General features: G+C 41.2%; 1 protein-coding gene across 1 annotated transcript; it reads right to left on the minus strand.

Moving 5' to 3' along the window:
* Positions 1-11853: 11853 nt before the first annotated feature.
* LOC308254340 (cytochrome P450 3A12-like) lies at positions 11854-50123 on the minus strand. Its single transcript, XM_080680317.1, has 13 exons — positions 49948-50123; positions 47679-47772; positions 45103-45155; positions 38306-38405; positions 35306-35419; positions 34980-35068; positions 33512-33660; positions 31473-31600; positions 30199-30265; positions 21101-21261; positions 17834-18060; positions 15107-15269; positions 11854-12745 (listed from the first exon to the last, which is right to left on the minus strand). The coding sequence occupies exons 1-13, from the start codon at positions 50016-50018 to the stop codon at positions 12650-12652; spliced, it is 1512 nt and encodes a 503-aa protein (XP_080536443.1). The 5' UTR covers positions 50019-50123; the 3' UTR covers positions 11854-12649.
* Positions 50124-72089: the final 21966 nt, after the last annotated feature.

Genomic DNA, 72089 nt, shown 5'->3' on the forward strand with positions numbered 1-72089 from the left:
CCTTAATTTGCCCCAGCTGACATCTTAGGTTCGCAGGGGTAGGCTTGCAAATGCTTTATTTCTCACAGGTGATGCTTTTCTTCCTTCATGACTGCTCATGTCAGGCCAATGTGTCCTCATTATAATCTCTATAATTGCTGCTGAGGAAACATTTAGGAAGGGGAGTTATTGTAAGAACACCAGTGCTAGAGCCAAATTCATATTTTACTAAGTAGGGAAGGAGCTGAGAAGACAGTGCCTTGAGTGATCCAAAATAGCAGAAATCCCAAAACAGATGTTCTTTCAACTCTGAACTCATTGATGATTAAGCTGGTAGTAAATTTAAGCTTTTAATCAGGTAGTGTTAATGGAAATTCTTGTTCTCTTTAAAAAATTCTTTTAAATTGATTTCAGAGAGGAAAGGAAATACATTAGTGATGAGAGGGAATCGGCGTTGGCTGCTTCTTGCACGCCCCTATTGGGGATCGAGCCTACACCCTGACATGTGCCCTGACCAGGAATCGAATTGTGACCTCCTGGTTCATAGATCAGCGCTTAACCACTGAGCAACACTGGCCAGGCAATTAATGGAATTTTTATTGCCTAAGCTCTCATTGCTATTTTGGGATGGGGAGGCAGCTCATATACTATATATGTTATATGCATGATTCAAAGAACCAAATAATAGAGGTTAAAGAAGTTCACTTACTTAATCTGTTCTGATATGTGCTGATGGAGTTCAAAATCTGATCACAGATTGCAAGAACATTACAGAATTACATGTACTGTATACTTGTACTCCTAGTGATGCTCTGTTACTAGGATAATTAGTGCAAACGATGACGATTGTGTAAGGACAGTATCTTCTATGCCATTCCGCCAGTAAATGACGATTTCCAGGGTCAGAGAAGGAAGAGTGATGAGCACTTCCTCATCAGTAGCCAATGTGTGAGTCAGTGTGGGCCTATCCTGCCCTTTCCATTTCACTTACATACTTGTTCTGCCTATAAATCTCTGTGAGAAAATTTCAGGTGAGGTCATGTTGGGGGTTGAGGTATCCAGGAACTAGATTAGAAACTAGGGCATCCTTTGGCATTGTCAGCTTATTTCCCCATCCCTTAAGCCAGTGGGTGATATTTGGTCAGTCCATGAGGAAAGCTTTCTGAGAAGACAGAGGAAAAAAGTCACTTGAGAGCCACAAAACAGAATGGGAAATTATTAGAACAGTTGCTTAAGGGAGGAAGAGAGACATGAATCAGACGATGAAGAAATTTACCCTATGGAGATCTACAGAGAAAGATGGAAACTAATAAAGAGATAGGTAAGTATATGGATACCTAATTAGGTGGGTTGTAGGGAAAGTTGGGCTGTTAGTCCACAAGAAGCTGAGTTTGAAATAACAGTGTGAAGTGAAAGCCAAAAACGTGAAATACTAGTCTGCATTAATGAGGAGACAGGTAGTAAATGTGAATTTTTTCTTCAAAAATTATTTTTATTAATTTCAGAGAGGAAGGAAGAGGGAGAGAGAGAACCATCAATGATGAGAGAGGATCGATTGGCTGCCTCCTGCACACCCCATACTAGGGATCGAGCCTGAAACCAGGGCATGTGCCCTAACAGGGAATCCAACTGTGACTCTCTCAATGATTCTCAAGCAACACTGGCTGGGCTGTGAATTCTTTATTAATGGTCAAATTATATTTTGAAGAATACATTTAGTACTGAATTCTTTACTTCAAAAAGCGAGTAGGCAATCTGAAATGCATAAAGATCTATAATGATGATTAGGAGGAAAAACACAAAGAGGGATAGGGTAGATATTTTGGGAACTGATTTAGATTATTACTATTATTTTTTATGTTGGGCTTCACCTTGGAAATTAAATTTTATGTTGGGCTTCACCTTGGAAATTAAATTTTATGTTGGGCTTCACCTCTCATTCTGATCTATTCATGTGACTATTAAGAGCTGATGAGAAAATTTGAGTAAAAATTTGAGACACTCATATTATAATCCCAGTTTTACCAGCTTGGCCTATATTTTGAAGGCTTACAGGTCTACCTAGAACATGAGTATTTGTGGCTTTGTTATGTGTAAAATTGGCACTCATATGCATCTCTTTAAACCACACTTAATCTTGAAACAATGACAATACCAAGTTATCCTTCTACCTAACATGATACAACTATCCCATATACAGCCAACAACATGTTAACTTTTTCCCAAAAAGAGGAATGAAACACACCAACCCTTTCCCTGTAAGAGCATATAAATCCTTTTTTTGTCTTTTGGTGAAATCCATTCTACTATCTATTTCATACTCCCCCTTTTATATCCTGTGACTAAATACTGGGTTATGACATTAACTATATTTTACAAATTAAATTTATTGGGGTGACATTGGTTAATAAGGTTATGTAGGTTTCAAATGTACATTTCTGTAATACATGATCTGAATATTTCATTGGGTGCCCACCACCCAAAGTTAAATCATCTTCTGTCACCCTTCACCCTTTACTATCTCCCACCCCCTCCCTCTGGTAACCACCATACTGTTGTTTGTGTCTATGAGTTTTTCTTTGTTGGTTTTTCTTATTTGTTCATTTGTTGCTTTCAGTTTTATATCCTACATATGAGTGAAATCATATAGTTCTTATACTTCTTCTGTCTGATTTATTTTGCTTAGCATGATATTCTCAAGGTCGACCATGTTGTCACAAATGGCAATATTTCATGTTTTCTATAGCTGAGTAGCATGCTATTGTGTGTATGTGTGTATATACCACATATTCAAGACACTTTGGTTGTTTCTGTGTCTTGGCCAATGTGAATAATGCTGCAATGAACATAGGGGTGCATAGATCTTTGCGAATACATGTTTTCAAAATTTTTTTTCAGGTAGATAACCAGAGGAGGGTTTGCTGAGTCACATGGTAACTCTATTATTAATTTTTTTGAGGAACTTCCATATTGTTATCCACAGTGGCTGTACCAGTTTACATTCCCAGAGCAGTAAATGAGTGTTCCTTTTTCTCCACAACCTCTCCAACACTTGTTATTACTTGTTTTACAGAAAATAGTCATCCTAACAGGTGTGAGGTGGATCTCATTGTAGCTTTTATTTGCATTTCCCTAATAGCTAGTGAAGTTGAGCATCTTTTCATCTATTTCTTGGCCATTTGTATGCCTTTTTGAAATAAGTATCTGTTCAGGCCCTTTGCCCATTTTTTAACTGGATTGCCTCTTTGTTTGGTGTTGATTGCATGAATTCTTTTTTTAAAAAATAAATCTTTATTCAGATTATTACAATTGTTTCTCCTTTTTCCCCCCATAGCTCCCCTCCACCAGGTTCCCAGCCCACCTTCTGCCCTTGCCTCCCCCCCACTGTCCTCATCCATGGGTGTATGATTTTTGTCTAGTCTCTTCCTGAACCCCCCTATACCCCTTTCCCCCTGAGAATTATCAGTCCACTCCCTTTCTATGCCCCTGATTCTATTATATTCACCAGATTATTCTGTTCCTCAGGTTTTTAATTCACTTGATTTTTAGGTTCACTTGTTGATAGATATGTATTTGTTGTTCATAATTTTTATCTTTACTTTTTTCTTCTTCCTCTTCTTTAAGAATACCTTTCAGCATTTCATATAATACTGGTTTGGTGGTGATGAACTCCTTCAGCTTTTTCTTATCTGTGAAGCTCTTTATCTGCCTTTCAATTCTGAATGATAGCTTTGCTGGGTAGAGTAATCTTGGTTGTAGGTTCTTGCTATTCATCACTTTGAATATTTCTTGCCACTCCCATCTGGCCTGCATAGTTTCTGTTGAGAAGTCAGCTGACAGTCGTATGGGTGCTCCCTTGTAGGTAATTAACTGTTTTTCTCTTGCTGCTTTTAATATTCTCTCTTTGTCTTTTGCTCTTGGCATTTTAATTATGATGTATCTTGGTGTGGTCCTCTTTGGATTCCTTTTGTTTGGGGTTCTGTGTGCTTCCTGGACTTGTAAGTCTATTTCTTTCACCAGGTGGGGGAAGTTTTCGGTCATTATTTCTTCAAATAGGTTTTCAGTATCTTGCTCTCTCTCTTCTTCTGGCACCCCCATAATTCTGATGTTGGTATGCTTGAAGTTGACCCAGAGTCTTCTTACACTATCTTCAACTTTTTGGATTTTTTTTTCTTCTTGCTTTTTCGGTTGAGTGTTTTTTGCTTCTTTGTATTTCAATTCTTTGACTTGATTCTTGTGTTCCTCTAGTCTGTTGTTGGGTCTCTGTATAATATTTTTTATTTCAGTCAGTGTATGTTTAATTTCTAGTTGGTCCTTTTTCATATCTTCGAGGGTCTCGTTATATTTATCGGCCTTTTCTAGGATGTTCTTGAAAAGCCTTATAACCGTGGTTTTGAATTCTATATCCAGTCATTTGTTTTCCTCCATTTCTTTCGTTTGTGATCTGTTTCTTTGACGCCGCATTTTCACTGCTTCCCTGAGTTGGTAGGGTAGATTTGTATGCTAGGTTTCCTATATGGCCCAGTGGGTTGGCCTCCCCAGTTAACCTGAGGTGGACACTCTTGGTGCACCCCTTTGTGGACTGTGTGTACAGCCTTGTTGTAGTTAAGTCTTGATTGTTGTTGGTATCACTGGGAGGAATTGACCTCCAGGCCAGTTGGTTGTAAGAATCAGCTGTGTCTACTCTGGGAGAAGTTCGGTGCTGGAGACAGCCTTGTAGGATTAGACTTGCCAAATTGCAATAGCCTCTGTGCTCAGCTTGGATGGGGTGGAGTCTCAGGGTGGAGCAGACAGTCTTGGCTTCCCGTCAGCCTTGCCCTTGCGCGCACATGCGCACCTTCAGACCTCTGCCTTCCCGGGCTCCCGAGTCTCCACCCGAGAGTCCAGATTCACCCCACAAGAGTGTGGGTCCCCAGGGGCTCGCCTGGAACTGGGGTTCAGTGCAGTCAGAACTGGGGCTCAGTGCCGTCAGGAACTTCTGACTCCCTTCCACTAGGGAAAGCCTGTGGCAACCTTTGAAGCCTTTGTGCGCACTGGCATGCGCGTGCCTACAGACCTCTGCCTTCCCCGGCTCCCGAGTCTCTGCCCGAGATCCAGATTCCCCCCCGTAAGAGCGTGGGTCCCCAGGGGCTCACCTGGAACTGGGGTTCAGTGCAGTCAGAATTGGGGTTCAGTGCAGTCAGGAGCTTTGGACTCCCTTCTGCTAGGGAAAGCCTGTGGCAACCTCCGCAGCCTTTGTGCACACTGGCGCGCGTGCCTCCAGAACCCTGCCTGCCAGGGCTCCACCGGGTCTCCCCCCGGTCTCTGAGTCTCTGGGTGCCTTTCTCTCTACCTGACAGTCCAGACTCCCCCTGTATGAGCCTGGGTCCACGGGGTTTCGCCCGGGACTGGGGTTCAGTGCAGTCAGAACTGGGGTTCAGTGCGGTCGGGGGCTTCCTTCCCCCTTCCGCCAGAGAAAGTCAGCCAGGCTCTCAGCCACCCTTCCTCTCTGCACGCACAAAGACCCTTTGCTGTACCTCCAATTCTCTGTGAGCTTTTCTCTTTCCTTCTAGTTGTAGAATTTCCACTCAGCCAGCTTTCCTGTGGTTCTGGATGGTGTCCTTTCTGTCTTTTAGTTGTAGTTTTGAAATTGTTGTGCGAGGCAGCAGTTTAGGTGCTTACCTATGCCGCCATCTTGGTTTTCTCTGTATGAATTCTTTATGCTACATTTTGTACATTAATCCCTTGTCAGAGCTGTTGTTTGCAAATATCTTCTCCCATTAACCTTGGCTGGGTGGCTCAGTTAGTTGGAACATTGCCCTGTGCACCAAAAGGTTGTAGGTTTGATTCCTAGCCAGGGCACATACCAAGGTTGTAGGTATCATCTCCAGTAGGGGTGCGGCAGCCAGTCGATATCTCTCTTTCTCCCCTCCTCCCATTCCTCTCTAAAATCAATAAAAGCAAGAGAACTCATGGATTTGGACAACAGAATGGTGATTGTGGACATGGACAACAGTACTGGGGGGAAGGAGGGTGGAGGTAGAAGAGGGCATAGAGAGGATAAATGGTGATGGAAAAAATAAATTTTAAAAATCACAAAACATATTCTCTAGTGAGGAATACATATTAAAAATCTTTTCCCATTCAGTTGGTTGTCTTTTTGTTTTGTTAGCAGTTTCTTTTGTTGTGCAGAAGCCTTTTAGTTTGATATAGACCCATTCATATACTTTTGCCTTTATTTTCATTTCCTTTGGGGTTAAATTCATAATATTCTCCAAGACCAAGGTCTGTAAGTATAGTACCTATGTTTTCTCCTATGTAATTTATTGTTGCAGGTCTTATGTTTAGGTCTTTGATCCACTGTGAATTAATTTTTTGTATATGGGAACAAACTGTAGTCTAGTTTCATTTTTTTGTGTGTGGCTTTCCAGGTTTCCCAGCATCATTTGTTGAAGAGGCTTTCTTTTCTTCATTGTATGTTTTTGGCTCCATTGTTGAAAATTATTTGCCCATGTACATGTGGGTTTATTTCTGGACTCTCAGTTCTGTTCCACTGGTCTGTGTGTCTGTTTCAATACCAAGCTATTTTTTTTGGGGGGGGGGGTAATTTCTTAATTAAATTTATTTTTAATTGAATGTATTGGGGTGACATTGGTTAATTACATTATATAGGTTTCAGGTATACAATTCTACAATATATCATCTGTATACTGTGTTGTGTGTTTACCATCCCAAGTCAAATCTTCCATCACCATTTATCTCCCCACCCCCCATCCCCCCAACCCCATTACCCTCTTCTACCTTCTCCCACCATCCCTTCTCTCTGGCAATCACCAAACTGTTGTCTGTGTCCATAAGTCTTTCTTTTTTCCCTTTGTGTAACCCCTTCTCCCTTCTCACCCAGCCCCAAACCCCTGTTATCTGTATCCATGAGATTATCGTTGTGTTGTAGTATAGTTTGAAGCCAGAGAGTGTGTTATCTCTTGCTTCATTCTTTTTGTTCATATTGCTTTGACTATTCAGGATCTTTTGTAGTTCCATACAAATCTGATGATTTTTTTGTTCTATTTCTTTAAAAATGTTATTGGGATTTTGATGGGGACTGCATTAAATCTGTATATTGCTTTGGGTAATATGGATATTTTTAACTATATGATTCCTCCAATCCATGAGCACATAATATCTTTCTATTTCATTGTGTCTTTTTCAATCTCTCTTAATAATGCTTTGTAGTATATGAGGTACTTTACATCCTTTGTTAAGTTTATTCCTAAGTATTTTATTCTTTTGTTGTAATTTCAAAAGGAATTGTTTTTTCATTTCTTTTCCTGAAATTTTATTCTTAGTATTCAGGAATGCAGTGGATTTTTGTACATTGATTTTGTGTCTTGCAACTTAATTGTATTTGTTTATTGTTTCTAATAGCTTTTTTTTGTTTTGTTTTGTTTTTGTGGAGCCTTTAGGGTTTTCTACATACAGAATCATGTCATCTGCAAAAAGTGACACTCCTACTTCTTCCTTCCCAGTTTGGATGACTTTTATATCTTTCTCTTGCATGATTGCTCTGGCTAGAACTTCAAGTACTATGTTGAATAAGAGTGGTAAGAGTGGACATCCTTGTCTTGTTCCTGATCTTAGAAAAAAGCTTTCAGTTCTTCACCATTGAGTATGATATTGGCTGAGGGTTTATCTTATACTAGAGGCCCGCTGCACAAATTCGTGCATGGGTGGGGTCTCTCGGACTGAAATCCGCAGTCCAACGCCACCTGCAGCTCCTACCTGCCACTCCTGCTCATCTCGGCCCCACTGTGCCTGCCTTGGGCTCTTGCCCAATCAGTCCTGCCTAATCAGTCCCGATCAGGAGAGGCTTGCGCTGCTGCAGCAGCACTCTCCAACCATGAGCCCTGAGTCTGGCACCCTCCCAAGGGGAATGGTCTGTGGGATCAGGCTAAAATTGGCTCTCCAACATCCCCCAAGGGGTCCTGGATTGCAAGAGGGTGCAGGCCAGGTTGAGGGACCCCACCAGTGTACAATCGGGCGAGGAGGGATGGTGGGAGGCCTCCAGGGCCTGTCTGGCCCATCTTGCTTAGTCCTGATCGCCTGGACCCCAGCAGCAAGCTAACCTACTGGTTGGAGCATCTGCCCCCTGGTGGTCAGTGCACGTCATAGCGAGCAGTTGAGAGCCTTAGCATATCATTAGCATATTGCGCTTTGATTGGTTGTTCGGTTGTTCTGCTGTTGGTCTATTTGCATATTCCCTTTTATTATATAGGATAGCCTTTATTATGTTGAGGTAATTTCCTTCTATTCCTATATTATTGAGTGTTTTAATCATAAGTGGATGTTTCTGCATCTAGTAATAAGATCACATGATTTTTATCCTTTGTTTTATCAATGTGGTATATTACATTGACTGATTTGTATATTTGAGCCATCCCTCTGCCCCTGGAATAAACTCCACTTGATTGTGATTATTTTAAATGTATCATTGTATTCGATTTGCTAGTATTTTGTTTAGGATATTTGTGTCTGTATTCATCCCCTCTGCAGTGAGCTCCACTCTGTGAGAGCCAAGCTGCATCTCTGGCATCCTCTCAGCTCTTCTTCCTTCCCAAATCCTCAGTTTGCTCCCATTTGCCTACCTTCAGATGTTTCAATGCTCAGGTCTCTCAGATGTATTTGTGCATTGAGCAGGGGATCCTTTGCTGAATTGTAGCTGTTAAAATTGTTGAAACTTCAATGGGAGAGACCAGGAGCACCTATCTCCAGTTATTCCTCTGAAGTCACTCCAAAGTTGGTTATTTTCAATAGAAGCAATTAAGCTTTTACAATATTGAAGTTTCTCTCCCTTTACTAACTATGACTGAAAGAAGTAGGAGCCAACTGAATGGGGCATAATTATCTTAAAAGGTGAAATTTTATGAGCTCCAAAGGGGGATTTAAAAGGACCAACAGCAATGCTTACGGCCAAGGTATTTGGAGGACCTCTACAAATTTTGCCAACTTAACCCTAATAATGCCATTAGTACATTTCCCTAAACCTGAGAATGGTAAGCACAATGAAAATGTTGTAAGATTAGGCAAATAGCAGAGACTTGTTGAAATACCTGACTAGTCAAATGTGTGCCCTGGCTGACATGGTTCAGTGGTTAGAGAGTCAGCCTGTGCACCAAAGAGTCAGGGGTTCGATTCGCACTCAAGGGCATGTACCTGTGTTGCACATTTGATCCCTGTGCAGGAGGCAACCAATTGATGTTTCTCTCTTGCTATCTCTCTCTCCCCCTTCCACTCTCTCTAAAAATCAACGGAACAAATATCCTTTGGTGAAGATTGACAAAAAAAATCTTATATGCAAAAAATGTGATCCTCAATCACTATGGAGTTTGAGAGGAGATTCCCAGGCAGAGATAATCTTTTCTAATAGAACTTTAGCCACAGAAGAGGCAGTAGCTTATCTACAAGGGAAAACTTCACTTCATTGAGAAAACATATAGACTATGACTCAAACATACTTACATCCATGAAATGGGGGGAGCTGTATGAAATCTATTACAGAGGTGATACTGAGTTCTTCTCACTGTGTCATATCAGGTGATGCATGATCAATTCATCTCATTCTTGATGATGCTCACGCTGATCACTTGATTAAGGGAATGTCTACCAGTGTGTTCCACTGTGAAACTACACTTTCCATTTTGTAATTAATGGGTATTTTGAGCTGTGGTATTTGAAACTATAAATATCTTCATCCAGTTGCAATTTATCCATTTATTTATGTCTGTATGTACTCATCCTTTCCTACTTTATTATTTATTCTTACCATCAATATTTATTATGAAGCTCAAATTGTCCCTGGCTTGGTCATTGAAAGCCCATCAGTCTGGCATCTATGTCCTTTTGGCATGTCCCCCTCAGTGTCTAGCATTTTCTTGCTTTCTAGCACAACAAGATATTCCAGGCTCATCTTGGACTTTCTCAAACCTGACCCCAAGTAAGCCATTTCTCTAAGGAGCCTGGGTCCCTTGAGGTGGAAAATGGTATTTATAAGCCAAGATCAGGGCACAAGGTGTGCTCATTGCTATAAAGTTTTTAAACTCTGCCCATGGAGAGAAGTAGAGAATGTGTGTTTTCTATACATAGCATACACACAAATTATCTATCTATCTATCTATCTATCTATCTATCTATCTATCTATTTATCTATCTATCTATCTCTTTGTATGTATTTATCTTTATAGCTATTTATCTATTATTTATCCTATATAATAAAAGACTAATATGCTAAGTGTCCATTCAACCAATTAAAGCATAATCCTATCTAATAAAAGAGTAATATGCAAATTGACCATCACTCCAACACACAAGATGGCTGCCCCCATGTGGTCAAAGATGGCTGCTCCCATGTGGACACAAGAAGGCTGCCACAAGATGGCCGGCAGGGGAGGGCAGTTGTGGGCGATCAGGCCTGCAGGGGAGGGCAGTTAGGGGTGATGGGGCCAGCAGAGGAGGGTAGTTAGGGGAGATGAGGCCTGCAGGGGAGGGCAGTTGGGGGGGACCAGATCTGCAAGGGAGGGTAGTTGGGGGTGATCAGGCCTGCAGGGGAGGGCAGTTAGGGGTGACGGGGCCAGCAGAGGAGGGTAGTTAGGGGCAATCGGGCCGGCAGTGGAGCAGTTAGGCATTGATCAGGCTGGCAAGGGAGTGGTTAGGGGGTGATCAGGCTGGCAGGCAGAAGTGGTTAGGGGCAATCAGGCAGGCAGGCAAGCGAGTGGTTGGGAGTCAGCAGTCCTGGATTGTGAGAGGGATTGTGAGAGGGATGTCTGACTGAGATCGGGCCTAAATGGGCAATCGAACATCCCTCAAGGGGTCCCAGATTGAAGAGGGTGCAGGCTGGGCTGAGGGACAGCCCCCCCCGCCCATGCACAATTTTGTGCACCAGGCCTCTAGTATGCTAATGATATGCTAAGGCCACTCAACCGCTTGCTATGACGTGCACTGATCACCAGGGGGCAGATGCTCTGACTGGTAGGTTAGCTTGCTGCTGGGGTCCAGCGGATCGGGACTGAGTGAGATGGGCCGGACATGCCCTGGAGCCTTCCCACGGTCCCTCCCTGGCTGGCCAACCCCCTGTGTCCCTCCCTGCCCCTGATCATGCACCAGTGGGGTCCCTCGGCCTAGCCTGCACCCTCTTGCAATCTGGGACCCCTCAGAGAGCTGGTTTCGGCCCGATTCCGCAGGCCAGGCCAAGGGACCCCACTGGTGCATGAATTAGTGCACTGGGCTTCTAGTCTATATAGAAAAGCACACCCTAAGTCCACAGGGTTCATTCTGTTTTTCTCTCCTTCTGAATCAGTGACTCTCTTCTCTAACACTGAGAAATATGAATTTCATTATCTTTAATATGTTTATTTGTTTGATCAATCCTCTTTGATATAATGAATCTTTGCTCCATTCCTTTGCACTAATGGATACTCTCTTCATCCTACTCAGATTCTCCACACTCTGTTTAGGCTCTGGATGCTTTCACCAGGATACCTCTCTGCATGGACACATTTCCCACTTTGTTTGGGTTCCCACACCCATACCAAGATTCCCTACATGTGGATACCCTTCCACCCTACTCAGCCTCCTCGTTAGAGCCACAAGACTCCCTTCTCTGCCCCTGCCCCTGCCCCTGCAATGTGTGTCTGCACACAATGCTGTGCTGAACCTTTTGGCTTTAGCACCACATTATCCAGAAAGGAAAAAAAAGGAAAGGGAAGGGGAGGAAATGGAAGGAAAGGGAAAAGAAGGAAGTAAAGTGAGGGGAAGTAAACGGCAGGAGAGAGATAGAGAAGGAAAAGGAAGAACCCTGTGCACTTCTGAAACTGACGAATGTTTGTAGCCTTTCTACCCAATCAATTGACCAATCAACTATCTTTTATTCCAAGTTCATTGTGTTAAGAGGGTTGGGACTTGAGGATGACATACAAAGAATATAAGAAAACATGTTTCCTGTCTTCCAGAGTTATCAGGGGAGATGAGATGAAACATTAAATCAAAACTAATAATAAAATAATAAGTGCCTCAGCTGAGTCTTATAAAAAATATGTGCTCCAAAAAAGGTGGAATTACATTATGAATGTACTTTCTAAATAATGGGGGAATCACAGTGGATTTATTCTCACCTATCTTAATATATCAAATTGGAATTCTGAAAAGGTCTCACCCAACCAGTGATTGTGATAGTTAAAAACATTTAGTCACTGGCAGTGCATGAAAGCATTAGATAATACTATTATGAAGAAATGTTTATTGAGTTGCTCAATATAATATACAATATAGGATATTCAAAATAAAACATGATATAAATGTCACTATTGCCATTTCCACAGTGATTCTTGTTTTCATTAAAGTTTGTTGATAAAATTATAAATTTGTATTCATGATCAGTACTAAATAAGTAGATGGTATTAAGTGGGAATAGATGGAGATAGTATTATAAGAACCCAATAAGCTGGGTCTTCTTATTTAGTCACCTCTCTTATATTACACAATATGTAATACTCTGTATAGACACTGAGAAGATAAGTGAATGTACAGACTCCGTAAGCCCATCTTCATTTCTGTTTTTTTATTCACAAATTACACTGAGATCTCTGGCGTCGGGGGATACAACTTCTTTGAAGAACAAAGTGTAAGTCCTTAGGGAAAGTCAGGCTCCACTTACAGTTCCATCTCTCAACTCAGCCTTTAAAACAATGGGTTTTTTTGGTTGAATAATTCCTTGAAAATCTAGTTCCACAGGAATCTGCAAATGTTAAACAGCATATGAGGACCAGTTAATGAAGCACTGTCAACACCAAAAGCAAAGCAGATAAGATACATTGAGGACAATAATGCTTTACAATATATAGAAATTACTTTTAGCATAATATATCTTTGTTTCTTTATACTTATTCAGTAAGCTATCTTGAGACTGGTCAGTGAAAGCATTCATCAGTACATTCATTCAAGAAAATATCAATTACAGCATCTATTCTGTACCAGGCCAGAGAAAAAATCATATTGGTTTGTGCTTATTTTTGGTTTGAATTTTAAGCAAATGAATGAATTTTGGGAATTTAAACCAGATTCTTAGGCATTATGAAAAACTATTTAGAAAAGCCATACAGAATTCATTTTGTGCATATTGGAACTTACAAGGTAACCTGAGTACATATTATCCATTTTAATTATTTGAATTATCCATCACTTCTAAAGAGTCCAGTCACTTCTCCCAGTGGAAGCCTTCTAGTTTCACGATGGGAAAAGGTATTTGTCAAGCATTGAGCCTATTTTCTAACATCTCCTGGTTCCCAGTATAAATAGTGAAGTTCTGAATAGCGTTTTGACCTAAATAGTGTTTTGACTAATTTTTTTTTAGCTCTATTCCCACCTAGTCACTTCCTCAGTGTTGGGGAGCCTCCAACACAGTAATCTTAGGTCTCAGTTCACTGAAGGGCAAGAAAATTGTCATGGAGGGTGAAAAGCACAAGCCAGAGATGACTGGGAGCTTTCAGGGAGTGTCTTTCTTACCCCAGGTATGCCAGAGGCCCACTTCCTCTCAGGCTAAGACCCCCTTTGTATGTACTTACAGGACTGCTACACAGCTGCCTAAAGCCACAGATAAGATGGAAACCATCTCTATCCTCCTCCTCTTCTCTGAGAAAGCCTACTTAAGGAAAGGATCTGCATAATAAATATACAAGTCCTAGAAATAAGCCTTATTATAGGGCCTTGCTTGCTATGACTCAATGACAACTATTATGTTCTCCAGAGGAGAGATTCCAGATCTTCTATTAATGTAAAACCTTCCTATTTTATAATTTCAAACAGCATGTATATATTTCCCCTGTACACAGACCAACACACGTAGAAAATGTACATTACAAATGCTATTTGTTAAAAATTTCAAATTAAATCATTTAAAATGTGGATTCATGATCTCCAAATCAACTGCAAAATACTCTTTTAGCATTCCTGAATGACCACAAGGCACCATTGGGAATTTACGAAAGGAATAAAGTTAGGTGCTAGACTTTAGGATATTCTTAGATACAAAGAAAACATAGAGTACCAAACTGGATCGTTTAATTATAAAGTTTTCGGTTAGGTAGGATAGTGATGATACCAGCCTGCAGTAGCAATAACATGGCAGAGGAAAAATGGGTTCTGGACTAGATGGGAAGCCTCCCGAAAGGGCTTTGGGAGTGAACTAGGACTTGAAAGATGAGAGCAGAATGGAGAAGAGAGTGAGAAAAACATCATAGAGTTCATATTAGGGTGTAAAGAACCCAACTTGATTGAGCCTGGCTCCCAGAAGCAGGTTTCAAATAGCCAGGATGGCCATGGACTGTAGGAATTCTTACGTCAGGCAGAAATGCTTTAATCAACCTTGGCTGCACATGAGAACCAAAGGGGGTGCTTTTAAAGCCACACAGGATGGATTATTTTAGAATCTGAGATGACCTAGGCATAGTATTTTTAAATGATCCCTGTTGAGGAAGGTAGGGGAGGGTAGGGGTAAGGGGGAGAGATCAACCAAAGGACTTATATGCATGCATGTAAGCCTAATCAATGGACACAGACAACAGGGGGGTGGGGGCATGAATGGGAGGTGGGGGGTAATGGGGGAATAAGGACACATATGTAATACCTTAATCAATAAAGAAATTAAAAAAAAATAAAAGATCCCTGTTGATTTTGTTGTATAACCAGGGGTTGAGAACCCTATCACAAGAGCTTCTGTAAATTCTGGTGGAAAAGAGCAGTGTTCAAAAGTCATGACCCAGTTATCATTGTACTTCAGGACTGTGCACAGCACTTTCCCTTCCTTCCAGTGGACTTGAAATCAAATTTAAAGTTTTCTCAAAGGACTCTACATCATCATGTCACACTAACTACATTGACTCTACATGGCCTTTATAGTTGAATAGTTATAAAAATACAGGCTTAGCACTCCAGGGTACCAGGATCTTAAAGGTTATATGTGACTCTAGATAGATTCTCTGACCAACAGAACAAAGTATTAAACAACGAATGAGCACACGCATGCATATGTACCTCAGTTTAAGAAAAACTCTCAATCAAGCATCATTCACGCAGAGTGGTAACGTGTTAAGTTTCTGACCTGTGTTTCTTTGCAAGGTTTGAAGGAGAAGTTCTGCAGAACTCTGACGATAGCAATTTTCATGTTCATGATAGCGAACCTCATTCCAATGCAGTTTCGGGGTCCACTTCCAAAGGGTGTGTATATGTAAGGATTTATTCTGTCTTTGTTCTCCTTACTAAACCTGGTCATATAACAGTGGATGCAAACAGTTAATGAAACATAAACACCACAAGAGCTACATGTTTGGGGTTCTTAGGCTCCTCTACAAGTAGTATACAGAATACTCCTTTGGGCTAGTCAGTGAAATCCTGCTATAGTTATTTTGCTGTAAGAATGGTAAGCTACAGATCCTTTCCATTCCCCATACCCTATACAAGCTAACAGTATCATTGAAGAGATGACATGAGTGCTGTTTAAAGGAAAATTTATCTTTAAACACTAAATTACATTCAGAGTATTGAGATGCTCACACTCTGAAAGGCAAGTAGGAAATGAGACTAATTGAAGAAAAAGTAGGTCCCTGCCTCCATCAAATTCATGTTAGTCACATGCTCATGGAGGAAGGAAATAGGAATCATCTCTCTCAAAGTAGGTCCTCATATGCTGTTTAACATTTGCAGATTCCTGTGGAACTAGATTTTCAAGGAATTATTCAACCAAAAAAACCCATTGTTTTAAAGGCTGAGTTGAGAGATGGAACTGTAAGTGGAGCCTGACTTTAGTTGAATTGTTATTTTTTTCCTTCCCTTCCCTTTCCTTCCTCCCCCATCCCCCTTTTCCTCTCCTCCCTTCCTCTCACCTCTTCTGTCCCTCTCCCATTGAATAGCTTAAATCAGATGACTCAAATGGGCATATGATTCTCTTCTACTCTAGTATAATCTGTGACTTCCTTGTCTTTGTGTTCCAGTAGGCTATAAATTCCTTGAAGGTTAGACTTATGTTTTATTCAAATTTGATTCCTCAATATTTGATTATATTAAGGGAAAATGTGGATTTGGGAAAGTGATCATGGCATTGTGGTTATGTATTTTTTAAAATATATTTTATTAATTTTTTACAGAGAGGAAGAGAGAGGAGAGGGACAGAGAGCTAGAAACATTGATGAAAGAGAAACATCGATCAGCTGCCTCCTGCACACCCCCTACTGGGGATGTGCCCGCAACCAAGGTACATGCCCTTGACCGGAATCGAACCTGGGACCCTTCAGTCTGCAGGCCAACGCTCTATCCACTGAGCCAAACCGGTTTTGGCATTAAAAGGTTCTTGAACGTTGGAATATTTAGAGATGGTATGCCTTAAAATAATATGGGAATTAGGAGGATGGTAGTAATGGTGTGTGAATGGGGCAGCAGACATAGTTTGATGGCTGTAAACATGTGATGGGCAGACATAGATGAATTAAAAGTAGACTCGTATCTCTAGAAAAAGATTTTGTATATTTGTGTAAATGTCAAATTCTCCATAATAGGCATTTTTTAACATTTGGATTTCTCACTGCCTTGCCCACTTCCTGACATGGTAAGCAGTTACTCTCTGTGGATGACTTAATGATCAAAAGGGCAGTACAGTCAGTGGTCTCTGGTTTCATGTTTATGAAGCTACAGGGTATGGGGGCAGGGGGAGGGAAAACAGTTGAGCTTGGAGGAAACACAGAAGTCCCTTGGTCCAGAAAACAGAGGATTTGGTCATGTCTAACTTCTTCTTTCACCAAATTCTATGTGTAGACAATAAGCTAGAACTAAGAACACCATGGCAAATGAGAGAAGGTCCCTGCCATTAGGGACCTTATAGTAGGGCTAATGAAAGCCTAGATCCCAGCTGGTGCCTTCAATAGTTAATTCCAATTTTGCTCATCAATACAATAAATGGGAAACATCAGCTCTTTCTAGAGTTCAAGCTATGCCCAAAGCTAAACCTTGGCTCTGAATTTCCAGAAGAACATGCTAAAGACCATCTTAGGGGGAGTGTCTCAGGCGTCTGGAGAGCAGGTGACTTTTCTTTGGCAGTCGCCAAATACTGAGAGTAGGAGGAAGCTGACATAGGACTGTAGACAAAGACAGACCAGTGACTTGTGATCACCTCTGTCAAGGGGCTGCTTAAATCATCAGGGATGAGGACCTCTCAGGTTCTCATAATGCACTCTCCCAATAATGATAAAGGTGTGGCCACCAATGTGAAAAAAACAGAATGTGGGAATGTTGGTGGTAAATTCAGAGCTAGTGAGAACAACCCAAAAAAATTTAAAGAAGTAAAAAAGCCTACATTCCTAAAATCAGATAATGATTAAGTAATTTATGGCATAAGCATATAGTCACATATGCATAAACATTTATATGTATGCATAACTATATATGATGGTTATATATAATAGGACACTGATTATAGTTTACTGGTAAATAAAGTAAGCAGTTCAAAATAAAAAATATATTACTATTTTAATTCTAAAAATCTATATATGCTTAGAAAAATGTCAATAATGACATATATTGCATTACTAATGAGGCCTATCTTAAGGTATTAGGACTATGGATAGATACAGTTTTCTTTTATCTAGTCTAAAGTTTGTAAAATTTTGTCAACAAACAATGATTACTCTTGTAATAAGAAAAAACAAACTTGTAAAAACAGAAAATTGTACATATAAATACTGGTACAACCACACGTTCATCATCTATACTAAAAGACATCAGAATATGTCCAACCAGCCTGGATGAGGGTGGGTGCCCTTTCTCAGGGGTCCAGTACCTTTCAGGACGGAACTTCTCAGGCTCTGGCCAGTACGTTGGGTCTTGGTGAAGAGCAAAGGTTGGCACCATCACCACTGTCCCTTTGGGAATGAACACCCCATTGATTTCCACATCCTTCTTACAGAGCCTCTCAAGTCTACCAGCAATTGGGAATAATCTGAGGGATTCATTCATCACCATGTCAAGATACTCCATCTGTGTCAGGGCATCATAGGTAGGAGTTGCCTGGGAAGAAAGAAACAGATTTTGATAGACTGAGATTTGAGATTTGAGATCAACTTTCAACTCAGTCTATGTAGTTCTATAGAAATGTTAGGAACTTCAAAGAATAACTTATTTGAGTAAAGGACCTTAGGATTTATAGACATTTTAATATCCGTCGTGTCCTTTGACCTGCTTAATGGCCCATTGAGATGTGTGGAGTAGTTATGACTATGGGGGACGTTGGGGACAATACCCTAAACAGGACTGGAAATCCCTCACCTTACCATGTAGTGATTTTTTTTTTTTTAACTCATGTGAGTACTAGACTATGACCCATATTCTTAACTGAAATATGCTAAGGACACTATTTGTTTTCAAAAGAGAGGCACACTTCTGTACCAAGGAAAGAGAATGTGTAAAAGAGCAAAATTCCAACTTGACCAAGTTTTTAGTTGAAAAATCCTGCTTACTAAGCCTTTAGATTATATATATAATTTGGAGAGAAACACCATATGAATAGAAACTCTATAAATGACAGGGAGAGAACAAGTCCCTTTCGAAACCAAGTGTAGCAAAAGAAGGGTGTGACTGGATGCTAGGTAGTAGGGCACACAATTTCATTCTAGAAAAAGTTATAAAGAGGTGGAACCCCACTCAGCCTCATGCTGCCTTGCTGGAACAGTCTAGTTGTTGCTTCAGGGTTTGACTGTAAGCTGTGAAGATCTCATACAAGCCTCTCCAGCCCCAGAGGCCAGTCTCTTCATACCACAAAGAGTTCCAGGTTGTCAGGTATCTGAAAACAGTGTGGGCAATACAGTATGTGGTCACCACTTGGTGTTATATTGAAGAGGCAATATTGTAGAGGTTAAGGGCTTGGCTAGTGGCTTCTTCACCACTAGCTATATGACTAGTGTAGGAAAATTATTTCACCTTTTGGTATCTCAGTTTTCTGATATGTTACATGGAGATATTTAGAGTTGACACTTAATAGGGTTGTATGGCAACCCTATCACCTCTCACCTAATATCCATGTAGTCTCCACATCTCCCAGCTCACTGAAAGCTAGGGGAAACCAGCTTTGAGGATGGGCTCCGAGCTGAGATGACATATGTCAGTTCAGAGCCAAAACATTTGAAAATCCCCTGAGCAACACTCTAGTTCTTTATTCCCCAACCAACATGAAGGCCTTGTGCTCCAGAAAGTGCAGCTACAAGAAAATGGGTCCTTTTTAGCTTATATTTCCAAGTAACTGTGGAGCACAAACTCCCACTCCCATCCTTCATTAACAATCCATGTTGGACATGTTCATGTGAGTTGGAAATAATCCTTTGCTATGTAAATCCACTGAGAATAGAGGGCTAATCTGTAGTTGTGGCAAATTTAGCCTATTCTGACCAAAATATCATTTTTTAAAATTGAACTTATTGGGGTGACATTGTTTAATAAAATTATATAGGTTTCAGTTTACAATACTATAATACTCCATCTGTATATTGTATTGTGTGATCACCACCCCAAGTCAAGTCTCCTTCCATCACCATTTATCCCGCCCTCTCCCATACTCTCTTCTACTTCTGCCCACAGCCTATTCTCCTCTGGTAATCATCATGCTGTTGTCTGTGTCTATGAGTCTTATTTTTTGTTAATCCTCACCCGAGGATATTTTTCCATTGATTTTTAGAGAGAGTGGAAGGGAGGGGGAAAGACACACAGAGAGAAACATCAGTGTGAGAGAGACACATGGATTGGTTGCTTCCACATCATGGCCATGGATCCAGCCTGCAACCAAGGTACATGCCCTTGACAGGAATCAAACCCAGAATCCTTTAGTCTGAGGGTCGAAGCTCTATCCACTGAGCCAAAGTGGCTAGGGCTGTGTCAATTAGTTTTTTTTTGTTTAACCTCTTCACCTAGCCTCCTAAGCCCCATTCCGCTCTGATAGTCGGTTCTCTACAGTATATATGAGTCTGTTTCTATTTTTAATACATACTTTTTTTAAAAAAAATTCAATTTGTTTATAAATATAAGGCATTTAGAACAGACAAATATAGTGAGAAGTATATGTTAGCTGTTAGTGTTGTTGTCATTGTAACTCTAACAATAGGGGAGGACATAATTCTTTAGCTAGTCTGTTTCTTAGTGACCTTTCCATCTTACTGAAATAACATGATCTCCTATATAGGCTTACACAGAGAAGAAAAGTAATCTTTAATTTAGTTGGACCCTAAAATGTATCTTTATTTTATATTTGAAGGACCTATGACACAGAGAGGTCTTAAGACCTATCCAAAACCACAGTCTGGACTCAAACTCATGTCTTCTATTTCCTACACTATGTTCTTTTGTGTATACCAGGCTTCTCCTAGATTGCAAAGTTTACCCAAGGTGGTAGACTCCAGGAATAGTGCTAGTTTTCCACACCTTCCTGTGTCCATGCTCTTAGTCATCCAACTTTGTGCCCTCCTATTATGATGCTGGGGTTGGCCTTGGTGCATGCTATGAATCAATGGAATGTTGGCTAAGTGTGATGCAAGCAGAGTTCTGAAAGGTGCCCATATGATTGGGCTTATTGCTCTTTGCCTCTGCCATTGCCTGAGAAGAACATACCCAGGCTAGTTGTCTGGAGTATGGGAGATATGTGAAGCATGTGTGAAGCTGATTCACCCAGCCGCTTAGCCAAGGACAGCCTAGATCAGCCAAGAGCCAGACTAAAGCCAAGTCCAGTCAATACCAACACAGATAATTACCTAGACACTTGAGCAATAAATTCCTATTGTTAATTGCCACTGAGGTTTAAAAATTTTTTTTCATTTGACATTATTGTGATAACAGATAACTGACACAACAGGACCAACACTTTTTTCAAAGATCTTATATATCTCTAATAACAAAAATTACCTATATTCTTTGTTTGTTTTTGTCTTTTTACATACTTCCTAAATAGCACAAATAAAATAATTGATGCTTACATTGTTTGTAAAAATTCTCCTAGGAAGTGGTGAGGAGGCATTCTTGATTAGGCTTTACGTTCTCCCTCATTCTCCAAGTACCACCCACTCACCTTATTGGGCAATGTTGCATCAATCTCCTTGTGCAATTTCTGCTGCACATCGGGGTGAGTGGCCAGCAAATACATAAGGAAAGAAAGAGAACTGCTAGTGGTCTCATAGCCGGCAAAAAGAAAGATAATAGATTGGGCAACAAGCTCCAGATCAGTCAGAGCTAAAAGGAGAAGAAAGATATTTTATAAAGCAGGTCAATGTACAACATCACAATTTAGATTATGAGAAATCCAAATGAAACTCCCAAACCCTTATAGGAAAAATTGAAAAAACAATTCAGCTTAAATTGGGAGTGTTTTGCACTCTGATGTGTATGTAATAGAGCAAGGAAAAGGCAAAAATGTCTTAATTTGTTCCCCACCCCCCCCACCCCCAGGTCTATTCTATTCTTCACCATCTGCTTCTGGTTATGTCACTGTCTCCACAACATAGCTGTGTAATTTTAAGACATAGCGTTTTGTGTTACATGCACAGTGTTATCAGTATGTAGCTTGGAGAATCCTGAAAGTAGTTTTTAGCTACAAGTAATATGGGATAGATGTCTCCCCAGGAAAAATTTAAATTATTCTAGACAAAATATACCTGATAATTTTTTTTAAATATCATTTAAAAAATATATATATATATATATTTGTTGATTTCAGAGAGGAAGGGAGAGGGAGAGAGAGATAGAAACATTAATGATGAGGGAATCACCAATCCACTGCCTCCTGCATGCCACCCACTGGGGATGGAGCCCGCAATCCAGGCACACGCCTTTGACCTGAGACCCCCTTCCTCCCCCCCCCCCCCCCCCATTCTATAAGCTGACACTCTTTCCACTGAGCCAAACCATCCAGGGCCCTTGATAATTTTAAAGAGACTTTGCACTAAGGCTTATGCAGGGGAAAATTAAAGGATCTTTCATTCAAAAATGTTTGCAGAAACTTAAGAGAATGATACTGGGCTACACATAAAATATGGTTACTCTAAGTATTGTCCATAGACCAGCATCATTAGCAGTATCTGGAAAGTTATTAGAAATGCAGAATCTTAAATCCCATACGAAAACTATCGAATCACAGTATCAACTGTCAAGAGATGTGATGATTTGCAGAAGTAGAACAAAAAACCCGCAAATTTATATGAAACCACAGAAGACCTCAAATAGCTAAACAATCTTGGGAAAGAACAAAGTTGGAGGTGTCACACTACCTAATATCAAACTATATTACAGGACTATAATAATCAAAACAGCATAATATTGGCATAAAAACAGATATAGATCAATGGAACAGAATAGGGAACCCAGACCTATATGGTCAATTAATATGACAAAGGAGACAAGAACATACAAGGAAGTAAAAATAGTCTATTCAATAAATGTTTGGAAAATTGGACAGATATGAGCAAAAAAATAAAAAAATGAAACTACTAGACCATCTTTTTTAAAATCCTCATCTGAGGACATGCTTATTGACAAAAAGAGAGAGAGAGAGAAAGAGAGAGAGAGAGAGAGAGAGCAATAGCGATGAAAAGCATCCATCAGTTCCCCCTGCTTCCATATGTGCCCTGAGAGTGGGCTGTGACTGGGGATCAGACCTGCTGCCCAGACATGAGCCCTACTGGGATTGAACCCACAACCTTTCAGTGTACGGGAGGATGATCCAACCAACTGAGCCATACTGGTCAGGGCCTAGACCAGTGGTCGCAAACTCATTAGTCAACAGAATGGCAAACCGCGGCTCGCGAGCCACAGTTTGCCGACCACTGGCCTAGACTATCTTTTTACACCGTATACAAGAATACACTCAAAATAAATTAAAGACTTAAATGTAAGACTTGAACCATAAAAACCCTAGAAGAAAACATAGGCAGTAAAATCTCTGACATTTTTCTTAGCAATTTTTTCCCCCTGACATATCTGCGTGGGCAAGGGAAACTATAAATAAATGGGACTACATCAAGCTAAAAAGTTTACACAGCAAAGGAAACCATCAACAAAACAAAAAGACAACCTACTGAATGGGAGACAATATTCACAAATGATGCATTCCATGAGGGATTAATACTCCAAATTTATAAAGAACTTATACAACTCAAACCAACCCCATCCCCCCAATAATCCAATTAAAAAGTGGGCAGGGGATCTGCATAGACACTTCTCCAAAGAGGACATACAGATGACCAATAGACATATGAAAAGATGCTCAACATCACTAATTGTCAGAGAAATGTAAATTAAAATCACAATGAGATATCAGCTCACACCTGTCAGAATGGCTAACATCAATAAATCAACAAACAAGTGGTGGCAAGGATGTGGAGAAAAGGAAACCCTCTTGCACTATTGGTGGGAATGCAGATTTGTGCAACCACTGTGGAGGGTCCTCAAAAAATTAAAAATGGAACTGCCTTATGACCCCACGATTCCACTTCTGGGAATTTATCCAAAGAATCCCAAAACATTAATTTGAAAGACTATATGCACCCCTATGTTCATTGTAATGTCATTTACGATAGCCAAGATTTGGAAGCAGCCCAAGTGCCCATCAAATGGATTATTAGCCATTAAAAAAGAATAAAATCTTATAATTTGCAACATTATGAATGGACTAGAGGGTATTATGTTGAGTGAAATAAATCAGACACAGAAAGACAATTACCATATAATTTTACTTATAGGTTGAATCTAAAGGCCAAAATAAATGAACAAACAAAATAGAAACAGACTCATAGATACAAATAAAAGACTGATGGTTGCCAGAGGGAGTGGGGTAGGGAGACTGGATGAAAAAGGTAAAGGGACTAAGAGGTACAAATTGGTAGTTACAAAATCATCATGTGGATGTAAAGGACAATATAAAAAAATACAGTCAAGTTCTAGCTGGTTTGGCTCAGTGGAAAGAGCGTCGGCCTGAGGACTAAAGGGTCCCAGGTTTGATTCCAGTCAAGGACACATGCCCGAGTTGTGGGCTCGATTCCCAGTGGGGAGTGTGCAGGAAGCAGCTGATCTATGATTCTCTCTCATCATTGATGTTTCTATCTCTCTCTCCCTCTCCCTTCCTGTCTGAAGTCAATAAATACAGTAAATAATGTTGTAATAACTCTGTATGGTATTAGGTGGGTACTTGAAATATTAGGAGAATCACTTGTAAAATATGTGATTGTCAAACCACTATAATGTACATCTGAAACTAATACAAAATAATATGGAATGCAAACTCTAATTTAAAAATAGTATTTATTATTATTATTATTATTATTATTATTATTTTGGGTTTACGTAGTCATTGATGAACTTATTTCAACCCAATTCCTGAATACTCTTTTCAGGATTATCCATTTTATCTAGTGTTGTTTTTTGTTTTTTAATAACACCAATGATGGAAAGTTCACTACCTCTTTCAGGGAAATCATTCCACTTTTAAGCAATGTTAATAGTTGTAAATATCTTCCTTATATCGGGCCCAAATAGGCCTCCCTGACAATTATTGCTGCATTAGTTCTGCTCTTGGGAGTCACCTAATATAAAGAAAGCACTCTTTTGTAAGATGGCCCTTGAAAAATGACAAAATTGCATCATATTATTGCAAAAGAGAGATGTAATTTGTGTGCACAACCCAGCTTGGTAAGCATGGATTACACCTTTAAGAGACATTAGGTAACAAAAGACTTGGGACACATGTCTTCAAAATTAATGATCTGAGATACGGGCATAAACTACAGAGATTAAAAAAAAAGGATGGAAGATTGGTGATTGATCTTAGTCTCATTAATGGCATTAAAATAGCAGAAAAAAGAATGTGCCAATAGAAGGGCACTGGATGGCATGAAATACAGAAATGTAGGATACAGTAAGTGGACTTAGCAATGTTCATTCAATCATGACCTGAATGTCATCTTTCTCAGCACATGCCCCCTCTCTTTGCTCTATTTTATGCTCAGCAGATAGCCCTTGTGATCAAATTGGTCTCCTTTTATATTTTCTCCCGAGAGAAACTAAGTATGGTCAGCCTCTAATCTATTTCTTTGAAGTATTCTATAACTTTTAGATACTTAGAGCATGAAATAAACATGTGCTTACCCCAACCATGTAATTGACAACTAAAACAATACAAAACAAGTGTACAAAAACTCTACAGAGTTCTGATTTTTCAATGAGGATTTTTGTGATGCTTTTGGAGGATAAATTCAGCTACCAAATTCTTTCCCCCAGTTAGCATATACACATAATATTCAAAGTTTAGAGCTGTGTTGTCCAATATGGTAGTCACAAGCCACAAGGGATAATTTAACTTAAATCTTAATTAATTAATTAATTAATTAATTAATTAATTAAAATGAAATACAATTTAAGATTGTTTTCAGTTGCACTGGCCATAACACAAATGCTCAATAGTCACATGTTTCTAGTAGTTACTGTACTGAGTAATGAATATATATATACACACATGTATATATATATGTGTGTATATATATGTATATATATATTAGAGGCCCGATGCTCACAGATTCATGAAAGAAAAGGCCTTCCTTCTCCTGGCTGCTGGCAACTGCCTTTGCTCGGGTGGGAGCCGCCTATTGCTCCGGCCCAGAGCCGCCTTTCCACCTTCCCACGCTGCCCAGAGTTCCTGAGTAGCTGGGGCAGTGAGGAACATCTGTGTCATTGCCATGGCGCCTGCATATGCAAATTAACCCGGCATCTTTGTTGGATTAATTTGCATACTCACTCCTGATTGGCTGGTGGGTGTTGCGAAGGTATGGTCAATTTGCACACACACTAATAAAAGAGAAAGATGCAAATTGACCATACCTTCACACAAAATTCATGCATGGGGGTGTCCCTCAGCCTGGCCTGCACCCTTTCCAATCTGGGACCCCTCAGGTGATGTCCAACTGCCATTGGCTCCTAACCACTTGCCTGCCTGCCTGATTGCCCCTACCACTCTATCTGCCTGCCTGATCATCCCTAACTGCCTCTGCTTGCTAGCCTGATCACCCCCTACCTGGACCCCTGCTGGCCTGGTGACCTGGTCACACCCTAACTGCCCCCCTGCCAACCTGGTCACCCTCTAACGGCTTCTCTGCTGGCCTGGGCACCCCCTAACTGCCCCCCTGCCAGCCTGGCTGTCCCGTAACTGCTCATCTGATGGCCTGGCTTCCCCTAACCACTTCTGCCTCGGCCCCTGCCCCTGTGGCTTTGTCCAGAAGGAAGTTGGATGTCTGAAAAATGTCCAGTCGACCCAGTCTAATTAGCATTTTACCCTTTTATTAATATATATATATATATATATATATATATATATATATATATATATATATATATATATATATGGTGTCCCCCAAAAATGTATACATACACTTTGAATAATTATAAAGGCAGCATTTATTAAAATAATTTCATTTTCAAAATTCAGCTATCAGCTGTTAAAGTGTGTATACAGCCCTAACTGGTTTGGCTCAATGGATAGAGCGTCAGCCTGCATACTGAAAGGTCCCAGGTTTGATTCTGGTCAAGGGCATGAACCTTGGTTGTGGGCACATCCCCAGTAGGAGGTGTGCAGGAGGCAGCTGATCAATGTTTCTCTCTCATTTATGTTTCTAACTCTCTATCCCTCTCCCTTCCTGTCTGTAAAAAATCAATAAAATATATATAAAAAAATAAAGTGTGTATATATTTTTTGGGATACCTTGTGTATATATAATATTTCCTTCATCACAGAAGATTGTATTGGACCATTGTAGATAGATAGAAGGATAAGCAGATAATGAAAGAAAGAAAAGAAAGAGAGAGAGAGAAAGAAGGGGAGGAAGGAAAGAAGGAAGGAAGGAAGGAATCTAAACATAGATATCCATGTATTTATAATGGAGTATTAGAGTCATCTCATCCCTGCTCTCTAGAACCAAATGTTAAATATTTAGATATTTTGTGAGATGGTTTGTCAGACTATTGGTAGTTTAAAACTAACCATAATGGGATTATTTACATTATGGAAATAAGTTATTAATCAGATTTTTGAGAGGGGGGGATCCTAGGTCTAGTTATGAGTATATCTATATTCTATCTAATAAAAGAGTAATATGCAAATTGACTGTATCCTGCTACACCCACAAGCCATGCCCACCAGCCACGCCCACCAGCCAGTCAGGAGGGAATATGCAAATAAACCCAACCAAGATGGCTGCAGCCACAGAGAGCAGGAGGGAGGCTTCGGTTTCCCTGGCAATGGAGGAAGCCAAGCTTTCCGCCTGCCCTTGCAGGCCCAGGCCTCCACTCAATGCTACAAAGTTTCAATTATAGAAGATAAATAAATCCCAACAGAAATAGCGGCAGCCACGGAGCTGGAGAGAGCAGGAGGCTAGGGTTGCCCGCAGCAATGGAGGAAGCCAAGCTTCTGCAGCCCTAGCCTGCTTTGGCCTCCGCTTAAGGCTACAAAGTTTCAATTATAGAAGATAAATGAATCCCAACAGAAATGGCTGCCGCCACAGAGCGAGCAGAAGGCTTGGCTCCACTCCAGGCTACAAAGTTTCAATTGTAGAAGATAAATAAATCCCAGATCCCAGGGCCTCTGCTTGGGTTGCTGGGGGGCATGGCCAGCCTGAAAACCACCACAGGCCCCTCGCCCAGGCCGCCCCATGCTGCCCCACATCCCAAGGGAACCCCCACCCTGATCTAGGACACCCTTCAGGGCAAACCAGCTGGCCCCCACCCATGCACCAGGCCTCTACTCTATCTAACAAAAGAGTAATATGCAGATTGACCATCACTCCAACACACAAGATGGCTGCCCCCATGTGGTCAAAGATCCTGCCCCCATGTGGACACAAGATGGCCACCACAATATGGCCAGCAGGGGAGGGCAGTTGGGAGGGACCAGGCCTGCAAAGGAGGGCAGTTGGGGGCAATTAAGCCTGCTGGGGAGGGCAGTTATGGGTGACCAAGCTGGCAGAGGAGGGAAGTTGGGGGTGACTGGGTCTGCAGGGGAGAGCAGTTGGGGGGGTACCAGGCCTGCAGGGGAGGGCAGTTAGAGGTGACCAGGCCTGCAGGGGAGGGCAGTTAGGGGCAAACAGGCTGGCAGGGGAGTAGTTAGGCATCAATCAGGCTGGCAGGGGAGTGGTTAGGGGGTGATCAGGCTGGCAGGCAGAAGCGGTTAGGGGCAATCAGGAAGGCAAGCAGGCGAGCAGTTGGGACCAGCAGTCCTGGATTATGAGAGGGATCCCAGATTGGAGTGGGTGCAGGCTGGGCTGAGGGACACTCCCCTCCCCCATACACGAATTTCGTGAACTGGGACTCTAGTCTATATATATAAAAGCCTAACCAACCGTAACAATAGAACGACTGGAACGACTGGTCAACCAGGCACTATGACACACACTGACCACCAGGGGGCAGACACTCAACGCAGGATCTGCCCCCTGGTGGTCAGGGCACTCCCACAGCCAACCTCCCATGGACAGCCAACCTCCTACAGTCCCTCTCCACGTCTTGCAGGCCCTGTCTGGTAGCTGGCAGGCCCTAGTTGGGACTGGGCAAGACAGCCCCGATAGGTTCTGATCACCGGCCTGGCCTAGGGACCCCACCCGTGCACGTATTTTGTGCAACAGGCCTCTAGTATAGAAATATTTATACTTATCAGACTTGTGTATATATATTTGATATTATTAGGTTTGTCCACTAAGGATATCTAGAAGAAAAAAAGCCCTAGTAGGAATGAGCATTCCCAGCTCGTAGATATTGGTTTCTAAATATCACTTCTTACTAAAGTGACCAAAGCTCCTTGAGAAATGACGGATTCAAGGCCTGATGAAGGGAAATAAAAAGAAACCTAGAATATTCTCATGCTAGGAAGCAAGGAAGTGCACACAAAAACAATGATAGATAAAGCCCAGCTGGTGTGGTTCAGTGGTTGAGCATCGACCTATGAACCAGGAGGTCATCGACCTATGAACCAGGAGGTTCAATTCCTGGTCAGGGCACATGCCTGGGTTGTGGCCTTGATCCTCAGTAGGGGGTGCGCAGGAAGCAGCCAAGAGATGATTCTCATCATTGATGTTTCTATTTCTCTCTCCCTTACCCTTCCTCTCTCTGAAATCAATAAGAACATATTTTAAAAAGATGATAGGTAAAAATGGTACTGGACACTCTGTATACTAGTATATGCCATTATACATTTGTCAAAACCCTAGAACGTACAATACCAAGAGTGAACCCTTATGTAAATTATGAACTTTGTGTGGTAATCATGTGTTATTATAGGTTCACTAATTGTAACAAATGATCCACACCTGTGAGGGATTTTGAGAGTCGAGGAATCTGTGTATAGGTAGAGGGAGGTGAGATATTTGAAATCCCTGTCCCTTCTGTGGAATTTTGATGTGAACCTAAAACTACCCTAAAAAAGTCTATTGGAAAAATTAAATATTAAAATGAAAGAAGAAACCCAGAGCCCACTAAAGGAACTCCAGTGAACAAACCTAAAAGAATTTGATCACCAAAAAAAAAAAAAGATGTAAGAGAGTAAATTTATAAAAGATCATATTGACATAAATAAATAAATAATAAATGAAAGAGAACAGAAAACTTTACAATGAAACATCCTATATAATAAAAGGCTAACATGCAAATTGTCTCCTCGGGAATTCGACCGACCAGGAGTTCGACCGCTCGCTATGACGTGCACTGACCACCAGGGGGCGGCATGGAACGAAGGAAGGCCCTGGCTGGCAGCCAGGGAAGGAAGGCCCTGATCGCCGGCCAGGCCTAGGGACCCTGCCATGCATGAATTTTGGCACCGGGCCTCTAATCAATTCATAAATGTAGAAGAAATGATGGAATTAGAAACTCATAATTTTGCAACCATCATAGTAATAATGACCAGTCAAAAACCATCCATGGATGATAAAAGTTTGAAGAAGGTGAAAGTTTGAAGAAGAACAGAATATTTACTTAGTCTCAAAGGCTTCCCCACAAGTTACTTATTAATTACAAATGAAAAATAAAACTTTACAGTAGATTACGCTAGAGAACACAATTTTAACCAAGTGTTCCAAATTAAGGTCATCAACTACCTCTGAGCCTTCCCATCCCTGGCCCTCTGAAGCACGCCTTGTTTACCTTTATGGGAGTCTGTTTCTTTGGAATTCTGAGAGTTAATCATCAGCTGAAGAAAATCCACTCGGTGCTGGAAGCAGAAGGAAAAATTTCAATGTTAGAAATAAATCAAGAGTGCAATACTAGCCCTAGCTGGTTTGGCTCAGTAGATAGAATGTCAGCCTGTGGATCAAAGTGTCCTGAGCTGGATTCCGGCCAAGGGCACATAACTTGGTTGCAGGCTCCTCCCCGGCCCAGGCCCTGGTCCAGGCTTGTGCAAGAGGCAACCAATGGATGTGTTTTTCTCACATCGATGTTTCTCTGTCTTTCCTCCTCCCTTCCTCTCTCCCTAAAAATCAATGGAAAAGTATCCTCAGGTGAGGATTAACAACAACAAACAAGTGCAATACTACATTTTTTTCCTGATAAGATGGCCCCTTTAAATCCAAAAGTGTGCCTAGTGTTGCTTGACTTATCAGTGAATAAAAACATCCATCTACAAATCTTGGAGAGCAGGATGTTTCCCTGAGAAAGATCCAGCCATCATGCCCAACTGCTTTTTGGTCCTCACTCTCTCTGATCTTCAGCTTCTCTTACTTTTGAACATAGCTTCCTGGCCAAAGAATTACCTGCTCCCTCTCCTGTCATGCCTACATGCTCACACAAATGTCCCTGACTTCAATACTTTTTTCTCCAGCCTTAATTCTTAATGAATGGCCACATAGGTGAATCTCCTGATATTTGAAGAATTCCTTGGCAGTTTTTCCGTGAGCAGCTTCAAGTGCCCCTGTCCCAGAACACTCCACAACATTCAGTGCAATTCTGGGATACCCAATCCCCTTGGCCTGCAGACATTCTTGTGCTGGCCTCCAGGCCCATGAAGGCAAAGCTGGGTTAGCCCGCTTGCAACTTCAGTGCTCAGAGAAGACTATTGCCCACTCCAGTCTCTGAGCAGGCTTCAGTTTAACATAGAGTACAGTCCACCAGGGGCCTGATGGGAACTTCCACTGCAGGATGTGTAAAATAAGAGGCTTGGAATTGATGTGATTCTTTGCCAATTTTAACTCTGGGGAATTATACCAGGAAAACAAATTTTAAACAGCAATTTTTATACTTTGATAATTTATTGAAGGGACAGGGATTTCATTAATATTCATGCAGTGATATACTGACCTTTGTGCCCATTATTATATTACATTTTAGACAATGTCTCTCTGACTCATTTTTTATTTCCTTTCCTAACCTCCACCTTTTTCATGCCCCATAAACACACTCATGTAACCACCACCAGATTTTACCTTTTGTTTATCTTGGAGGCGATTTTCTTTCATTCTTTTTACAGATTTTTTGAAAAAATCAGTCACACTTTTTGGAAACATAAAAATATTAAATGCTTCAAACACTGGGCCAAGGAATGGAAAGATTGCTGTAAGGAAAAAAGAAAGCACAATGAAAATACGAAATGTACCGGGAGCAATTATAATTTTCTCTACCAATGAGAAGAGTAAAAGACACCAGGCTTCTCAACCAGGAACCAGTCCCTCTATGCCCTTTGCTCAGACTTCCAAGCCCATAGCTGAGCAAGGGCAAGTCCACACATAGGGGCCATCACTACAGCAGTGAGATCAGTGGCCCCTCCCCATCTTTTGGGTGACTAAAGAAACAGGATTACATCCCTGAACAGCTTTGCCTTTTATCTAAATCAGAGCAGAGTCTGATTTATTTAATTAATCACACTGCTCTAGAAATAGTAGTCAGATGCACATACATGGACGCAGTGGAACACTAGACACCTAAATGTGAACAATGATTGCATCTGAGAGTTTAATTATAGGTGAGTCTTGTTTCTTCTTTGTCTTTCAAAACAATTCTGAAATTTTTATTAAAAATGTGCATTGTGTAATAATATAAATATTAACAAAATTATATTTTAAAAAATTAGTTTGTAGCTAGGATAGAAATAATACAGAGTCTTTCAACCATAATGGAATGAAATTAGAAATTAATAACAAAGAAAATTGGGAAACTCACTACTATGTGAAAATTTAAAAATGCCCTTATAAATAATCCATGGGTCCTACAAGAAATCAAAAGGGCAATTAGGAAATACTTTGAGATAAATAAAAATGAAGAGAAAGCATACCAACATTTATGGATGTAGCAAAAGCAGCACTCAGAGAGAAATTTATGCCTATAAATGTCTACATTTAAAGAGAACAAAGATCTCAAATCAGTAGCCAAACTTTCCTCCTTAACACACTGAAAAAAACAAACAAAAAAAAGCAAACAAAACCAAAGCAAGCAGGAGGAAGCAATGATACAGATAAGAAAGAGACTAATACAATAAAGAATAAAAAACAATAGAGAAGATTAATGAAATCAAAAGATGATTCTTTGAAGACACTTAGATAAATTGACCAAGGTGGTGGGGGGGGGGGGGGGTGGGGAAGATTCAAATTTCTGGCATCAGAAATGAAAAAGGGGAGATTATTACTGACATTAAAAAATTAAAAATCTATAAGGGGATATTATAAACAACTGTATGCCAATAAATAAGATAACTTAGATAAAATGGACACATTTCTAGAAAGACACAGCTATAGAAACTGACTCAAAAAGAAACAGATATGCCCTGGCCAGTTTTTCTCAGCGGTTAGTGCGTTGGCCCTCGGACCAAAGGCTTATGGGTTTGATTCCTGCTCAAGGGCATGTACCTCGATTGCAGGTTCAATCCCTGGCCCAAGTGATAAATATTTATGACATATTTGATAATGGATCTTTTTTTTTTGACAATGGATCTTATACATGACATCAAAACCTCAGTCAATAAAAGAAAAAAATATATAAATTGTAGATCATCAAAATGAAAAATTTTTGTGCTCTAAAGGACTCTATCAAGAAAAAGAAAAGACACCTACAGAATAGGAGAAAAATTCTAAACTCATATATCTGATAAGGAGAGAGATCATGCAGTATTTGTCTTTCTCTGTCTGACTTATTTCACTTAGCATAATGCTCTCAAAGTCCATCTATCTTGTTGCAAATGGCAAGATTTTCTTCCTTTTTATGGCTGAATAATATCCATTCTCTCTATCATCTATCTATCTATCTATCTATCTATCTATCTATCTATCCATCATCTATCTATGCCACATGTTTTATCCATTTATCTGTTGACAGACACTAGGTTATAAAAATGATAGAATTGTACATTTTAAATGGATGAATTATATAGTATGTGAATGATATCTCAAATGAGCTGAGAGAGAGAGAGAAGAGGTGGGGAAAGGAGGGAGGAAACGAAAGAGAAAGAAAAAAAATACAGTAGTCCACGTACTTAAGCAGAGAATTAATGGATCAAGGAAATTAAATTTTAAGAGCTTCTTGATATTTTCCACAAAGGGATCTTGTGGGTTGTTCAGGGAATCGATGTTCACTCCAAATGATGTGCCAGTAATCACATCCATGCTGTAGGCCCCAAAGATGCTGAATAGAGAAATAAAGACATAGAAAATTAAAATCAACACCTTTACTATCCTTATCCAACACACACAATAGGAAGGACATGTAAATTCATATACCCAGACAAAGACAGGTAAAGAGACACACAACTGTCAAAACCATCTGCTGGCTCATCTAAAGAATCTATGCTCCTGTCACAGTCGATCATGAAGTATTTATCATGTGCCAGTGATAAAGCTGGCCCTGTGGTGGGTTATGGAGACACTAAGGCAAGTTAGACCCACCTGTGAGCAATAGGAGATCAGTCAGAGGGATGGAGACTCAAAATCAGACAAATTACAGTAGTGTGTTTTGAGTTTGGACAATAGTAGCCATACTGTTCTTGAGCAGGACAAAGGGTAGGCAATGACTCTTCCTAGAGGAGTCAAGAAAGGTGACATTGATCTGGGTCTTGCCTCACCACAGTGTCTATACTCAGAGCTGATTCCACTTCAGCGCATTACGGAACAGCAGTGCCCTGGTCTGAGTTGCCAGGAATGCCATCACTCCTTCTCTGCACTCCTGCTAAAAGCTCCTGAAAGACCCACTCTCCTCAATTCCTGTGATCTCAAGTTGCCTTTAGGGCACATTCATTTCTGTAAAATGTAAGAACTAAGAATGTTTCTGGTTTAAGAAATAATTTTAAAAATCACCCCAAAATCAATTTGGTGGAATCTCATAGGTAAGTGATCATATGTCTCCAATTTCCCCAGATCAGTCCCACTTTACCTGTGTTGTTCCTGCATAGTTAAACATATCTTAGTTTAGACAATAAATGACATGCTTGCCCTACCCATAGTCTATACAGGACCATCTTTAGTTTGAGACTAAAGAAAGGAGAAGTGGTGGTAAAGTTTAATATTTCATATTTTGCTGGTATCCTCACCAAAATCATGACGTTGTTCCAAGTTCCACACTGTAACTTCCCAGCCCCACCCACTGCTCACTAATACATACCGGTGCCTTCCCCTGTCAGTATTTCACATCCTCTACACTGAAAACTTTGGTACAATCATGTTTCTACTTTCTAAACTATGTATTTTTGTCTTCAAGAATACCCAAGGTGACAACTAAGCAGACAGATTAATCCTGGTTCATGTGCACAGGAGAAGATCTTTCTCTCCTGGCTGCCCTGTCTGTTTGGAGGAGCCACATCCTCTTGGGTAGCCCATTGGAGTTCTAACACCACATACCCACTTCTGTCTGGTCATTATAGTAATTCAACAGTGGGAATTCGGCTCGGGCAGGCGGCTGGGGGGTCTTGGAGCAGAGCTCAGAATCCCAGCAGCTGGCCTCCTACTTACTCTTTCAAGGTGATGGGCTTGCCTTTCTCTGCTTCCTTCCTCAGGTTGCTCACCAACCCATCTGCATACTGGCCAATGATGGGGAACATCTAGACACAAAATACAACACCATCCAAAGTTAAATATGAAGACTCAAGACCTAGCTTTCTCAAGCATGGAGTAGTAAGTGATATCTTATAATGTCACTTCTAGGATTTAAAGATAAAAGACCATTATTAGGAAGTTCAAATTCAGCAGGCTACCCTTGGAAAGAAACTATCTTGCTTTCTACCTGTCCCCAGATGCATTCTTTAAGTTTTAAATTAAATATCCTTTTATACTCTTACCTCCTTGAGCTTTCCACTGGTGAAGGTTGGAGACAGCAATGTTCGAATTCTCTTCCAGGTTTCATCCTCAGCTATAGAGATGGCACTTTTCATAAATCCCACTGCAGCAAAAGGCTAGAGTTAAAAGCAAAAGACATTTTGCCCTGAATAAGTTTGGAGTTCTCAACAGTTGAAGAAAATTTGTTAAATGGGCATCAATTATTCAACAAAAATTTAGTGACTGTCTACTTAGTAGCAGGCCCTATGCTAGATACTCAATAAATACTTATCCCAAATGTTTAGCATCTCATGAAGGTGCAGGAGACATCCAGCCACCTGATGTGGTTTCCAGCCTTTATTCTAATCATATTTTTCAGTGCAAATGACCCATGTTTTAGAGAAACTGCTGTTTCAGGGGAATAAATAGGAATAAGTCCTAGTATATCCTCCAGGGCTGTGCAGAACAGAAAGGGATTCTTGACTGATAGCCAGATAGCTTTGACAAATTGTATATTGCCTCAGACCAGTTGTCTTTTACTTATATATACAACATAAGCAACCTGAAAAAAAGAATGTCTTGATATGGTGATTTTTGAAAAAAAGTAGTTAATACTTAAAAAATTATGAATCTATTTGTTATTATTAAAAATAATAAAATTACATGGAAATCCTTATATTTTTCTACCAGCGATAGAAGAAGGAAAAGATAATTCTATTTCTCAGGCTAGAGAAACAACCCTATCAAACAACCCTACTTGAGACTTTCTTCCATATTTTAACACTATGTTTTGTTTTAAAATGTATATCTCCATTACGCATTCATGATTAAAAAACAACAACTCACAAACTGGGAAGAGAAAGTTTCTCAACTTGAAAAGAGCATCTACAGCTAGCATCACGTTTACTAATGAAAGCCTGGAGTAACAGCACTAAGATGGCAACGTCAGAGACTCCAGCTTCTGTTGCCCCACGAAGAACAATTAGACAGCTGTCCACACACAAAAATAGGTCTAGGAGAGTTCAGTAGTTCACTCAAGAATCTTTAGCCACAGAGTGGAGAGAAAACCCACAAAAACCCTGAGAATAACTGAACAAATGGATAGGGAGAATAGTTTCATTTCGCCTGCATCATGTCATCCCCCAGGCCAGCATGGTTCGGTGCCAGGAGGGAACTCGCCAGCCTGAGAGACTTGCCCTTGCTGCGGAAGGAACAACAGGGTAAGTGCCAATTTTCTCTAACCTTTCAGGCCACTGTACAAATGGCCTGCTTTGGTTTCACTATGCCCACTCCACTGGCATAGATGAAAAATCTAGTGACAGCAAAGAACAAAGAAGAAGAGCAGGAACTGCTAGTGCAGTCATTTGTCAGAAGCTATCATGATTTCCCATGTCCTGCTCTGCAGAAGACCCCACCAGACCTCACAGCTGCTGAGGAAACCAGTAGCCAGCACAGCTACTGTGAACACCCTGCTGGTTTTGCTGCTGATAGTTCCACAGGTTTTCACACTTGAAGATTCTAGCATCCTGAGCCCTGCCTTACCACACTCCACACTCACTAGAGCTGCCCAGAGTTGTGCTACCACCCTGTCACGGGATCTACTCCAGCAGCCAACACTGGTGTATGTGGCTGCGCTTGTGCACAGTAGCAGCCCAGTTCCCTGCAGCTGTTCAGTGAGTGCTCAGTATCAGGGTGGCTGCCTGAAGGTCCAAACCATGCACCTTTGGAGAGATAACAAACCCAACCTCCCTTGTAATCTGCTCCAACCCAGCCCCTCCTAAATAGGACCTGCCCTTGTTTCCAACAAGTCCTACAGTCCACTTCTTCTCAAGACACATATTGCTAGGGGACTTGACAGGTCAGAACCTGTCCCTCCTACCTGCTAGTACATGACACCAAGCTTGGACAACAATCTTTCTGGCCAGTTCAAGCCTCCACCAGAAACATTAACTTCGTTTCACAGGTAAACCAGCCTCACAAGCATGTGAGGTATGTGCCAAGGATCTGGGATCCAGGTGGGAGTGCAGGTGGGGCTGCTTTAGGTCTAACTGTAATGAGACATGCACAGGTATAGTTGTTTAGAAAAACAATACAAGGGCCATTAAGAGAGGAGGCCCTGTATTTTTGTGCTGGCCTCTTCTTCCTGCTTTCCTTCCCTCTGCCATTTCCCGCTCTGCAGGCCAAGAGAGTCATCTTCTAGGGCAAGTCTGCCAGACACTCCCCCGAGCTGGGCATGAGCTGGTTCCTGGATCCTTCCCTTAGGAGGAGTTGTGTGTGTGTGTGTGTGTGTGTGTGTGTATGTGTGTGTGTCGGGGTGGGGGGGGGGCCGGGGGGGAGTAGGCAGGTGATGGATGAAGGATAGCCTTTTCACAAATGGTGTTGCAGCAAATAGACACCCATAGGGAAAAAAAAGAACCTCGACCTACAGTTCACACCTCACACAAAAATTAGAACAAGATGGATCATATACTTAAATGTACAACATAAACCTATATAATATTTAGAGAAATAGAAGAAAATCTTTGGGGCCTAGGGCTATGAGAAGAGTTTTTGGACTTGGGCACAAAAAGCCCAACCCATAAAAGGAAGAATTGATAAATTGGCTTCATTAATTTAAAAAAATGTTTGCACTGCTAAGGACTCTCATAAAGGAAAAGACAAGCTTCTCACTGTGACTATAAAAGAATAATAAGAGGAAGACTTATGGTGATAGAACAGTTCTATCTTCATTGTGGTGGTAGTTACACAAATCTATATATGTGATAAAATTTTATAAGCAACACACACACAAATGAGTGCAGATAAAACTATTGGAATCTGAATAAGCTCTGTGGATAGTACCAATGTGAAATATCTGCTCTGAATTGTGCTATAGTTATATAAGACATTACTTTTGGGAGAAACAGAATGAAGTATACATGACATGGGACCTACATGGATATACTTTTGACAACTTTCTGTTTATCATTTTTTCAATATTAAAAATAAATAACAATTTAGTTTTAAAAGGAATGAATACCTACCCGCCGATTTGTGAAGACAGAATAACATTCTTTTACTAGGATTGCTTTGATCATGTCTGGATCCGTGATCGCCAACACAGGCTGCCGACCATCATAGAACCTTGTTGGGAAAAAAGAGCTGATTAAAATGAACAAGACAGCCCAGTTGGTGTGACTCAGTGGTTGAGCATCAACCTCTGAATCATGAGGTCACGGTTCAATTCCTGGTCAGGACACATGCCCGGATTGCGGACTCGATACCTAGTAGGGTGCGTGCAGGAGGCAGCCGATCAATGATTCTCATCATTGATGTTTCTATTTCTTTCACCCTTTCCCTTCCTCCCTAAAATCAATGAAGATATATTTTAAACAATAAAGTGAACAAGCCAGTTTCTGCAGCTGGAGCCACTCCTGGAGGTCTAGACTTTCATTCTGATGCTACATAATCCACATTCCTAGAGACCATTGTTAGAAATAACAGAACATTTAAATTCAGGTGGTGTTTTTTTATTGTTTTTAAAGTATTACATATGTCTCCTTTCTCCCTGAGTGACCCCCCCACCACCACTCCCACCCTCGAGGGCAAGTCTCCACTGCCCCAGTGTCTGTGTCCATTGGTTATGCTAATATGCATGCATACAAGTCCTTTGGTTGATCTCTAATACCCCCTCATTGTTGTTTTGATTTGCATCTCTTGGATAATTAGTGACTTTGAGCATATTTTCATATGTCTCTTGGCCTTCTGTATGTCCTCTTTCGAAAAGTGTCTATTTCGGTCCTTTGCCCATTTTTTGATTGGATTGTTTATCTTCCTTTTGTTAAGTTATATGAGTTCTCTGTAAATTTTGGAGATTAAACACTTATCGGAGATAACATTGGCAAATATGTTCTGCCATGCAGTGGGCTTTCTTGTTGTTTTGTTGATGGTTTCTTTTGCTGTGTAGAAGCTTTTTATTTTGATGTAGTCCTATTTGATTATTTTCTCCTTAGTTTCCATTGCCCTAAGAGCTATATTGGTAAAGTTATTGCTATAACATATATCTGATATTTTGCTGCCTATAGAGTCTTCTAAGATTTTTTCTGGTTTCCCATCTACATTTAAGTCCTTTAGCCATTTTGAGTTTGTTTTTGTGTATGGTGTAGATTAGTGATCTAGTTTCATTTTTTTTTGCATGTAACTGACCAAATTTCCCAGCACCATTTGTCAAGAAAGGGTGTTGGATTTTATCAAATGCTTTTTCTGCATCAATTGATATGACTATGTGGTTTTTATCTCTCAATTTGTTTATGTGATGTATCACGTTTATTGATTTGCAAATATTGTACCATCCTGCATCCCCAGTATAAATCCTACTTGGTCATGGTGTATGATCTTTCTGATGTACTGCTGGATTCGATTTGCTAGAATTTTGTTGAGGATTTTGGCATCTATATTCATGAAAGATATTGGCCTGTAATTCTCTTTCATTGTGTTATCTTATCTGGTTTTGGTATTAGGGTGATGATGGCTTCAGAGAAGGAGCTTGGAAGTGTTCCTTCCTCTTGAATTTTCTGGAATAGTCTGAGGAGGATAGGTTTTAGTTCTTCCTTGAATGTTTGATAAAACTCCCCTGTGAAGCCGTCTGGCCCCGGGCTTTTGTTTGCTGGGAGCTTTTTGATGACTGCTTCAATTTCTTCCATAGTTATCAGCCTATTGAGATTTTTGAATCTTCCTGAGTGAGTTTTGGAAGATTGTATTTTTCTAGGAATGTGTCCATTTCCTCCAGGTTGTGTAGTTTGTTAGAATAGAGTTGTTCATAGTATTTTTAAAAAAATCCTTTGTATTTCTGTGGGGTCTGTTATTTCACCTCTTTCATTTCTGATTTTGTTTATTTGGGTCCTCTCTCTTTGCTTCTTGGTGAGCCTGGCTAGAGGTTCATCAATCTTGTTTATCCTTTCAAAGAACCAGCTCTTGGTTTTGTTGATCTTTTGTATTGTTTTTTTGGTCTCCATGTCATTCATTTCTGCTCTGATCTTTATTATGTCCTTCCTTCTGCTCACTGTGGGCTTTTCTTGTTGCTCTCTTTCTAATTCTTTGAGTTGTTGAGTTAGATGATTTATTAGCATTTTTTCTTGTTTTTTGAGGTAGGCCTGTAGAGCTATAAACTTCCCTCTCAGGACTGCTTTCATTGTGTCCCATAGGTTTTAGATTGTTGTGTTTTTATTGTCATTAGTCTCCAGGATGTTTTCAATTTCTTCTTTAATCTTGTTGCTCACCCAATCATTGTTTAATAGCATGCTATTCAGCTTCCAAGTGTTTGAATTTTTTGGAATGTTTTTATTTATTTATTAGAAATAGTTTATTTCTAATATTATGCGATTGTGGTCTGAGAAAATGCTTGATGTGATTTCAATCTTTTTGAATTTGGGGAGACTTTGCTTGTGACCCAGTATGTGGTCTATTTTTGAAAATGTCCCATGTGCACTTGAGAAGAACGTATATTCCGTGGCTTCGGGGTGAAATGCTCTGAAGATGTCAATTAGGTCCATTTGATCTAATGTGTCATTTAGAATTGCTGTTTCTTTGCTGATTTTTTGTCTAGAGGATTTATCCAGTGATGTCAGTGGTGTATTAAAGTCTCCTACTATGATGGTATTGTTGTCGATCTCTCCCTTGATATCTTCCAGGAGTTTTGTTATATATTTGGGTGCTCCTGCATTGGGTGCACATATGTTTACCAGAGTTATATCTTCTTGTTGAATTGCTCCCTTTAGTATTATGTAGTGGCCTTCCTTATCTCTTGTTATGGCCTTTACTTTGAGGTCTATTATATCAGATATAAGTATCGCAACCCCAGCTTTTTTCTCATTTCCATTTTCCTGAAAAATGTTTTTCTATCCCTTCACTCTCAGTCTGTGTGAATCCTTTGGTCTGAGGTGGGTCTCTTCTAGACAGCAAATATATGGGTCATGTTTTCTTATCCATTCAGCTACCCTATGTCTTTTGATTGGTGCATTTAATCCACTTACATTTAATGTTATTATTGACAAGTACATGTTTGTTGTCATATTTTTCCTTAGTGTTTGTGTTTCTTTTGCCTTTCTCTTTCTTCTTTTTACAGCAGTTCCTTTAGCATCTCTTGCATTGCTGGCTGGGTAGTGATAAACTCTCTTAGCCCTTTTTTGTCTGTGAAGCTCCTGATTCCACCTTCAATTTTGAATGATAGCCTTGCTGGGTATAGTATTCTTGGATTCAGACCCTTGCTTTGCATCACTTTGTATATTTCATTCCATTTCCTTCTGGCCTGGTGTGTTTCTGTTGAGAAATCAGTTGATATTCTAATAGGAGATCCCTTGTAGGTAACTTTCTGTCTCTTTCTGGCAGCCTTTAAGATTCTTACTTTGTCGTTAGTGTTCGCCAATTTAATTATGATGTGTCTTGGTGTCGGTCTTTTGAGGTTCAACTTGTTTGGGACTCTATGTACTTCTTGGACTTGCATAGTTTTTTTCTTGCCAATATCAGGGAAGTTTTCTGTCATTATTTCTTCAAACAGGTTTTCTATTCCTTCTTCTCTCCCTCTCCTTCTGGTATCCCTATTATTCTAATATTGTTTCATTTTGTGTTGTCCCAAAGCTCCCTTAGGCTCTCCTCTTGCTTTTTAAGCCTTCTTTCCAGTTGCTGCTGTGTTTGTGTGTTTTTTCCTACCTTGTCTTCTAACTCACTGATGCGGTCCTCAGCCTCTTCTAGTCTACTGTTTAAGCCTTCCAATGTGTTCTTTATTGCAGCTATGTCATTCTTCATATCTTGGTTTCTTTTCATGTTGGTGACATTCTCATTCAGCTCCTTATAGTTCTCATTGAGTTGTGTGTATTTGTCATTGAGTTGTGTATTTGTCATCCATCCGTTTAAACATTCTTATAACCATTACTCTGAATTCTTTCTCTGTTAAGCTGCTAGCGTCAATTTCATTTAACTCCCTTTCTGGTGATTCCTCTTTTTCTTTCCTTTGGGAGTTGCTTTTTTGTCTCCCCATGTTTTCCTGTAATGTTTTAATTATAGATCCAATTGCTTTGCTACCCAGGTTCTTTTGGTGATGGTGCTACTGGTGAAATCTCTCAGTTCTCCTGGGCTTGGTAATCTAGTGTAGCTCTCTACTTGAGCTCTTTGGGTTCTCTTGATGTAGGCCTGCAAGCTTGAGAGGCACAACTGCGGTGTCTAGAAGTCAGCAGCCGTGGAGGGGAGTATCCCAATTTTTGCTGCCTTGCACCCTTAATTGAAATCACATGTGCCCAGTGGGGACTCTCAGTGGCACTAAGGAACTGTCTGTCGGGGTGATGTGGCTCAGGGGGCCTGCACTCTGGAAAGGTATGACTGTGATGCCCAGAGTTCTGTAGTTATGGGGTGGGCAGACTCAGCTTTCACTGCTGCCCCTGTGGTGGATAGGCACTTACTCCCAGTGGCGGCTCACAGGAGCACCCGCCGTAAGTTTGCCAGCGAGGCACACTTGAAGCACTCTGAAGGGCCCTGGCAGTGTAGTCATGTAATTGAGGTGCCTAGCTTCTAAAGATTTCTCTTTAGGGCAGATCCTAAGGCCTCAGGGACTATTCAGATTCCATGGTGTTATTCAGGTTGGGATCTGGGTGTGGCTATATTGGTTGCCTGGAGACTGGAGGGAGGGGCTATCTCTCAGGAGAAAATGGTGACTGGGCTTAGCTATGACTCATCACCAGACTCGCTTCCACCTATCCTGGACCGTCCGCTGCCTACTCTCCCCAGATTCCACAACCCCACCCCTTCTTCTGCACCTCAGCCACAGGTAAGTGTCTGTATCCGAAAGGTTCTATGAACTAGGTTCAGTGGAGAAAGGCGCAGGCCCCAGCACGAGGAGGGACCGCGTCTCTGCAATTTCCTCTCTTGCCAGCCCTGTGCGGTTGGGCAGCTCTTCAGGGCTGCCTTTGAGCTCAGATCCCAAATCCAGACTCCAAGGTCTAAAATCCCCTACCTCCCGCAGTCCCATGGACCCTTTTTTTTTTTTTTTTTTTCCAGTCAGAGGCTTTGCCTGTCCTCAGGGACGTGGCTTGGCGCTCTGTAGTTTCTCCCTGACCTTCTGGGCACAGAGGTCCGGCAGATTCTACTGCCTAGATCTTTGATTTTACCTTTATCGGGGGGATCTCTGCCCTTCCCAGCTGCAAACTGTCTCACTAGCTGCGCCTCCTTCGCCAATTCGGGCTGGATTCCACTCGTTTCAGCTGCTCCCTCTATTTGCTCCAGGACAAGGATCAGCACACATCTGTCTATTCTGCCGCCATTTTGTCCTCCTCTCCTAGCACCATTTGTTGAAGAGACTGTCTTGACTCCATTGTATGCTCTTGCCTCCTTTGTCAAATATTAATTGAGCATAATGGGTTGGGTCAATTACTGGGTTCTCTGTTCTGTCCCGTTGGTCTATATGTCTGTTCTTGTGCCAGTACCAGGCAGTTCTGAGAACAGTGGCTTTGCAATACAGCTTGATATCTGGTATTGTGATCCCTTCTTCTTTCTCAGGATTGCTGTGGCTATTCGGGGTCTCTTTTTATTCAGATGAATTTTTGGAGAGTTTGTTCTAGGTCTTTGAAATATACCATTGGTATTTTAATGGGGATTGCATTGAATCTGTAATTGCTTTGGGTAGTATGGACATTTTAATGATGTTGATTCTACCAATCCATGAATATGGTATGTTCTTCCATTTGTTTATGTCTTCCTCTATCTCTTTTTTTCAATGTCCTGTAGTTTTCCGAGTACAAGTCTTTTACCTCAGTTAAGTTTATTCTTAGGTATCTTAATTTTTTTGGTATAATAGTAACTGAGATTGTTTTTTTAGTTTCTCTTTCTGTGAGTTCATTATTGGTGTATAAAAAAGCCATAGAATTCTAGGTGTTAATTTTGTATCCTGCTACATTGCCGAATTCCTTTATTCAGGTAGTGTTTATGTGGGAATTTCCTATACCAGTCTTTATAATTTTTGTATGTTTCAAATATTTCATTATCCAAAAGAAAGTTAGGTTAGTAAATAGATGAAGGCCAGTAAATTATCTGAGTGGGAACAGCCACTGCAACTGGCCAAGACCACTTTGCAAAATCCTACATCTTTTCAAAGTCAGTAGAATAGAATAGATAAAGCAATACTTATATAAACTAAACCTCTATTGAGAAGTCTTGGCTTAAACATTTTTTAAAACCCAAACTCCATATGCATGGAGGAAGTAAAAACAAAGCTGAGCAGATACGGTTTTCCATTCTGTTTACCTAGACCCACGGCCCTTTTTCAAAAGGATATAACAAATGCAAATTTAAAATGAAGAATTTTGGATTTTTAATTAATAGTCAATCATATGGGTAAGGGATTATGATAGACATTTATGAGGATAGTTTAGAAGGGTCTGCCCTGGCCAGGTGGCTCAGTTGGTTGGCCTGGTGACTTATATCCTCAGGTTAGGGATTTTTTTTAAGTTTGAAAAAAGAAAGGTCTGAAATAATGCATTTCATTCAATTAAAGGAGACCTAAGGGAAGAAAAATAAAGAAGAGGGGAATAATGAGACACTGGACAGAAAGTGACACCAGGAGTCCCGAGGCCATCAAAGTCAGGAGAGTATGATAACCTGCAATTCCCCATCTTGATTCAGAATGCAGACCTGGACACCTGGTGACATCTGGGGTCCTGGTAGGACAAGCCTCCAAAAGCTTTACAGTAGGTGGCTTTATCCCAAGAGTCTCTGGGCTGAGATTGTCCTGCATGCCATGGGGCCCCCAATCAAAACCACAAGTCAATCCAAAGGGATTTTCCCGAATACTCACCCCCACATGTTTCCATACTTTTTAAAACAGTCCATGTCAAAAGTTCCAAAACCCTGTAAGGAGAAACAAAATTAGATTATTAACCTAAATGTACTGAACTCTACTTCTAACTGGGACCAATATTACTCACATCCCTTGAAATTAGGCTTACTGTCTTACACGGGCAGATAGAAGGAAGCTCTTATTCAGATGTGTCTTGGGGAACAGAGAGAAAATGGAGATGTTTGAAACACAGAATTGGAAATCACTCTTGAATTTTCTCCAAGTAGTGTTGACACTCGACTTACCCTTATCTATGATACTTAGTAACTCCTTATCTTTTTAAAGGGTTTTTGTTGTGAATTTGTTATCTCTAAAATCTCATAACCCCAGAATTATTACCTCCATAGACACTCCAGAAGTGAAGCTGAGGGAGAGTAAGGGTGACTTGCACTCTCTTTGACCTCCTGGTCAAGCATCCTTTTCATTTATCTCATGAGTCTTAGCAGAATTAGGAAGTTTAAGACACCAGTGACCACTTTTAGTCTAGCAGATTTAGTCTAGATGTCTAAGGCATCTTTGTTGAGTGAGAAGTGAGTGAGTGAGTGAATGAATGACCAAGTGACTCATTTTCCAGTTTTCTACCTCAACACAGAAAAGATTGGTAAATGTCACCACTCCAGAAGGACAGAGCAAATTAAAACACTTTCTCTGTGTTTTCACTTCTATAATTAAAAACACACATCTTCATGTTGCTAAGTTTCAGATATTTGATATTTTAATTATGCAAAGGAAGGCCCCAGAAATGTGGGTCTTGGGTACATCCATAAGGAGCTGATCTGGGGAAGGTAGATAGGAAATTATTGGCTTTTTAGTAGGGAAAGTTCTTAGACTAATAAAGGCATTAAGACCTCACCTGGGAGAATGAGCATTTGAAAATCAAGCCTCTCTCTTTCAGGAAAGAAAATCTGAGGCAGAGAGCAGCCTTCACAGAAGACTCTACCCGCTGGCCTAATAAACATGAGCTCATAACTTTCCGTCTCAGGGTCAGGCCCTGGGTAAAGCATTAGGGCTGCATTAATCACAAAGGCTCTGCCAAAATTAACAGTCCATGTGTCACCTAGGACATTCCATTCAGTTAATTTTTTAAAGTATATTTTTATTGATTTCAGAGAGGAAGAGAGAGGGAGAGATAGAAACATCAATGATGAGAATCATTGATTGGCTGCCTCCTGCATGCTCCCTACTGGGGATAAAGCCCACAACCCAGGCTTGTGCCCTTGACCAGAATCGAACCCGGGACACTTCAGTCCACAGGCCAATGCTCTATCCACTAAGCCAAACAGCTAGGGCCATTAAGTTAATTTAATTTTAAAATAATTTTGTCAAATCATTTCCTTTCTAATAATACTATCTAATAAAGAGGGAATATGCTAATTGACTGCCACATCCTCAAACATGGAGGCGTCCACAGCCACAAGATGGCAGCGCCCAGTCCCCTCAGCCCCGCCCTTGTGCCTGCCTCCAGAGTCCCCCAGTCCCCTCAGCCCCCCAGCCGCCCAGAGTCGGCCCAAGGCACAGGCAAGCCTTCAATGGTGGCTGCCCAGCCGCCCAGGGCCACCTGAAACTCAGGTAACCAGGGCTGGCCAAGACTTGCGCTACTGGCAGTGGCAGCAGCAGAGGTGTGATGTGGGTGTCACCTTCCCCTGATAGCCAGGTCGCCTCCCGCCCCTGAGGGCTCCCAGACTGTGAGAGGGGGCAGGCTGAGCTGAGGGACCCCCCCTTCCAGTGCATGAATTTTAATGCATCGGGCCTCTAGTTTCATATAAGTCTGCTTTTGGTTTAGTTTTTAAAAAAAACACAAAAAAAAACAACAACCCACACAATTCACTTAGAGGTTAAATATCTGAAGTCGAGGGACAAACACCATCTTCTCTCAGTTATATCCACTCCCTCTCAGACTCAGCCACAGGGTGCCTCCTTTGAGGGCAGAGAAGTAAAGCAGAAAGCTCTTCTTCCATCTCTCAAATCCCCAAAGACGTCATGGGGAGCAAAGGGTAAGTTAGAACCATGAAAATAATTGCAGGGATTTATCAGTTTTTTAGAGAATTCAAGTATTTATGTGCATATTACTGATTGTGACTACTTGGGCTCCTAATACACTGAAGTTTCAAAGCTACTCAAGAGGAATCAAGAAAAGGCTACCTAGAGTGTATCCTATGAACAGGGAAGTCTGACTCTAGCACATCCGACTTCATGGGGCACGACCAGGCATCCCTTCATGCTTTTCTCCTAATCCTAAGTATGATTATGTCTTCCTGGAATCTGCACCTCACAGAAAGAAAATGCTCCTCATGATGCTCACAAGTTGGGACAAGGCGTGTGCTGAATCAGCTGAGAGCTCTGCTGCCCCACTGAGCCAACCCCTGAGGCTCCTGACAGCTGACACTGAGCCTGGGGTAAACATGGCCCTGCACAGGGCGGGGCCTTTGATGCTCTTTCTGGAAACTTCCTCCTGAGCAAGGCCCTTTTACTAGGGAACTCAGCTGCGATTTGGAACCATAATAAACAAAAGAGGAAGCCCAAACAGCACTCACTTTACGGTAGGCCAGGGCAGTTCCCACAAAAGGTAGGGGTGTCGGCCCAGGAATTCCCAGCTTCTTAAAAATTCCATGTGTATAAGTCCCATATCTGTAAAGTGAAAGAGAAAGCCAGGTTACAGGGATTATGGATTAGGTCCTGGGGTTGGAACAGTCACAGTCTCAGAACTGGAACAGCCAAGGTAGGGAATGAACATGTAGGTGGTAAGTAGTAACAACAACTCCCACAGCAATAATTAACATGGCAAATCAATTAAACCCATTTCTGCTTCTGAACTTTCAACATGTTACATGAACTCTCAAGTGAGGTCAAGCAATTGAGTGAATGTGTCAGCAACATTGGTCCTACCTAGTGATCTGGTCTAGTGTCTAAACTCACCTGGTTCCATATCAAGGCAGAAGGTGGGCTAAATGAACTTTTCTTTCCAGCTTCCTCTTTTTGGTAGAGAAATGCTGCTTTTGGTGCAAATAAAGGGGCTAACATGAAAGCCAATCATTTTTATTGCACTTACATTGTGTTGCCAACAGAGGGCATTGTCTACTCTACAGCTCATGGTACAGCTGCTGTACCAGCGTCTGCTAAGACCACAATGTGGTTTAGTCAGTGGTGCCAGTATCTAGTGGCAGACCCAGATCACACAGTATGACTCTGATTGTGTCCCTATCCCCAGGCTTCAAGCTGATGAGATGCCTACACTGTTGTCCTCTTAATGATCTCCTGCGAGTCCAGGACCAGGAGTATCTGGGAGAAATATTCTCCCAACCCATCTAGACTGCTACCTGGATGCCTCTCTTGTCATCACTGGCTCACAATCTCACTTACTCACCTGCACTGTGACATTAAAATAACTGGCTGGGAAGGTGTATTTAAAACATATGTACAATCTATGTTATAGAAGTATATATTTGTACAATGGACTCATATTCCTGATATTATTCTAGAAGTATGAGGTTAATTACACACCTTTGCAGCCAAAAATTCTGAATCAACAGCACTTTTTTTTTTTATCCTTCAGAGAGAACATGCTAGAAAGAGTGTTATCTCACTAAAAAAATCTAGGATTAAATAGAATGAAATGAAAGACTATCAATTAATTTTAAAATGTCATCAGACAGTAAATATGTTGCCACAATAAATTCTATTTAAATATTTATTTCATAGAATTAAAACAAAGTATATATTTTCTCTATTCATGCCATCATGATTTCCTACTTTCAATGAAAGTGAAATTGAGATAGAGAGCAAATGGGACATGGAGGGGGCCTTCTCCACCCACATGTCCAAAATGACTCCTCCCCCAACCTGTTTCATGACGCAGGAATCTCATGCTTGAAAGGAATTCCTCTGCTAGATGGCTTGATTCATCCCCCTGCACTGTAACTTAATGGGGAAAATATTTAAATCAAAATTGCCTTTTTAGCTCATGCCTGTGCAGGCAGTTAGCAGATTTCATATTGGGAGAAATAAATCTCTATAATGATGCCAACCCTCCCCAAAGAATATAAGAAAAAGGTGAAAGAAAAGAATATATTTTCAAGATTTCTACTTAGTTTCTTCTGCTCTAATGTTTTCTCACTTAGGGGTAACAGTTCTGCCTTTTACAGAGTGTGGGAACGAAGTCTTAGGAGGAGAGTGTCAGGGGAGAGACAGAATAGAGGAGAGAGCTAATGTGAAGAGAAGGTGGGACAATCGCCAGGCCACCCCCCACCCCAAAGTCTGGGGTGCACTCTAGTGCATGGTGCTAATTATACCAGGCAGTGGGAGGGAGGAAGCAGGTACAAACCTAGTTACACAAGGGCCATTCCTTGCACACATCTCTAGCAGCAGACACAGAACTGGAAAGGTGAAGATCATGAGACAGAATCCCAGGCCACTCCCTCCTCCCTCCAGGATCCCTGGAGCTGGGAAAGGGGCAAGGACCCACTGCACCAAAGTCAGCTGTTTTTAATCTGCCTCTGCTAAATTCGGGTTAATTACCTAGGCCTACCCAAGCTGTCAGTCAATCAGAAAATCACCCCCAGGAGCAAGTAATGTCAGCAAACCCTCCAGATTACAGAAGCTGGGAGTTGGGTGAACATGAGATGTCTCTCCTTCAATAGATCAGGGTAAGATCCGTAATACCTCCTTTGGTGTTTGTGCACCCAACACTTAAGCAATTACCCCTCTGTTAACTGTTGTGTCTCCAAAATAGATAAGGGGAAGGGAGTTCTGATGAGCTCCCCAAGTCCAAGATTACAGAGGCTATGAGCCTGGACTGTAACTCACAGATAGAGGAGCACCAGGCTGGTAGTCAGGAGAACCCAGGTTTCCACCGAAAAGCTTGGAATCAGGTCCATGGCCACTTTCCTTCCAAGATTTTCTCCTCTTGAGTTTTCCTTGTATCTGTGTGTGTCTTCTTAGCAGGTCTCTATGTTGAGAGTTTCCCTTCCCAATTCATGGATATTCAGTGAGACTGAATGTTTATATATACTGGGAGAGTAGGTGGGGCTTGAGCTTCAGCCAATAGGACCATCTGTGCACAAACTGGTATGACCTCTCCACTTTGACAGTTGGCAAAGCATCATGGACACTCCCACTTTAATCTCCCTTGAGTTCATATTCTGTGGGAAATCAATAAACAACTCACTCCATTTTATTGGTAAACCCAAAGGTTACAGAAACTCAAATAAAGCCACTGGCATTATATCTTTCAACTGCCCTTGACTCCATGGCTGCCTGCACTAGAAAAAATACTTGAAATCTTTTAAACAAGCTAGGTCTATATATCTTAACCCATGAAGTTTCCTTTGCCAAGAAATGTCTCTGTGCACCTAGAAGGCTCCTACTCATCCTTCAAAATTCAGCTCAGACAGAACCCCTTCTATTGGAGTCTTTCCTAAACAACCTCCCTGAACAGATACAACCTCTTCTTTCTCTGGGCAGCTTCTATTCTTTGCAGACAATTTTATTATTGTCCTAGTAACATATCCCACCATTCTTTTAGCATTGTTTCTGGCACAAGCCGGTTTGGCTAAGTGGTTAGAGCATCAGCATGCAGAATAAGGGTCTCCGGTCAATTCTGGGTTGGATTCTGGTCAAGGGCACGTGCCTCAGTTGCAGGCTTGAGCCCTAGCCCCAATTGGGGTGTGGGCAAGAAGCAACTAATGGATGTGTCTCTCTCACATTGATGTTTCTCTTTCTGTGTCCTTCCCCTCCCTTCCATTTCCTCTAAAAATCAATGGAAAAAAATATCCTCCAGGTGAGGATTAACAACAACAAAGACAAACAAACAAAAAACTAATTGTTTCTGTAAATTATGACTTGTAAATTCACATGTAGCTACATAAACAGTCTGTTTGCTTAAAGGATTCTAGGAGGAAAAGAAGCCTTGAGGCATTTCAGTTCCAGATTTGCTCACCTTGGACCCTAAAATCAGGATAACAAAAACCAGACCATCACTTGACTGGCTCCAAGGTGGTTATTGAGAAGACTGTGCTGACTCCCTCAACAGAGAGCCCACAACTCAGTCCTAGTCTCCCACTGCAAACGTCCCTCTGGGCAGCATGCATTGCACAAGGACTGCAGAAACACGGCATGTGTTTTTCTCTGAGGCAAAGGGGGTTAGAGAAGATGGCTCCCTTGTTTTCTGACTAGTGGGGGATTTTCTAATGGTCTGTGAAGAGCTGGTAGGTATAGGGCTGCAATAGCAGTCAGTGTCAATCAGAAAATCAGTGTCCTGTGACCTTTCTGCCACATTCTTGATGCAAGAAATCCAAATACTGAGAGTCTGGAAATTCTACCAGCTCATTATCATCCCTTACCAGGGGTGGGCAAACTTTTTGACTCGAGGGCTACAATGGGTTCTTAAACTGGACCGGAGGGCCAGAACAAAAGCATGGATGGAGTGTTTGTGTGAACTAATATAAATTCAAAGTAAAGGAGCGGAGGGGAGAGCAAGAGAACAGGATAGAACAGCCGGATCCGGCCCGCGGGCCGTAGTTTGCCCACGGCTGCCTTAGACGCATGTTCTGTGTCTGCTTGGCTGGAGAAATCATGGATTGTGTCCAAAGGAAACCTTAAATGTCCTTAAAACTCAAAGAAACAGGAGACATTTAAGCTGTTTGTGCACTTCCTTCTCTCTTTATCCTTTCTTACTTTCAGCCCTTCTGCAGAAAGTGATACTCATCTGTCACCAATTCTTTAGGTCCTTCTGGCCAGAAATTCTCCAGGGTTGCATAAAACTGGATTGAGTGGGTATATGTCTCATTGGTAAAATGCAGAAAGTCCCAACTATCTCACCCACATCCCTTTATTTATTTGGAAGCTTGTTATGAAGTCTGAAATTTCTACCATCACAGTTTGTCATCTCTGGGTTAAGGTTTTCTCCCAGAGGTACCTTTTAAATTCCATAGCTCCCACTGGAAAGTGCAATGCCGGAATACATTTACTCATGTATGCATTGATTTAAGGCTAAGTGCATGAATGTTATGTGGAGTTAACATGCCAGGTTATGGGCTACAAACCATACAGTCCCCATCCTCAAGGGCAAGGATCCTGAGTCTTATATTCAGTCTTGGCACATGGACTGAACACAGCAGGCATAGAACCTAATCATAATAGACAGAACCCAATCAATATGCCCACCTCCTCCACATTTTTTTGCCACATCTCCACCAACCACAGGCCCAGCCACCAAAACTTAGATACCAACTTGTTGCTGAAAATTGGCAAGATCAGGTTTTACCTTACTGCGAGTTGAGTTATAGACACATAATCTTGCTTTCATTTCTTGCACTCTCAAGATTGAATCCTGTGAAATTTGAATCTAATGCACAAATCATTTCAGATTAACTCTTCCTCTTTATGCTCTGAGCAATTCTCTCAGCCATTGGATGTCAGGACGGGCTTCCCAGAAGAGGTGCCACTTGAGCTTTAACATTATAAAAGGACAGGAATATCAGGCAAATGGTGCTCCTCACATCCCTGAGTCCCTGACAACCTGTCCTATTATACTGATATCTGAGCCTAATGCTTCCTTGAATGTTATTTGAGATTCAACTCTGACCATTTGCTAAGGGGATCAAGAAAGCAGATAAGCCATTCTCTGTTGATGAGGACATTATGTTTCTCAGACTTGTATAATTACTTTAACTCTGTTGTACTAAAATTATCTGTTAATTTGTCTCTGTTATCAACTTAAATAATATCTGGGTCTTAGTCATATTTGTACTGTAAGCATTTAGAGCAGAGTTCTGAAAGAAGGTGATGAGCTCCTAAGTACACGAATGAGTAAATGAGAGGCATGGGTTATGTGGGGTGTGCTTCCAACACATAATGCATTTTGTTACACTTTACCACAACTCTTAGCATGTAAGTCTTTTCTTGTTAGATATTTCCTTCTGTGGGATGTTTCCCCTTGAGGAGCAAGACCATTCGCATTGTTTAGGACACGGTGCTGGCTATATTTTAGTCCTAAGGAATGACTAGCCTACGAGTCTTGGGATATATTCCAACCTGCTGGACCAGTCCCTACGGTGAATAGGGCCAGGGAGTGGTCATATTAGGCTTAGTTATGAAATCAAGGCAGTTAAGTTTGATTTTAGAGAAAGAATAAAGCATATTAGTTTCCACAGAAGTTTTGTTTCCAAAAAGAATAATAAAGGCTTTGTGTTTGGGGGAGTGAATTAAGTAGTCAGTAATTATCAGATGAACCCTACCTTTTCCTTGTTTGGGTGTTTCCTGCAGTAGTGGCTGAAACCAAACAAGTAGCCAAAGGCCAGGATAGGTACATTAGTTATTAATGCGCTCTAATATATTATCCTAAAATGCAACAGCTTAAAACAGCAAATAGCCAGACCGGTATGGCTCAGTTGTTGAACGTCGGCCCATGAACCAGGAAGTCATGATTTGATTCCCAGTCAGAGTACATGCCTAGGTTGCAGGCTCGATCCCCAGTAGGGAGCATGCGTGAGCATTGATAATTCTAACTCTCTTTCCCTCACCCTTCCTCTGTCTGAAATCAATAAAAACATACTAAAAACAAAAACAAAACAACGACAAATATTAATTCTGTCAGTTTCTTGGTTGGGAATCCGGGTATGGCTTAGCTAGAAACTTCTGGCTGAAGCTCTCTCATGAGGTTACAGTCCTCCTGTCAGGCTGGGCTGCACTCCCAGCCTAAGATTTGAGTGGGGGAGGATTTACTTTCAGATCCATTTAGGTGGTTATTCACAGGTTTTAGTTCCTCACAAGTTCCTGGCCTGAGTTCATCATTGGCTCTTAACCATAGGCCTCCCTCAGTTCTTTCATACCTGGGTTTCTTCATAGGGCAGGTCGAAACATGGCAACTGGCTTCTTTCAAAATGAGTGAGTGAGAGCAGATGCCCAAGATGGAAGCCATAGATGGTTAAAAAAAAAAAAGTTTTTATGAGTTTATTTGAGCCAAACTGACAACATATGCTGGGGAGCAAGATCTCAAGTGCTTCAATGAATAACAGTTTTGCAGTTTCTTTGTTGTGCATTTGAAATTAAGAAGGGAATGTAAGGAAGATTACATGAAGGAGAGAGAAAGCAAGGCAGAGATTGGATTATAGGATAGTTAAAATTATTTGCTCTCTTGAAGGTGGATAAATCTTAGAAGGGGGATCTGAAAGGATAGTTCATCCATTAGAAGGAGGGGTCTAAATAGAGGCATTTTAAACAATGGACATGGCTTGCTTAGGAAAAAGATAAACCTCTTACTAAAAAGTTATATGGCATGAGTACTGAGCATGACCTGTCCAGTTAGGAATTTATGGTCAGATCATCCTGTGAGGTTACTTCCCATAAAACCTCTTTTTTAATTCACAATTCCCCCTTTTGGTCATAAATCAAACCAAAGAATGCATTAATGACCAACTTTTTTAGTCAAAGCCAAAGATTAGACTTTTTGTAACCTAATCTCAGAAGAGGCATACCATAACTTTTGCCATATACTGTCTTTTAGAACCAAGTCAGTGATCCAGCCCATACCAAGGAGATGGGATAACACAGGTGTGTAACTAACAGGAGGCAGGGGCCATTGGTGGCCATCTTAGAGGATACTCCCACAGATGTGAAACCAAGAAAATATAAAGTGTCACATAAAATCAATCCAGAGAATTATAAAAGAATGCTTCATGTCTAGCTCATTCTATGAGGACAGTACCAACTTGATCCAAATCAGATAAGACAGGACAGGAAATGAATATTGCATGCCAGTTACACTCAGGAGCTTCAATGTAAAAACCCTAAAAAAAAAAAAAATCACACTCCAAATCTATCAGTGATAATACACCATGGCCTAGTTTGATTTGGCCCCAAAACTCAAGGGTGGTTAACAGAAAAAATATAAATATCAATTATCACATTAACCAATTAAAAGAGAAAAGTCATATAATCTCAATAGTTTCATTTGATGATACTAAACTCACATTTATGATATGAAAAATCTTAAATTACTCATACTAGGGATTTCTTTAATCTAATAAAAGCATCTACCAAAAACCCTAAAGAAAACATTATTATTCATAGTATAAAAGCAGTATTTTCATATCATTTTATTTATTTTTTTAATATACTTTTTATTGTTGATGGTATTACAGATATCTCCCACTTACCTCCACCCCCCCCACTTTACCCCTCTCCTCCCAGGTCCGACTCCCCACTATGTCCTCACTACCCTATTGTCCGTATCCATGGGCTATGCATATAAGTATATAAGTTCTTTGCTTTGTCTCTACTAATCCCCCCAATCCCACATCGAGGTATGTCAGTCTGTTCCATGCCTCCATGCTTTATTCTGTTCATTAGATTCCACAAATAAGTGAGATCATGTGATATTTGTTCTTCTCAGATTGGCTTATTTCACTTAGCATAATATTTTTCAGGTCCACCCATGCTGTCCCAAAGGGTAAAAGATCCCTCTTTTTTACAGCTGTGTAGTATTCTATTGTGTAAATGTCCCACAGCTTTTTAAAATATATTTTTTATTGATTTCAGAGAGGAAGGGAGAGGGAAAGAGAGATAGAAACATCAATGATGGGAGAGAATCATCGATTGGCTGCCTCCTGCATGCCCCCTAGTGGGTATGAAGCCCGCAACCCAGGCATGTGACCAGAATGGAACCCAAGACCCTTCAGTCTGTAGTCCGACGCTCTATCCACTGAGCCAAACCAGCTAGGGATCCCACAGCTTTTTTATGCATTCATCTACTAATAGGCACTTGGGCTATTTCCAAATCTTAGTGTTGTAAATAATGCTGCTATGAACATAAGGGGGCATATATTTTTTTCTGATTGGTGTTTTTTTGTGTGTGTGGTTTTTTGTTTGTTTGTTTGTTTGTTTGTTTGTTTGTTTGTTTTTTAGGATACATTCCCAGAAGTGGGATCACTGGGTCAAATAGAAATTCCATTTTTAGTTGTTTGAGGAAACTCCATACTGTTTTCCATAGTAGCTGCACCAATCTGCATTCCCACCAGCAGTGAACTAGGGTTCCCTTTTCTCCACATCCTCACCAGCACTTGTTTGTTGATTTTTTTATGATAGCCATTCTGACAGATGTGAGGTGATACCCCATTGTGGTTTTAATTTGCATTTCTCTGATGATTAGTGACTGAGCATTTTTTTCATATGTCTCTTGGTCATTTGTATGTCCTCTTTGAAGAAATGTCTATTTAGGTCTTCTGCCCATTAAAATTTTTTTTTAATTTAATTTTTTCATTTTTATTGTTGAGAATATTACAGATGTCCCCTTTTACCCTCTTCCCGGTTCCTGCCCCATCCCAGGCCTTCATCACCCTATGACTCTGTCCATAAGTGAGATCTTTGGTTAATCTCTTCCCACCCATTCCCTTTCCCTCTGAGATTTATCTCTGTTCCATGCTGGTGCCGGGTCTTGGGTCTTTTATTGATAGGTTTTGGCTCCCTGACCCAGCTGCAGTTTGACAGATTTTTAGCCTGAGAAAGGACAGACCATTCATATGCAAAAGTCGCTGAGCACAGCTTGGATGGGGTTGTAAATCGCATGGGGCAGGGTCTCAGGGAATCCGCAGGGTGGAGCAAACAGTGTGGGCTGCCATGATGGGAACTCAGATCTGGCTGCCAGTCAGTCCTGCAATAGGGGAGGTCCCAGTACAAGAACCATGACCCCTGGGAGAACCTCCATCTTTCATTTGGGGCATCTTTCTTTTTCTCTTCAATTTAGCTGCGTCTCTCTATTTGTTTCTTTGTATTAGGTAGACCTACTATGACTTGACATAGTGGCCTTACATAGGAGGTGTCTTGTTGGGCTCAGTGGTGCAATCTCCCTGATTGCTTGACCTAGGTGCTCCAGGAATTTCCCTTGTGTGGGTTACATGCGCCTTCCTGTCATAGTTGAGTCTTTATTGTTGTTGGCCCATCAATGGGTGGGGTTGCCCCTCTGACTGGCTATAAGGATTGACCCCAAGTGCAATATATGATCGGCTATACAAGGGCTGACTCCACAAAGCTTAATTTGCCCCAACAAGGTCTTTTGTATGTCAAGATCTCCCTTTTTGTGTGCTTCTTGTGGAGCTAATTGGGTTGTACTTTATGTGGTCTGAACCACGGGGTGTGTTGATTCTGAGCCTACATTGGAGGAGATCCAGTGCTTGTCAATGGCAGGTGCTTCCTGTCACTAACCTTGGGCTACCTGTTTGGAGCTACAAAGTGATCCACAGTTTGTGGTTGCCTCTCCTGGGCCTGGGTGTGTGTGGGAGGAGTACAGCTGCATACCACGGCTGGTTTCTACCAGCTCTGAGCCTGGGGCAAGTCAGTAAAAGACACAAGGATCCCCAAGATCCACCCTCACTGTTAGCTGCCTGTTAGGCTCATTCACTGGAAGAGCCTCTAGTGGTACTCAAGTTGCATGAGGGAGGATATTGGTGAGTCACCAGGTAGGTATGAGTGGTATTCCCCAGATTAACACAGATTCAAACTTGTTTTCAGTGCTGGATTTGAGGCCAATAGCAATAGTCTTAGGGCAGTGGTCGGCAAACTGCGGCTCGAGAGCCACATGCGGCTCGCAAGCCGCGGTTTGCCGTTCTGTTGACTAATGAGTTTGCCGACCACTGTCTTAGGGTATCGCAAGGTCAGCTGCTACCCATCCGGTGCCTGTGAACCTTTGCAGTGGAGCGGGGTCTCAGGTTTTTATCAACGTGAAGCTAGGAGCGCTCATCAGGCCACACATATCAATATTTGGCCGTGTGAAAGGAGAGCCCTGTACAGAAATGATAGCACCAGTGTGGCATGGAAGAGAAAACAGCCCCACCCAAGAGCCCCACAACTCAGTTTTTCCTACAGTCTGCACACACCTCCTGGAGAGTCTTCTGCGCCAGGGACCAGACTAGCCACAGCCCACTGACAATATTGCCATGTGCAATCTCAGCAAAATGAAGCCATCAGGATTCAGGAGGGTGGAGCTGAAGGTTCTCCCCTGGTGGGGCTAGTGGATCTCCGGGAGGGTGCAGAGGTGCCGCTACTTCTGTGCATGTGCAGCAGGTCTAGTCCACCCCTACTCGTCCTTCTTTTGCTGGAGCGTGGAGTGGGTGTCCACAAATGAAATTTTGTGCACTGGCCCTTTAATAGGGCACCTGGGTTTCCAGCAGGCCCCTATCTCTCCCTGGCACACAAAATCCCTGCTGATTTTCACAGCCAGATGTTACGTGGCTTCTTTTCCTGGCTCTGTTGTTCTGGGCTGGGACCCTGGCAAGGAGTTGAGATCCCATATCCCTCAGTATTCTCACCCACGGCATGTGGCACACGGCCAGCCCTCTTCACATCTTCCTACCAGCCTGAATGGGATTGCTTCTGAAAATGACTGGTTATGAGGCTTCTGTTCAGCTAGTCTTTAATTAGTTATTTAGGCTGATTGCTCCATAATTTAGTTTTAATTCTAATTTGGGCCTGGGAGGTAAATGTATCTTCCTACCCTGCTGCCATCTTTTCCCTCAAAAACAGTAATTTCTTAAATAAAATCTCATTACTTAAAATATTTTTGCTTTTAGTGAGAAGAACTTTACTTGTTTTTTTGTTTTGTTTTGCTGTCAGAAATCCTGCTTATGGAATCGAGGGTGAACAGTATGAAAATTACTCAAAAAATTAAATAAATAATTTTCTCCTTATGAAGCTGTGTGAACTGATCAGATTTAGGGGCAGCAAGGGAAAGAAGTGGGGAGAGGGAAGGCCAGCAATTCATTCAGTTGAGATCACCTAAGTTCACAAGTTGGAGTTTTGACCGTTAGTCAGAACATGGGCTCCTTTGATAATCAAATTAAAGCAATGACCAGTCTCGCCAGAAAATAAACAAACACTCATCATTTTCCATGCAGTTCCAAGCAGTTCCCAAGGAGACATGTCACCATTGTGCCTGCCAAGCCCTGTGACTTTTTCCAGGAGCCCTGCACAGCCAAGTTCAGCCCTCTCCTGAACTCCAGTACAAGGTGCCCTATTCCAATCAGTCACAGGGTTATCCCCAGGGCAATGGGGCCCTGCCTATCAGTCTGAAATAGGTCTTTGCTGTGTCTGGTGATAAGATGTACATGGGGACATAGTGTGAACAAGAACATCACCCCTGCTTCCAGGGGTGCTCCATTGCAGGCAGACACCTCCAAAGGCATGGGGAGCTTGGGAAAGGCAGAGATAAGTGGGATATGGAGCTACCTGGGGGGAGGAGGGGTTTCCCAGAGGAGGTGACACTCAGCTTGCACTACCATGGACAGAGGAGTGTTTAAACATAAGGAGAAGAGGGCATCTAAGGCTGTGAGAATGGCTTAGCCTACCATTATTATCATTGTTGAGTGTGTTTATTATTTCTTTTTTTTATATTTTTATTGATTTCAGAGAGGAAGGGAGAGGGAGAGAGAGATAGAAACATCAATGATGAGAGAGAATCATTAATTGGCTGCCTCCTGCACACTCCCAGCTGGAGATTGAGCTTGCAACCTGGGCATGTGCCCTGATGGCAAATTGTACCATGATCTCCTGATTCATAGGTCAATACTCAGCCACTGAACCATACCTGTTGGGCAAGTGTTTACCATTTCTTGGTTGCAAAGTAAACAGTGTCTGAATCATGTCAACTTTTATTGCTGTTAATAAGGAAGAAATCAGTTCGCAGGCAAAACTGGGAATCTTTTGCTTCCATGGTCAAGGCTCAGCCATGGACCAATCAGCAGGGTGCTGAAGGCTGGGCAGGTCCTCGGGAAATAGCCACTGGGCTTGGCAGTCCCCATGGCGATCTGTAGTGTACTTAGTAAGGTACATATTTGGTGGTTTTTTTTTTTAATTGAGTGAGGTAAAATCCACATAACATAAAATTAGTCATTTTAGAATGAACAATTTAGGGTCTTTTAGTACATTCACAATGTTGCACAACCACTACCTCTATCTAGTTTCAAAACATTTCCATTGCACCAAAAATAAAGCCCTGTGTCCACTGAGCAATGTCTTCCTGCTTTCGGCTCTCCCAAACCTCTGGCTACTACCAGTGTACATACCGGCTTGATGGATTTACCCCTTCTAGATATTTTATATAAATGTAATCATGTATATGTGGCCTTTTATAAATGGTTTCTTTCATTTAGGGTAAAATTTTCAAGGCTCATTCTTGTTGTGGCATGTATCAATACTTCATTTCCTTTATGACTAAATACTATTGTGTTGTATGTATATACCACAGTTTGCTTATCCATTAATCCCCTGTGTTATATTGTTTTCACCTTTTAGCTACTGTGAAAAATGCTTCTTTGAACATGGACTAGTACAGGGGTGGGCAAACTTTTTGACTCTAGGGCCACAATGGGTTCTTAAACTGGACCAGAGGGCCGGAACAAAAGCATGGATAGAGTGTTTGTGTGAACTAATATAAATTCAAAGTAAACATCATTACATAAAAGGGTACGGTCTTTTTTTTTATTTCAATAGTTTTATTCATTTCAAACATTTTAACAAGAAGAATGTAAACACTAATTATTATAATTTGAAACTTCAAAAAATGGAGGAATCATAGCACAATAACATACCTTATATTGAAGATGGCAAAGGCAAAATAAAATTGCCTAACAAAGGAAAGGTACAAAAGCCTTTCAAATTAAACTTAAATATAATAAAATAATTTAAAACTAAAACAAATAGAAAAGAACAAAATGTGTAAACAGTAAATTAAACATTTTCTTTAGTGCAACTTCCAAATTATGCCCGGGACATAGATGTAGATGGCAATGTAGACTGGGTTGAAAGGTTTTTGGTCTTTAAAACATCAACTTCAGTGGGAACAGTGTTGTTGGTCTCCTTTTTAGCTAATGCTCTGATACTGTGCTCTCCAGGGGCGTGTCTCCCTACATCACCACGATAACGTGTCTACGCATTCCCAGGGTGATGTCGGGGGATGCGTCCGCGGGCATTACAAGGAGCCTCTGGAAGATTGAGAGGTTGTTCCTTCTACTGAATGGGCAGATATAAATCCGCCCACTCAGAAGAAGGAGCTGCAGCCGTGTCTCCCGACGTTGCCATGTTAACACTGCTGCTGGTGAAGGAGCAGAGGGGAGAGCAAGAGAACCCTCTGCTCTTTCGGCTCCGCAGGCCGGATAGAACAGCCAAACGGGCCGGATCCGGCCCGCGGGCCGTAGTTTGCCCACGGCTGTACTAGTAGGTACATGCATTTCTTTGAGAAACTGTTTTTAGTTCTCTAAGGTATATACCCAGGAGTGGAATTACTGGATTGTATGGTAATTCCCTACTTAACTTTTTAAAAAATATATTTTTATTGATTTCAGAGAGGGAGGGAAAGGGAAAGAGAGATAGAAACATCAATGATGAGAGAGAATCATCAATCGGCTGCCTCCCACATGCCTCCTACTGGGGATCCAGCTTACAATCCGGGCATGTGCCCCTGACCGGAATCAAATACACGACCCTTCAGTCCACAGGCTGATGCTCTATCCACTGAGCCAAACTGGCTAGGGCTCTACTTAACTTTTTGAGGAACTACTGACTTGTTCTTCACCAATTTACATTCCCACCAGCCATGTACAAGGTTTCAACATTTCACATTCTCACCAACAGTTGTTTTCTTCTTTATAGCCACCCTAATGGCTTTGAAGTCATAATTTTCCTGGGATGTTAACTTTGTGCAACACATTGGTAAGAACCTGTGAGAACATACTAGGTAGAGGGGGAGAAGAAAAGGGTGTGGTGGGAATCTGCTTGGTTGGCCCCTGAGCCATGAACTCCAGGGACATGTATCTTCTCCATAGTGTAGTCAGCTAGTAGGGATCCACAGAATGTGACTGATATGCATGCACTCTAGAAGTCATTTAAACACTTTAGCCTCAATTGCTCAATTTATAAAATGAGCATGAATAATTATGTCTTTGCCTCCCAAAGGAGCCCTGACCAGAAAAGACCCTGACTTGTAAACTGCAGCAGTTTGCGGCCTAGATCTTTACGTCTAACCCACGGTAGCTATGACTATACAGAATGTATGAGTGTTCAGCCAGATATCTGACCCTCTGCAGGTTCATCCAGAAATGTTCACCTATGTGAACTCATAAACAGTTTCACTAGTGTCTGGGAGAGGACACGAGTTATAGAGTAACCCTAAATTGAGTAATGTATTTTCTTTTAGCAAGAAGAGGAGGTAAAAGTTCAAGTTTTAGTTGAAAAAATAATTAAAATGTTGGGAGTTTGCCGAGTATGAACTGTTTACCTTTTTCCATTTCATTCATTATATTAAAGTGGCCCTGATTGGCATAGAGTAATGGGTTTTAAAAAACAAGACCCAACAGTATATTGCCTTCAGGAGACTCAACTGAGATAAAAAGACAAAAATAGGCTTAAAAAGAAGGAGTGAAAGATAATACTCCAAGATAATGGAATCCAGAGAAAAGCAGGTGTATCAGTACTTTTATCAGACGAAATATATTTTTTTATTTTTTTAAATTGATCAAGGTATTACATGTGTACATATCTTCCCATTGCCCAGACCCCACCCCACTCCCATACATGCCTTCACCCCCCCAGTGTCTTGCGTCCATTGGTTATGCTTATATGCATGCATACAAGTCCTTCGGTTGATCTCTTAACTCCCCACCCGCCTCCCCAACCTTCCCGCTGTAATTTGACAGTCTGTTTGATGCTTTACTGCCTCTGTATCTATCTTTTTGTTCATCAGGTTATAATGTTCTTTATTATCCATAAATGAGTGAGATCATGTGGTATTTTTCTATTATTGATTGGCTTATTTCACTTAGCATAATGCTCTCCAGTACCATCCATGCTGCTGCCAATGGTAAGAATCCCTTCTTTTTTATAGCAGCGTAGTATTCCATTATGTAAATGTACCATAGTTTTCTGATCCAGTGATCTGCTGACGGACACTTAGGCTGTTTCCAAATCTTAGCTATTGTAAATTGTGCTGCTATGAACATAGGGGTGCATATATCCTTTCTGATTGGTGTTTCTAGTTTCTTAGGATATATTTCTAGAAGTGGGATTACTGGGTCAAATGGGAGTTCCATTTTCAGTTTTTTGAGGACACTCCATACTGTTCTCCACAGTGGCTGCACCAGTGTGCATTCCCACCAGCAGTGCACGAGGGTTCCTTTTTCTCCGCATCCTCGCCAGGATTTGTCGTTTGTTGATTTGTTGATGATTGCCATTCTGACAGGTGTGAAATGGTACCACATTATCGTTTTGATTTACATCTCTCGGATAATTAGTGACTTTGAGCATGTTTTCATGTGTCTCTTGGCCTTCCTTCTGTCTTCTTTCGAAAAGATTCTATTTAGGTTCATTGCCCATTTTTTTTTTTATTGGATCATTTATCTTCCTTTTATTAAGTTGTATGAGTTCCCTGTAAATGTTGGAGATTAAACCTTTAACAGTGATAACATTTGCAAATATGTTCTCCCATACAGTGGGGTTTCTTGTTGTTTTGTTGATGGTTTCTTTTGCTGTGCAAAAGCTTTTTATTTTGATGTAGTCCCATTTGTTTATTTTCTCTTTGGCTTCCATTGCCCTAGGGGCAGTATCAGTGAAGAAGTTCTTTCGGCATATGTCTGAGATTTTGCTGCCTGTGGATTCCTCTAGTATTTTTATGGTTTCCTGTCTTATGTTTAAGTCCTTTATCCATTTTGAGTTTATTTTTGTGTACGGTGTAAGTTGGTGATCTAGTTTCATTTTTTTTGCATGTATCTGTCCAATTTTCCCAACACCATTTATTGAAGAGACTGTCTTGACTCCATTATATGTTCATGCCTCCTTTGTCAAATATTAATTGCGCATAGTGGTTTGGGTTGTTATCTGGGTCTCTATTCTATTCCATTGGTCTATATGCCTGTTCTTGTGCCAGTACCAGGCTGTTTTTAGAACAATGGCTTTGTAATACAGCTTGAAATCTGGTATTGAGATCCCACTTACTTTGTTCTTCTTTCTCAGGATTGCTGTAGCTATTCAGGGTCTTTTTTTATCCCAGATGAATTTTTGGAAAGTTCTTTCTAGGTCTGTGAAATATGCCATTGATCTTTTAATGGGGAGTGTATTGAATCTATAGATTGCTTTGGCTAGTATGAACATTTTAATGATGTTGATTCTACCAATCCATGAACATGGTATGCTCTTCCATCTATTTATGTCTTCCTCTATCTCTTTTTTCAGTGTCCTGTAGTTTTCTGAGTAGAGGTCTTTTACCTCCTTAGTTAGGTTTATTCCTAAGTATCTTAATTTTTTTGGTACGATGGTAAATGGAATTGTTTTCTTAGTCTCTCTTTCTGTAAGTTCACTGTCGGTGTATAGAAATGCCATATACTTCTTGGCATTAATTTTGTATCCTGCTACATCACCGAATATATTTATTAAGTCTAATAATTTTTTGATGGAGTCTTTAGGGTTTTCTATGTACAGTATCATGTCATCCGCGAATAATGACAATTTTACTTCTTCTTTTCCAATTTGGATGCCCTTTATTTCTACTTCTTTTTTTTAATTAATGTATTATATGTGTACATATCTTACCATTGCCCCCACCCGACCCCACTCCCATACATGCCCTCACCCCCCAATATTTTGCATCTGTTGGTTACTCTTATATGCATGCATATAAGTCCTTCGGTTGATCTCTTATTCCCCCCACCTCTCCATAACCTTCCCGCTGTAATTTGACAGTCTGTTTGATGCTTTACTGCCTCTGTATCTATCTTTTTGTTCATCAGTTTATAAGGTTTTTTATTATCCCCAAATGAGTGAGATCATGTGGTATTTTTCTTTCATTGATTGACTTATTTCACTTAGCATAATGTTCTCCAATTTTATCCAGGTTGCTACAAATGGTAGTAATTCCTTCTTTTTTATGGTAACATAGTATTCCATTGTGTAGATGTACCATAGTTTTCTGATCCAGTCATCTGCTGACGGGCACCTAGGCTGTTTCCAAATCTTAGCTATTGTAAATTGTGCTACTATGAACATAGGGGTGCATATATCCTTTCTGATTGGTGTTTCTATTTTCTCAGGATATATTCCTAGGAGTGGGATTTCTGGGTCAAATGGGAGTTCCATTTTCAGTTTTTTGAGGAAATTCCATACTGTTCTCCACAGTGGCTGCACCAGTGTGCATTCCCACCAGCAGTGCACGAGGGTTCCTTTTTCTCTGCATCCTCGCCAACACTTGTCGTTTGTTGATTTCTTGATGATAGCCATTCTGACAGGTGTGAGATGGTATCGCATTGTCGTTTTGATTTGCATCTCTCGGACAATTAGTGACTTTAAGCATGTTTTCATGTGTCTCTTGGCCTTCCTTCTGTCTTCTTTCAAAAAGATTCTATTTAGGTCTGTTGCCCATTTTTTTTATTGGATCATTTATCTTCCTTTTATTAAGTTGTATAAGCTGCCTGTAGATGTTGGAGATTAAACCTTTATCAGTGATAATATTTGCAAATATGTTCTCCCATACAGTGGGGTTTCTTGTTGTTTTGTTGATGGTTTCTTTTGCTGTGCAAAAGCTTTTTATTTTGATGTAGTCCCATTTGTTTATTTTCTCTTTGGCTTCCATTGCCCTAGGGGCAGTATCAGTGAAGAAGTTCTTTCGGCATATGTCTGAGATTTTGCTGCCTGTGGATTTCTCTAGTATTTTTATGGTTTCCCGTCTTATGTTTAAGTCCTTTATCCATTTTGAGTTTATTTTTGTGTATGGTATAAGTTGGTGATCTAGTTTCATTTTTTTTGCATGTATCTGTCCAATTTTCCCAACACCATTTATTGGAGAGACTGTCTTGACTCCATTATATGTTCATGCCTCCTTTGTCAAATATTAATTGCGCATAGTGGTTTGGGTTGTTATCTGGGTCTCTATTCTATTCCATTGATCTATATGTCTGTTCTTGTGCCAGTACCAGGCTGTTTTGAGAACAGTGGCTTTGTAATACAGCTTGAAATCTGGTATTGAGATCCCTCCTACTTTATTCTTCTTTCTCAGGATTGCTGTGGCTATTCGGGATCCTTTCTTATTCCAGATAAATTTTTGGAGAGTTCTTTCTAGGTCTGTGAAATATGCCATTGGTATTTTAATGGGGAGTGCATTGAATCTATAGATTGCTTTGGGTATTATGGACATTTTAATGATGTTGATTCTACCAATCCATGAACATGGTATGTTCTTCCATCTGTTTACATCTTCCTCTATCTCTTTTTTCAGTGTCCTGTAGTTTTCCACGTATAGGTCTTTTACCTCCTTGGTTAAGTTCATTCCTAGGTATCTTAATTTTTTTGGTGTGATGGTAAATGGGATTGCTTTTTTAGTCTCTCTTTCTGTAAGTTCACTATTGGTGTATAGAAATGCCATAGATTTCTTGGCGTTAATTTTGTATCCTGCTACATTGCCGAATTCATTTATTAAGTCTGTTAGTTTTTTGATGAAGTCTTTTGAGTTTTTTATGTACAATACCATGTCATCTGCAAATAAGTACAGCTTTACTTCTTCTTTTCCAATTTGGATGCCTTTTATTTCTTCTTCTTGTCTGATTGCTGTAGCTAGCATTTCCAGTACTATGTTAAACAGGAGTGGTGAAAGCGGGCATCCCTGTCTTGTTCCTGTTCTTAGGGGAAATGGTTTTAGTTTTTGCCCATTGAGTATGATGTTGGCTGTGGGTTTGTCATATATGGCTTTTATTATGTTGAGGTATGATCCTTCTATTCCCACCTTGCTGAGAGTTTTTATCAAGAAAGGGTGTTGGATTTTGTCAAATGCTTTTTCTGCATCAATTGATATGACTATGTGGTTTTTATCTCTCAATTTGTTTATGTGATGTATCATGTTTATTGATTTGTGGATATTGTACAATCCTTGCATCCCTGGGATAAACCCTACTTGGTCATGGTGTATGATCTTTCTGATGTACTGCTGGATCCGATTTGCTAGAATTTTGTTGAGGATTTTGGCATCTATGTTCATGAGGGATATTGGCCTGTAATTCTCTTTCATTGTGTTGTCTTTATCTGGTTTTGGTATTAGGGTGATGCTAGCTTCATAGAAGGAGCTTGGAAGTGTTCCTTCCTCTTGAATTTTTTGGAATACTCTGAGGAGGATAGGTTTTAGTTCTTCCTTGAATATTTGATAAAACTCCCCTGTGAAGCCATCTGGCCCTGGGCTTTTGTTTGCTGGAAGCTTTTTGATGGCTGCTTCAATTTCTTTCATAGTTATTGGCCTATTAAGATTTTTAGATTCTTCCTGATTGAGTTTTGTAAGGTTGTATTTTTCTAGGAATATGTCCATTTCCTCCAAGTTGTCCAGTTTGTTGGAATAGAGTTGTTCATAATATTTTTTAACAATCCTTTGTATTTCTGTTGTTATTTTTCCTCTTTCATTTATGATTTTGTTTATTTGGGTCCTCTCTCTTTGCTTCTTGGTGAGCCTGGCAAGAGGTTCATCAATCTTGTTTATCCTTTCAAAGAAACAACTTTTGGTTTTGTTGATCTTTTGTATTGTTTTTTGTTTTTGTTTTGTTTTTGTTTTTGTTTTGTCTCTATGACATTTATCTCCACTCTGATCTTTATTATTTCCTTCCTTCTGCTTACACTGGGCTTTTCTTGTTGCTCTCTTTCTAACTCTTTGAGTTGTAGGGTTAGATAATTTATTACCATTGTTCCTTGTTTTTTGCAGTAGGCTTGTAGAGCTATGAACTTCCCTCTCAAGACTGCTTTTGCTGTGTCCCATAGATTTTGGATTGTTGTGTTTTCATTGTCATTTGTTGCCATGTTTTTTTTATTTCTTCTTTGATCTCTCTGGTAACCCAGTCATTGTTTAATAGCATGCTATTTAGTCTCCATGTGTTTGATTTTTTTGGGATTGTTTTTATTATACTTGATTTCCAGTTTTATGCCATTGTGATCTGAGCAGATACTTGATATGATTTCTATCTTTTTGAATTTGAAGAGACTTTGCCTGTGTCCTAATATGTAGTCTATCCTTGAAAATGTTCCGTGTGCACTGGAGAAGAATATATTTTGTAGCTTTGGGGTGAAATGTTCTAAAGATGTCAATTAAGTCCATCTGATCTAGTGTGTCATTTAGGATTGCTGTTTCTTTGCTGATTTTTTGTTTAGTTGATTTATCCAGTGGTGTCAGTGGGGTATTAAAGTCCTCTACTATGACTGTATTGCTATCAGTCTCTCCCTTCATATCTTCCAGAAGTTATTTTATGTATTTGGGTGCTCCTGTATTGGGTGCATATATATTTACCAGAGTTATATCTTCTTGTTGAATTGCTCCCTTTAGTATTATGTAGTGGCCTTCCTTATCTCTTGTTATGGCCTTTACTTTGAGGTCTATTTTATCAGATATAAGTATCGCAACCCCAGCTTTTTTCTCATTTCCATTTGCCTGAAAAAATGTTTTTCCATCCCTTCACTCTCAGTCTGTGTGAATCCTTAGTTCTGAGGTGGGTCTCTTGCAGACAGCAAATATATGGGTCATGTTTTCTCATCCATTTAGCTACCCTATGTCTTTTGATTGGTGAATTTAATCCACTTACATTTAATGTTATTACTTATAAGTACATGTTTGTTGACATATTTTTCCTTAATGTTTGTGTTTCTTCTTGCCTTTCTCTTTCTTCCATTTACAGCAGTCCCTTTAGCATTTCTTGCATTGCTGGCTTGGTAGTGATAAACTCTCTTAGCCCTTCTTTGTCTGTGAATCTCCTGATTACACCTTCAATTTTGAATGATAGCCTTGCTGGGTATAGTATTCTTGGGTTCAACCCCTTGCTTTGCATCACTTTGTAAATTTCATTCCATTCCCTTCTGGCCTGGAGTGTTTCTGTTGAGAAATCCGTTGACTTTCTAATAGGAGAACCCTTGTAGGTAACTTTCTGTCTCTCTCTGGCAGCCTTTAAGATTCTTACTTTGTCGTTGTTGTTTGCCAATTTCATTATGATGTGTCTTGGTGTCGCTCTTTTAGGGTTCATCTTGTTTGGGACTCTATGTGCTTCTTGGACTTGCATGGTTTTTTTCTTGCCAATATCAGGGAAGTTTTCTGTCATTATTTCTTCAAACAGGTTTTCTATTCCTTCTTCTCTTCCTCTCCTTCTGGTACCCCTATTATGCGAATGTTGTTTTGTTTTGTGTTGTCCCAAAGCTCCCTTAGGCTCTCCTCTTGCTTTTTAAGTCTTCTTTCCAGTTGCTGCTGTGTTTGTGTGTTTTTTCCTACCTTGTCTTCTAATTCGCTGATGCAGTCCTCAGCCTCTTCTAGTCTACTGTTTAAGCCTTCCATTGTGCTCTTTATTGCAGCTGTGTCAGTCTTCATCTCCTCTTGGTTCCTTTTCATGTTGACGACATTCTCATTCAGCTCCTTATAATTCTCATTGAGTTGTGTGTATTTGTCATCCAGCCATTTGAGCATCCTTAGAACCATTACTCTGAATTCTTTTTCTGGTATGTTGCTAGCCATAACTTCATTTAACTCTCTTTCTGGTGATTCCTCTTTTTCTTTCCTTTGGGGATTGCTTTTTTGTCTTCCCATGTTTTCTGTAATGTTTTAATTGTAGATTCAATTGCTTTGCTACCCAGGTTCTTTTGGGGATGGTGCTACTGGTGTAATCTCTCAGGTCTCCTGGGCTTGTTAATCTAGTGTAGCTCCCTACTTGAGCTATTTGGGTTCTCTTGATGTAGGCCTGCAAGCTGGAGAGGCACAACTGTGGTGTCTAGAAGTCAGCAGCCGTGGAGGGGGGTATCCCAATTTTTGCTGTCTTGCACCCTTGATTGAAATCACGCGTGCCCAGCGGGGACTCACAGTGGCATCCAGGAACCGTCTATTGGGGTGATGGGGCTCAGGGGGCCTGCACTCTGGAAAGGTGTTACTGTGGTGTCCAGAGTTCTGTAGTTGTGGGGTGGGCAGACTCAGCTTTTGCTGCTGTACCTGGGGTGGATAGGCGCTCGCTCCCAGTGGCGGCTAACAGGGACACCACGGTATGTTTGCCAGAGAGGCACAATGAAGCACTGTGAAGGGCCCTGGCAGTATAGCCACGTAATTGAGGCATCCGTGGGCAGGTATCCAGGATGAGTAAATTCAGAATTCCTACTGGCTGGGGGGGGGGGGGGGGGAGTGCACCCATGTTTGTCCAAGATCACACCCAGGGAGACCTCACAGTGGCTCCCACGAGCACCCTGTGGATAGATGGGCTCAGGGTGCCTGCCTGTTGGAAATGCGCATCTGTGGAGGTGCCTTTGCCAGTGCAGAGCTCTGAGGCACTCTGAGGGGCCCTGGCAGTGAAGTTGCATAGCTGGGGTTTCAGTGGGCAGTTATTCAGGAAGTAGGAATTCAGAGTTTCTACTGCGGGGGCAGCATGCCCTTGTCTGTGCAGAATCACACACAGCAGAGTCTCACAGCTGTTCCCCAGAGCTCACTGTGGATAGATGGGCTCAGGGTGCCTGCTTGTTGGAAATGTGCACGTGTGGAGGTGCCTTTTCCTGTGCAGAGCTCTGACGCACTCTCAGGGACCCTGGCAGTGAAGTTGCACAGCTGGGGTGTCTGTGGGCAGTTATTCAGGAAGAGGGAGTTCAGAATTTCTACTGCAGGGCCACGCACCCTTGTCTGTACAAAATCACACCTGTGGGGGCTCCCAGTGGCTCCCAGGTGCTGCCTAAGGAGTGGTGTGCCCTGGATGCCTGCACAGCTGGAAAGGCGCTAATGTGGTGTCTGGAGTTCTGCTGCTAGGGAGGGGGGAAGATGCACTTACTGCTGCCGAGCAGTGCACCTTTGGAGGTGGAGGTCCCAGGGTCCGCGTATCTGTGGGTGGGGCAGCAGGATTTTGGCTGGAGTGGCTGCTGGGTCGCGAGGCAGTTCCAAGGCCTGTCTGGTTGGTGGTGCACATGAGTTCCTAAAAAAGGCCTTTCTTCTCTTCAAGATGGTGTGGGCTCCATGCCGGAGTTCCACAGTCCAGGGAGTGCCCACAGCGGTGGTAGTCTCTCCCTGTCCAAGACAGCCTGGTCTGCCAGCCCCTGCTGCTTCTACAGAGATTTAACTGTCCCTCACTCACCCCACACATCCACACACTCTCCTTTCATCCCCTCACTCACTCACTTCCTCTCCCTCACCTCTGTCCTGCCAGCCGCCATCTTCCTCTCCTCCAGACAAAATATATTTTAAGACAAAAATGGTAATGAGACAAAGATGGACATTTTATAGTGATAAAGGGGACAATTCATCAAAAAGACATAACATTTATCAATATATGAGAGGCCCAGTGCACGAAATTTGTGTACTGGGGGCGGTGGGGTTCCCCTCAGCCTGGCCAGCACCCTCTCGCAGTCCGAGATCCCTAGCTCCTTATTGCCCACCTGCTCGCTGCTCCTTACTGTTCAGCTCACTGCTCCTTAGTGCTGCCACGGAGGCGGGAGAGGCTCCCGCCACTGCCTCTGCGCTCACCAGCCGTGAGCCCAGCTCTGGCTGAGTAGCGCTACCCCTGTGGGAGCGCACTGACCACCAGGGGGTAACTCCTGAGTTGGGCATCTGTCCCCTGGTGGTCAGTGCACATCATAGCAACCAGTTGTTCTGGTCATTCTGCTGTAACAGTTGCTTAGGCTTTTATTATATAGATATACACCCAATCAGGGAGCACCAAAATATATAAGGTATTTAATACAGACCTAAAGAGAGAAGCTGAAAAAAAAATACAGTTATAATAGGGGACTTGAATACCCCTCTTTTAACAATGGTACATCATCCAGTCAATAAATATTGGCCTTACATGACACATTCTACCAAATAGATTTAATAGATATTTATAAAATTTCCTATCCAGTAATGACAGAATACAAATTATTTTCAAGTGCATAGGGAACATTCTCAAGGATAGACCATGTGTTGGGACCCAGCACTAGTCTCAATAAATTTA

The sequence above is a fragment of the Plecotus auritus genome (assembly GCF_963455305.1).
Source record: "Plecotus auritus genome assembly, chromosome: 7".
In the NCBI taxonomy this organism is placed as follows: domain Eukaryota; kingdom Metazoa; phylum Chordata; class Mammalia; order Chiroptera; family Vespertilionidae; genus Plecotus; species Plecotus auritus.

Coding starts and splice junctions, on each gene's coding strand:
- LOC308254340 (XM_080680317.1), bottom strand. CDS start 50,018: ATGGACCTGATTCCAAGCTTTTCGGTGGAAACCTGGGTTCTCCTGACT. Junction 33,661..34,979: donor AAGCCCATCACCTTGAAAGA/GTAAGTAGGAGG, acceptor TTCTCTATTCAG/CATCTTTGGGGCCTACAGCA. Junction 21,262..30,198: donor AGAAACAGACTCCCATAAAG/GTAAACAAGGCG, acceptor TTCTCCTTTTAG/CTCTGACTGATCTGGAGCTT.